We start from the raw sequence: 70,108 nt of genomic DNA, 5'->3' as shown, positions 1-70,108 counted from the left end.
TCACACCTGGACGAACCTTATCTGACACTTATCTTCTCCGTAAGGCACGTCACAGCCTTCCTGAGCTTAGGAACACTGGACAGCGCTTCAGCACTATGCTTGCGGGCCATTTTAAATAGCAAAATTACCCCCCCACACCAGCAAATGTGTGCCCTATGTTTTTAGCATTTTGCTAAAACATATGCTAAAAACATAGCTAAAAACATAGCTCTAAATAGACCACAAAAAGGACACTTGTTTATAATATAAGACAGGAACCAAGCTAAGTGAAGTGTGTGCATTTTTGATAACTGTGTACTCCTGGAAACTGTTCAGTTTAAAATACTATTTTTTAAAATCAATTTTATTTAAAAAAGAAAGAAGGAAGAAAAGAAATGAAACGAGAGGTTGCCTTGTTCCACTCAGCTGGGAACATGGGCATCAGGCAACTGAAATTTTTCACCACTCTGTGCATTCCACCCATGACTGTGAAGGAACTGGGTATTGATTTGGGGCTTATGAATAAATGTTAACAAGTAGATGATTCACAACTACAGAATCTGCAAACCATGAGGATCCACTGTGATGTTGTATCTTTCACTTTTCTCTGAGGGCTGCTGTCAGGATTTGGGGTTGTTGACACAACAAAGTGGATTTTCTGAGTGCGGAGATGTAATTTAGAGGGGCAGCTGGAACCGTTTGAGTTCCACTCTCAGTATTACCACCTACTTGCCACGTGCCCTCCTGCAAGTTCGCTGGTCTGTGGAGCCTGAGCTTCCTTGGTGGTAAAATGGAGGGCACACCCCCTAACGTGAGGGTGAATTGAGAGGATAAATGTGGAACACCCAGGACAGTGCCTGGCAAGAGGCTGATTAAATGACAGCTTTCAAACTGTGCTCTCATGCTTTCCCTTAAGATGCAGATTTTAAGAGTTTTGTACTCAAGACCCTGCTAGATACTAAGGATTTGGAGATGGATAAATCCCTGGCTTACAAATCTAGCAGGAGAGACCAGCCCACCTAAATAGGACGCCATGTGTGAGAAGGACTCTAATAATATAAACTAAGTACTGCAAAGCTTTTTTTGCCCCTGTTTTGACTTGGCACGAGTGATATCAACCCAAGTGAGTGCAGAACCACTTATTCATCCAGCAAATATTTGTTGAGGGCCTGTGGGGTGCCAGGCACTGGTCTAAGCGCTGGGAACTAAATTAAGAACTAAATGGGCAAATATTCTTACCTTCCTAGAGCTTATATTCTAGAGACAATAAACAAAGTACATAAATATATTAGCTGTTGCTAAGGACTGTGGAGAAAATAAAGCATGGGGAGAAACAAAGAGACCCCTGAAATACAAACTATTATAATATTTCAGATGAAGATTTTGGAGTGAAATAAAGCTGTAACATATATGAACAACATTAAGAACTAGACTATTTAGGTGAATAAATAAATACTGTTTATGGAGTGCTTTCCCTATGCCAGGTCCTTGCTAGGCATTTAGCATGTATAGCTGCTAATCGTGACTGTACTCGTGCACAATATCTGTAATTAGCTCCATTTTACAGATAAGAAGACTGAGGCTTAGAGAAGTAAAGTGGTATTCCCACTGTCATAAAGATAGTGGGTGGTGCAGTTTGGAATTCAAATCCTGGCATATTTGAGCCCAAAGCCATGGTTTCTTTCTGTTAAATTAGGCTCCCAGCAAAGGGGAAAAACTCATTCTGAGACAAAGGGATTTTAATATAGACATAGATTTTTACAGAGTCTCCCTTTGAAAACATTTTAAAATGCTCACTTTAGCTAAATTAAGGGGTGGAGCAGCTTCTCCAGAGTAGGAGGTCTTTTGGGGAGAGAGGTTTATAATTACCCACCCTCTTTCAGCAAGTGTGAGCCATGTTGGGTGCTGTCAAAGGCCCTGGATCTTAGTGAAGGCAAAAGAATTCAGCTTGATGGGGGAAGTGCCACTGGAAATCAGTTGGACAGGAATCAGCTGCTGAGGGTGGCAGGGAAGCTGGCAGCTGGAGAAAGAAAGGGGATCTGGGAGGAGAGGTGAAGGATGCTGATTTGGGATCAGCATGGCTCCTGGGCTAAACAGGAACAGTTGGGTGAGCTGGGCCTGTATCTCCACACAAAGCCCCCAGGAGCCTCAAGAAGATAGGTGAGACTTGGCTTCCAACAGGAGCAGCATGCCCACAGTGGCTGGTGGGATTGGAATCAGCTGGCCCACCTTCAGTCTCATGTCCCCTGTTCCTACAGCTCACATTGTGGCCTTTGGCAAGTCATCAGTTTCTGCTTAGAAAATGTGGCAGTTGGACTAGATTGTCATGAAATGCCCAGAGAGAGAGCGAGAATGAGAGAGAATGCAAGAGACAGCATGAGTTTATGTGGTTCCCTGCTTTGGATTCCCAGGAAGATAGAGCTCTCTGATCTCAGATTGGGTGGGGGCTATCTCCATGGAAAGGAGCTGTGGTCCCAGGCAGATCAGATGACATCTGAACATCCCTTTAGCCCTTTGGTCCTTGTGTTCCATGGGTCCTTCAATCTCATGTCAGCAGAGCACAGCACATACAGGGTAACTTGGCTGAGCTCTGAGCCCACCATCTTTCCTTTATCTTGGGATCCTCCTTGCAGATTCACAATAGGCAGTCCTCTATCCCTACAGCAAATCACATGCAATAATGTTTCTTTTAGCATTCATTTTAGGGAGAGCTTTATGTCTCCTGAAGAACTAGTCTGCTTCCCACTCTCCCCTAACTATAAGAACAAGAAGACTGGGCATAATTTCTCTTTTTGCTTTGATGGCCGGGAAGCTCAGAGTGGACTCTGAACCTCTTTATTGCTGCCACGTTTGCATGTGTGGTCAGGCTGTGGTATTCCCTTCTTCCCCAGGCCTCGGTTTCAATGTATGGTTTACTGTGTCATTTGTGAGCTGCCTTAAAATTGGTGAGACTTCTGTTTTACCCTTGGCTTTCCTTCCATGACTTCTTTACTCAAAAAGCCGCCTTTTGTTCTTATTTTATCAGACTTCTGCCTGGATTCAAAGAGGGGTGTGGGGTGGGGCTGCAGTGCAGAAGCTTTGTCACTAGAGTCAGGAGGTGAGCTCCCAGCCCAGGCTTTGTGCTCCACTTGCTGAGCAACTTTAGACATATGGCATGCTCCCTCTGGCTTTCAGTTTCTCTCTGTAGAACGATGGGCTGTGACAAAGTCTACCCAAGATTCTTTCCATTCTAGAATTCTGTGAGTGTGTTAGCTCCTGTAGGTACTTGGGGTAAATGCAGGGGAGGGGTGGACACTGACTCAAGGATCCTAAGAACCACAGCAGAGATCTGAAGAAAAGAGAGTCCATAGGGTCAGAGGCCCCATCCTATGATGCTTTAAAGCTGGAACCTCAGGAGGAGGCGGTGGCAGGAGAGGAGCCAGGCTGCGGCTTGACAGCTCTATCAGCCGGGAAGCCCAGGGAAGCATGTGCTGTGGCCAAGGTCGTTGAAGGACCTCCACCTGCCAGGAGCCACTTGCCAAGCAGCTGCCAAGCTGGGGCTAGCACCAGGGCCCCTCTGTCCCCCACACCTCCCCATGGCTGTCTGCAGAGGGGCAGCCTTGGCACAGCTGTGGAGGGATGGAAACCAGCGTCGCCCCTGCTGCCCCTCCCCATGTAGGAGGCTTGCCAGGCATTGGCCTGGAGAGCCACCCCAGGGCAGTCGGCCTGGCAGAGGGTGCCAGTAATTTCAGAGCCACCACCTGGGCTTGCTCGGACTTGCCCTAAAGCAAGGAATAATACCTCTGAAAAAGGAGAAAATACCCCCTCTAAGAGGTAGTGGTAGCAGTAGTAAAGGCAAGAAATGTTCTGTCCTCTATTTGTCTAGAATTCCCCCGTTGCTCCATTCATTGCCTTGGTTGGATAAGGCAGGGTCAGGAGGGTGGTTCCCACTGAATGCATGAGGCAGCTGAGACTCAGGTCAAGGTCACCGACAGGGACCATGTGATGTGGCCTGAGGAGCTGAGGGTCTCTCAGTGCTGGGCTCGCACAGCACCTGCGCTGGTGAGCAGGATGCAGCAGCTGTTGGAAGAGTTGAACACAGCAGTCCTCATGGTGAGGGCTCCTCCTTTGCCCGCATGGCTGATTCTTGGAGGGACATGGAAAGACTTACACTGTTTAGGGAGAAGACGCGTGAAGAATTTCTTTTTCAGCAATCTTCCTTGCTCTGCTAACCTCCTGTTTCTGTGATGTCCACTTTCTTTTTTTCAGGAATATATTATTTTATTTATTGTCTTTTTATTGAAGTATAGTTGATTTACAATATTGGGTTAGTTTCAGGTGTACAGCTTAGTGATTCAGTATTTTTTCAGATTATATTCCTTTAGGTTATTACAAGAGAATGGGTATAATTCCCTGTGCTTTATAGTATATCCTTGTTGCTTATCAATTTTATATATAGTAGTTCGTAGCTGTTAATCCCATACCTCTAATTTGTCCCTCCCCCTTCCCTCTCCCCTTTGGTAACCACATGTTTGTTTTCTATATCTGTGAGTCTATTTCTGTTTTCTATATAGATTCATTTATATTATTTTTTAGATTCCACATATCAGTGATATCATATATTTGTCCTTCTCTGACTTATTTCACTAAGCATAATATTCTCTAGGTCCATCCACATTGTTGCAAATGGCAATATTTCATTCTTTTTTATGGCTGAATAATAGTGTGTGTGTGTGTGTGTGTGTGTGTGTGTGTGTATACCATTCCTTCTTAATCCAATCATCTGTTTATGGGACTTGGGTTGTTTCCATGTCTCGGCTATTGTAAATAGTGCTGCTGTTGGGGTGCATGTACTTTTTCAAGTTAGTGTTTTTCTGGATATATACCTAGGAGTGAAATTGCTAGATCATATGGTAGTTCTATTTTCGGTATATTAAGGAACCTCCACACTGTTTTCCTCAGAGGCTGCACCATTTTACATTCCCATCAACAGTATACAGGGGTTCCCTTTTATCCACATGCGATGTTCTGCTTTTATGGAAGGATGAGGAGCCCAGGATGCGGGGATGTAACCCCCGCATCTCCACCCTGGTATTTTAGAATCTCCTGGGAAAGTAGATTTTTGCTTTTTCATGCAGCATAGCGGTATGTGTCCCAGTTCTCTTGTACTATGAGACAGTCATGATGCAGTAGAAATGCAGGCACTCATGACCTAGACGTCCAGGTGTGACCTTGAGTGATCTCGAAAGCTCCGCAGCTTCAGGTTTCCCACGTGGCCTATGGACCAGTCTCCACCTGACCTCCCTCCACAGGGAATTTGTGAGGATCAGATGAGGTTGGGGATATGCCAGACCTTCAAAGGGTCAGTCTTAGTCGCCTGTCTCCTCCAGGCTGACCCAGAGTCAGGAGGGCCAGGGCAGTGCCTGCCCTGGGCCCAGCTGCCTGAAGTCAGGTAGAGGCAGGAGGGCTGCTTCTAGTTCCTGTCCTGTCACTACTTGCTAAGCCATCCTGGGCCATTCCCTTCCCCTTCCTGGACCATGCCTGTCCTTTTACAATGGTTCATTTAAAATATATATTATATAGATTATTTTTGTTTTTTATTGATATATAGCCACATACTATAAAATCCACCCTTTTAAGATGTACAATACAAAGGGTTTTAGTATATTCACAAAGTTGTGTATCTGTCACCACTATCTAATTCTAAAACGTTTTCATCAATCCCATTAACAGTCATTCCCTCTTCCTCCTTCCCCCAGCCCTTGGCAACCGCTAATCTGCTTTCTGTCTCTACGGATTTGCCTGTTCTGGCCACTTCATATAAATGGAATCACAATATGTGGCCTTTTGTGTCTGGCTTCTTTCATTTAGCATAATATTGTCAAGGTTCATCCATGTTGTAGCGTGTATTGGTACTTTATTCCTTTTTATGTCTAAATGATATTCCATCGTATGTATAGGCCACATTTTGTTTGTCCATTCATCCGTTGATGGACATTTGGGTCATTTCCCCCTTTGGGCTGTTGTGAATAGCGCTGCTATGGACATTCCTGTACAAGTTTTTGTTTGAACACCTATTTTCTATTCTTTGGGGTGTATACCCACTAGTGGAATTGCTAGATCATTTGGTAATTCAATGTTTTACTTTTTGAGGAACTGCCAGACTGTTTCCCACAGTGGCTGTACCATTTTACATTCCCACCAGCAGTACACAAGGATTTCAATTTCTCTGCATTCTCGCCTATACTTGTTATTGTCTGTCTTTTTGATTATAGCCGTCCTAGTGGATGTGAAATAGTATCTCATTGTGGAAAATATATATTACATAGATTTTTAACCTGCAAAATCTTTTTTAAAATGTAGTCTTACTTCAGACCCTCCATATGTAGAACAGGTACAAGAGGATTCTCTCGAGGTGAAATGGGGAAGGAGGCCTAAGCCCACCCCCTCATAGTCCCAGAGGCAAGTTCTCTAGGTGGTTTGAAGACCACTGGCTCTTGGTGCCCTCCAGGCTCTGGAATCTGAGTCGAACCACCAGAGACTACCTGCATAGCAGACGCCTCAACCCTCACGCCCATCCTGGTTGCCTTGGGAGCCCTTGCAACATTTGGCCAAGCTGTGGGTTTGCCCTGCACTGTACTGGGGTTGCCACAGTGAGAAGGAGTCCAGTGGCTCCATCTATGGTTCCAGCTCTGAGGACAGCTTGTGTAGGAAACAGGAAGCAAACTGGAGAAATGCCACCACTGCCTCCCTTCCCAAGTCTAGGAAGAAAGGTCCTGGTTTTGCTGATAGTGCAGAGAAGCATAGTGGCTGATGAGGTCGTGAAGCCAATGGAAGGTTTACCAAACTCCTCAGCCATGAGTAGTCCTCATAGCACTAATCCTCTGAGGTCCAGAGAGGTTGGCTGGAGCACTCCCAGGCCCGTCTTCCGTCTCCCACTTCCCTCTGCATTAGCATTCTAGGAGCACCAGGCATTCTGCTGTTTGACGGGTGGAATGTTCTGCATTCTGGTGTTGCCTTGGCAGAGAGAAGATTCCTCCCAAGTTCTGTTCTATTGGTTGCATTGCTCTGCTTTCCACAATTGTGAGAGGCTTGAGTCATCAGACACAGATTGTTCTGTTCCTTTGGATTTTAGGATAGCTTTCTTCTCTTATTGATGGCTAATTCTTTGCCAAAAAAAAAAAAAGATAATTTATAGTGCATACAGGGACTTTCACTTAGCTAGAATATTAGATTAAACTAGTGCCTAGTTTCTCCCCCATGACTTGCTGATTGAGCAAAATGCCATAGCGTCTCTTTGAAGAATGCAGCTTCCTAGTTTTACAGATGTAGAAACTGAAATCCAGGAGTCCTAGTAATTGAAAGGGAAGAAAGCGTCAATTAGAACTCTATTGCATTTACAGCCCTAGAATCAGAGAATGTTGGATCCAGAGGTGTCTTTGAGACCATCTAATCCAACCCCTTGGTCTATCAAATGTGCCTGTTTAACTCATTGCGTTTCTAATGGTTGTGTGTTGATTGTGTTTATTTTTATGAAATTCCCCAGAGGGGGGTGTTCCCTGAGTTTCAGCCTAAGGCATGGTATGCTAAGTGGTCAAGAGAGAAAGTGACGAGTGAAGTCCCAAGAGGAAAGTCCTGTAGGGCGGAGCCTTACAGAAAGTGTGATGTGTTCATGAGGGCAGGGCAGGGCATGGCAGGGCAGGGCAGGGCAGGTGCTGTCGGCTGGGCAAACAGCCTTTGCAAAGATGTGGGAGCAACAAATGGGGCTTTCCCCTGGGGTCAGCAAGCAGCTGAGAGCAGGTTGGAAAGGGTATAGACAAGAGGGCCTTGAATGCCAGGATCAAGAGTTTTGCCCTAATTTTTACTTAATCGGGGGCCTCTGATGAATTTTGAGAAGGCTCCAGGCCCTTTTCTCCATTGCTCCTGCTGCTGCCCTGACCCAGGCCCTTCTAATTTCTTGATAACCCCCTAACTGGTCTCTCTGCCTCTATTCTTGTCCCTTTCCAGCTATAGTCCACAAAGGCCCCCTACACAGGGGCTTTCTAAAACGCAAGTCTGATTGTGTCCGTCCCCCTTTTAAGGCCCTTCCATGGCTCCCTGTTGCTCACAGGACAAGATCCTGGCTTTTGTGGCTCAGTGTGGCCTGGCCTCACCTTCCTTTACAGCCTCAGGCCCACTGTGCCTCTGCCTCCACTGGGCTCCCTAGTTTCCTGAGCAGCCATGCTATTGAATTACGGCTTTTGCCCACACCTCTCCATCCCTCCCATTCACTTTCTCTGCCTGGTGAGCTCTTATTCACCCTTTAAGACCCAGTGTAAATTTCCTTTTGGAGACGCTTTCCCTGACCCTCCTGAAGCCACTATTATGCCTTGAGTCTTTCTGTTTTGAAGCTCACATTGCAATGCAATTATCTAGTGCCAAAATCCTGGGAGTTCCCATCTTCGAGTGTTTATTGCGTGGTGGGCACTGGGCTAAGCCCTGTGCATGCATGATCCTGTGTTATTCTCACCGTAACCACATGAGGTGCATTCTGTTACAGCCCCACTTACAGATGAGGAAGCTAAGGCTCAGAGAAGTGGTGTGACTCGCCCACTGCATGCAGCTGGAGGGTGACAGAGCTGGGCTTTGAGCCCAGATATCTTTGACTATTTCTGACTCCTTCCATCTCCTGTTCCCTGGATCCTGCTCTATCTCCTGAACCCCCACTGTTCGGTGTGTGAGTCACTAATCAAAGGGGTAGAAGCGGCATGGTTGCCATGGTGCGGGCAGGATGGGGAAATGGGGCTGGGCTTACCCTGGGGTGGAGGTGATAAGCAACTGTCAGCCCAGCTCCCCACGGCTAGGGCTTTCCTTTCCACCTTCCATTCCAAGCGGCTACCTGGGGACAGGCCTGCGGGACTCCAGGCCGAGCAGGTGGCATGGAGACAAACGCCATGGCAATCTGCCTCCTCTCTGGGGCCCAGAGGGGAGGGAGGACCTGAGAGAGCCCAGGGTGCTCACTGACACTTCTGGGCTAGATCCTGGGGAGGCAACTCCCTTTGGGCCTGGGTGTCTTCTGCCCTCCCAGAGGGACCCCAGCCCGCAAGGTCCCGTCCCAGCAGGGGAAATGCCACTTCCACCTCTGTCCCAGATGAATGGCTGGCTTTGGCCTCCCAGGAGACTGTCGGCTCCATCCAGGTACAAATGCCATCCCCTTCCCACCCCCACCCCCCTGGCCAGAGAGGAAGGAAGAGGGAGCAAGAGAGGAGGGAGGCGTGGGGTTGCCAAGCAAGGTAGGAGCAGGGACAGCGACAACAAAGCCCTCATTGTACCAAGGCCACACGCAGTCCAAGGCAAAGCAGGCATCGTGCCCGCCTCCCAGGCCCTGGGCCTAGAGCTCCACCCGGACTTTCTGAGCTCCTTAGCAATACTCACCAGAGCTGGCTTGGAAGAGCGAGGCCCTGCCTCCGCTCTGAGTCCTGCCTCTGCTGAGAAGTCCTCCTGAAAGCACAGCATCCTCCCAAAAGCCAGAAGTGGTGATGGGAGGATGGCCAGTGAAGCTAGGCTGACTGGGGCTAGAAGCCAGGGTCTGTTGGACGTGCAGCTGTGTGACCTTGGACCCAAATGTGATTAAAAAATCCTGCCTTGAAGGATTTTTATTTGAAGTAATGGGCCAAGGCACATAAAAGCACTCAGCATGGTCATCTGGCCGCAGAAGTGTTCAATCAGTGACAGGTGATCCTTGAAGCCCTCGTCAACCCACGAGCGAGGACTATCAGCCCCTCCCAAGCTGCTCCTAGCTGAGGCCCTCCTGTGCCCAGGAGGTGGTGAGCCATTGGTGGCCTTCCTGGCAAGTGTGGAGTAGCACTGTTGTCCCCTCAGCCCCTGTCTCACTGTTCCTCCTCCGGAAGCCGACCCTGCAGTTCCAGGAGGCCTGGGTGGCTGGGGCATGATGGGTGGGATGCATCGCCAAGCTGGGGCGAGCAGCTCAGGTGACAGGTGGGGTGTCGGCGGCTCCTGTGCCTGGCACCTGACACCTCTGGGCAGACAATGCTGGCAATGTCCGAGCCCTCCAGGGAACACGCCACGTCTGTGTCACAGCCAGGAAACAGGCCACCTGAGTAGCGCCGTTGTCCACTCAGGACGCAGCCCCGCCGCTGGCCGGGATGACCGGGATCCCCAGAGGCCCTGACGTGGGAAGGGGTGGTGCCCGGCGCAGGGGCTCTGGGGTTTGAGACTCAGCCCCTCAGCATGTGGTGTTGGCCTGGTTCAGGTGTTGGCCCTGCCACACTGGGGCTGGGACTTGGGCAGTCCATTCCCTCTCGGGTTCCTCATCTGTAAAGGGACTAATCACAGCACTTCCTCATAGGGTTGTTGGGAGGAGTCGATGGCGTAATGTACGTAATGTGGTTGGCACGGGGTCTGGTGTGGAACAGGGCTTGGTCACTGCTTCTCTGCCAGCATGGGGGAAGGTCCAGCGCACTGTGTCCTTGGCTGAGTCTCCTGTAACCCAGGCTACTGTCCTTAGTTCTTGCTCTGACCGTGGAAGGAGGGGACTAGGGTCTCTGGAGCTGGCACAGCACTAGCATGTTGGCTGCAAAGAGCCCAGGCCTCTCCACCTCGGACTCCAGGAGCTCTGGGCTAATGCCCAGGGCAGGCCTCCCTTCCACAGCAGCCAACACCAGCCCAGGATGGGGCCTCTCCCCTCCTTAAACTTCTGAAGGGCTGGCTGCCCTTGGAGTCCAAACCTCTACCCGGGAAAGGGGCCTTGGGATTCCTGGGCAGGAGGCCAGGTCTGAGTCTCTCTACTGATTTGTCAAGAGGGCCAAGGATGGATCTCTGCAGGCATGGTCACTTCCTACTGGGTCCGGCCTACAGAGACACCCCCTGGGAGCAGGGAGGAGTCTTCATCTCCCATCTGTCTCCTTCCTCATTTGCTTTGAGCCTGTGCCCTGAGTTCCTGGTGCACCCCAAAATGAGCACGAGCATTTGCATGGATGGGTGCGGGCATGCCTGTGTGCAGCATGTGGGCAGTGGGGGGGCGGGGCAGGCGAGGGCTGCACGTCCTGCATTGTGGGCAGGCCCGCTGAGCATGAGCCATGTGCGGCATGCCTTGGAATGGAGGGGACGTGGTACCTTTTCATATTCGCGTGTATCCATATGTCTTTCTACACGTGTGTGGTGTGTTGGTCTGTCTTGTCTCCCCTGTAGACGGGAAGCCCCGAGCCACGCGCCAGCAGGCACTCTGGGAAGGTGACATCGAGACTAGCGCAACCTAATCTGGGGTTCCTGGTCCTGCTCCGGGAGTCCTCCAGTCTGCAGCCCCCGCCGAGGGAGGATTGACCAGCGTGGGGGTGGGGGTCCGAGAGTCAGGGGTCTGGGGGCCTGGCTTATAGCATAGAGGGCTCAGTGCTGGGCCGAGCCAATTAGGAGGCCCTGCCCCAGTGTCAGTGACCTTGGGCGAGGCCTTTGTTCTCTCTGGGGCACATTCACTCATGTGGAGGACACGGGGTTGGACTGATGATTTCTGCCCGCCCTGAGGCTCTGATGATCATGATTTTAAGTCGGGTGGTGGGGTGAGAGCCTGCTAAATTTGTCGGTGGAGGCAGCTGTGGCCAGAGCCTGGCCTGCCAGCCCCCCACTTGGTCCTGGGTGTCCTGCTGAAGGGTGAGAGGAGAAGCCATGCCGGGCAGCGACCCCAGCGAGAGGATGACGTGGCCGGGCCCGGCCACCCCCACGGCCCCCCCAACCCGCCCTCTCTCCTCAGCCCCGGGGACACCGCCCATCCCGCCCCTCACCCGGACCCACAGCCTCATGGCCATGTCCCTGCCAGGCAGTAGACGGGCCTCTGCTGGATCCCGCAGGTGAGTCTCCCCAATGCCCGGAGCCTTGGCCTCTGAAGGTGGGGGCAGGGAGGGTCTCTGTCTCCAGTCCACCACCGGCTTGTTTTTGAGCAAGTCATTGCCCCAGTTTTGCCATCTTTAAAATGGGCTTGCTGACACTGGCCTCAGGAACTGTTTATGGGCTCAAATGACACAGTGGGTATAAAAGTTCTCTGAAGACTTAAACCACTGGATCCCTACCGTCACCAGCACTGTTGTTCGATCTTCACAGTCACTGCGGGGACGGCATGCAGCCTTCCACCCAGGCTCCCCTGGCCCCCCCGTGGGCCCCTCCTCCTGTCCCTTCTCCTGCCTGTCCCATTCCTCTCCACCTCTGTTTCAGTCCGTGCAGGGACCTTTCCCTCTGGGGCTTGGGGGACCCTGGAAGTTGAGGACCCTTGGTAGGGGTAGATGGGACCCCACCCTTGGCCCGCAGCCCTGCTCAGCCTTCTGGGGAGTCCCGAGGTCCGGCCTCCTTCTGGTTTTCCACCTTGATTTGCACTGTCTGTTCTGTCACCCCTGTCTGTGCATCCCCCTGCCACGCTTCTCTCCCCGGCGGTGACCCTGAAGTGGGGGCCCTTTGGGCCGCAGCGGCCTGGCGGTGTTCGCCCAGTGTCCGCAGCTGCCCACCAGCCAGAACGAGCACCTGCCTCTTCTTCCTGCCTCCAGGCGCACCTCTCCCCCCGTGAGCGTGCGGGATGCCCACGGCACCTCTTCCCTCAGCAGCAGCAGTAACTCGGGCTCCTGCAAGGGAAGTGACAGCAGCCCCACGCCCAGGTAACCAGCCACTCCCTCCCACCCGGCCTGGCCAAGCTGGCTGGGACCCTGAGTGCCCTGGGGGTCGGGGGAGGTGGGCGTTCTAACCATCCCCAACTCTAGCACACTTCCCTGCTGTGTGACCGTGAGCAGGTCACTTCTCTCTGAGCCTCAGTTCCCATCTGTAAGATGGGTATGATCATACCCAGCTGCACGTAACCAAAGTCAGTAGTTGAGACAAACTGGGGATGATGCTTTCAGAACAAGGGGCCAGAGGCGGGCAGCTCCCCGAAGTGTCAGGGACCCCATCTCCACCATCCTTGGTGTACAGCTGGCTCCTACAGCTCCAGGCATCAGGTCAGCATCCAGGAAGGAAGAAGGTAGAAAGGCCAAAGCCCCTGAACCCCCAGAGACTCGTGTTTTTGAGACAGGACACATTGCCCAGGAAATTCTGTCTATACTGTGCTGGCTGGTGCCAGGTATGACTGGCTACAGGGAGAGTTAGTGGTTCCCAGTGTAGGGCCACCCAAGCAAACTGGGAGTTCTGTTGGAGAAAAGGCAAGAATGGATATTGGGAGGCAACTCATGGCGTCCGCCAGCCTGCTCTTCTAGGTGGTACACCGTGAGGGTGGCAGAGTGGAGTTGGTTTAGAATGTGAAGTGTGTCACAAGTGCAGCATGTGCTTTGGGCTCTCAGCAAAGAGGAAAGGCAGGATCAGGCTGGGGAGACGGGTAAGGAGAGCAGTGGGTCCTCAGAGACCAGGACGTGCAGGCTGTGATGGCGGCGCCCATCCTGCTTCCCTGCGTTGAAATACAAAGAGCGCAAGGGGGGAGCACAGGCTTAGGATGTGATTCAGTCTGAGTCTCCACTTCCTCATCTGTAAAGTGGAGCTTACAACCCGGAGGCTTCAGGGAGTTGATATCTGCACCCACCACACACTGCTGCTGGCCCGTAACGCGTAACCGCTCTCATTAGGACTTTGGTTCAACTTGAGAATCGTAGGCAAGAGAAGGCCAGGAGACTCTGGCCTGCAGCTCCCATGGCCAGAGCTCCTCCTGGGAAGGCTTGTCTTGAGTGAGTGTCATTTGTGTGACCAGATCACACTGAGGCAGCAGTTCTGAGTTTTCCACCATGACACGCATGATGGGTGACACACATGTGCTGGACCCATGCCCCAGCATCCTGTCTGTAACTGCCCCCAGAATGGGGGGTGGGGTGGTGTGTGAGTGAGATCGATGATGCATTAATTTACCTTTTGAAAAGTGTATAATTGGCAACTTTAATACTTTTTTATTGGTAGCAGATTTTTGCCACACATGTCATAACTGCAACCCATGGGGGCAGTCCCAACCCTGAGGCTGAGAGCTGCTTCCATGCAAGGGTCTCCTTGCCACCATCAGAGTTGCTGGTGAGCAGTGCCTCGGCTCTGGCCTCACTATAAGTAGCCACGTGTTCCAAGGTGTGAATAGCTGAGGGACATGAATTGTATTATACTTCTCTTCTCAGGTACGTATAGTATATATGTAAATATATACTATATTAAAAAATATTTTTTCCCACAAAGAGCTAGTGACTAAAAATATATGAGTGTTAAATGTTATATTGAGAAGGAAAACTCGTGAAAGCGTATGGAAAAAAGTTAAAATAGTTACTTCCTTTATAATCCTCAGCTCTTACTAGTTTAAGTAATCCTGGTTCCTGCATCCCAGCACAGGGAAAAGGCCTCTTTTTCTCACCACAGCTCTGGGTCCCTCTCGCCAAAGCCTTTGCAGGGCACCAGGATGTCTACTGGCCTAACACGTGGGGCTCAGGGCCCTTGCTGGCTTCCTCTCTTTTGGAAGGAGATTTCTTAGAGCCCATCAGAGGGGACCCCAAGGTCCCACCCGACACCGCACCTCTCTGCCCCTTGCCACACAGAAAACAAGCCAGTGTGTGACTTGACTTGAGTTAAACTTAGAGGCCAGGAGCTGACTGAGGAGAAGAGAATCGTTTCTCTTTCCCTCCACTTCTGTCCACACTTTCTCTTCAACAGTTTGCGATTTACAAATACTTTTTCCTCGGTAAATGTTAGACAGCTTCCCCAAAACTTTTAAAACTGCCTCCAACTTGGCTCCTTCAGCAAATGGGCCCCACCAGGGCCTGTCTTATCTACAACCATAAAATGTGATTGCCTCTTGCTAGACCTGGGACTCCCCGTCCCCTAAAGGAACAGAGTTGGATGGCAGCAAGGCCTCTGCCAAATTGTGTGAGAACATGCCCAGGTGTTTAAGCCAAAATCCAAGGAGGTTTCTTCCCAAACAGAACAGCCGGCAGGAAGCCGTGAGTTGAGGTGGCCTGGCCGTGGTCTGCTGGTGGCATTGGGGTGCTCCCCTTCCCTGGGTGAAAGCCTCGGCCCTCCCTCCTCCACCGGGTGGGAACTCCTCCTCCTCGGCCCTGGTGGGACCAGGGCGTGCTCACTACACACACACACACACACACACGCGCGTCTGTGCCACCCTGTGCTAGGGTGTTTGTGGGTGCAGGGTACAGCTGTGAACAGGGCGATGCCAGAGACAGCCAGTGTTCCCATGTGTGCTCACGTGTGCCCCCAGAGCGTGCACATGCAGATGGAAAGGGTCTGCCTGCGTTTGTGTGAGCGTGTTCATGGGCTGGTGACCTAGAGCAGTTGACCCTGAACCAACAAGGGGGTTGGGGTACTGATCCCTCGTGCAGTTGAAAATCCGCGTATAACTTTTTACTCCTGCAAAACGTAACTGCTAATATCCTACTGTTGGCCAGAAGCCTTCCTGATTACGTAATTAGTTGACTGACATGTATTTGGTGTGTTATATGTATTATAAACTATACAGTAAGCCCCCTACATACAAACGAGTTCTGTTCCAAGAGCGCATTCGTTAAGTCCAATTTGTTCATAAGTCCCACAGAGTTAGCCTAGGTACCCAACTAACACAATTGGCTATATAGTACTGTACTGTAATAGGTTTATAACACTTTTCACACAAATAATACATAAAAAACAAACACAAAAAAATAAAGAAAACATTTTTAATCTTACAGTATAGTACCTGGAAAAGTACACCAGCCATGTGAACTAACTTATGTGATTGGACATGGGAACACACGTTCATCTTTGAAAGTTTGCAACTTGAAGGTTCATATGTAGGGGACTTACTGTATTCTTACAATAAAGTAAACTAGAGAAAAGAAAATGTTAGGAAAATTATAAGGAAGAGAAAATACATTTATAGCAATATACTGTATTTATTGATACTGTAAGTTTACATTGTTTTTAAAATGAATCATCTGTCAGTACATCAATATTGTCTTACAAGATACAAAACACTGTAGCTGTTACATGTATTACTAAGACTAGACATCAAAAAATGAAAAGATCATGTGAAAAAGGAATTCGTATTTATTTACAGGTATAGTGTGCATGCATTGATAACAGAGAAGCTAGCAATGGTTGCCTAGCTTATCTAATGAATGAATCATTATAAAATTTTTATGGCATACAGTATTACAGTCATATTCAAAATATGGTATTAGAAACATTGTTACATTTTTCTAAAAACCTCTTACCTGTGATGATAGGCTGATAGGCATTTTCTCCAATTGGGAGAGAAAGGCATACTATAGGGTAATGTGATTCTTTGAAAGCAAAGTTGTAGAACACTAAGAAAACGAACGCATTATTAATTTTATATCAACTATCACCCACCTTATGCCAGTGTAAGGACAGGCTACCACTTTAGGACCAGTCTTGCACACAGTGTTCTACATGATGAATGCTGAGGTGGTGGTGATGATGACAACACAGAAAAGGCTCAAACGGTTGCTGCCATACAGTTACTAGATTTTCACACACAATCACTCATACACATACACAGCAGATAAATCCTGGCCCACCATGCAGCCCCCAGGATAATTACACGGAGTGGGAGACCTCTCCCACCCTCAGCCTTGGTCTCTGGGTTGGGGGAGTGGACACCTGAGCTCTGGGCTGCGGCGCCGGGACTGGGCTGGCGGAGGGGTTACCGCCCCGGATGGCGCCAGGCTGGTGCACGCGCTCTGTGACGTGTCTCCCCAGCCCAAGCTAGAGGAGCCCTGAGCTCCCCACCCTGACGCTGTGCTCGAAAGAGCCTTAATAAAACCCACCTCCCAAAGGGGCTGCGTGTTCTCGTGCCCACAGGGGCCCCGTGGGGGAGGCCTGGCCTGCAGCGCTCCAGTGGCCAGGGGACCAGGATGGGCAGGCGGGGCCCCTAGCTCCTGGAGGCACAGCGCCTCGCCAGGCCTCTTCCTCCCTCCCTGCTGACGAGCGTCCCCGGCAGGCGCGCCATGAAGTACACACTGTGCAGTGACAACCATGGCATCAAGCCCCCCACCCCGGAGCAGTACCTGACCCCCCTGCAGCAGAAGGAGGTGTGCATCCGGCATCTGAAGGCCCGGCTGAAGGACACGCAGGACCGGCTCCAGGACCGGTAAGCGGGTGGCCAGGGCCCTGCAGTATCTCTGGGAGGAAGGCGTGGCTGGGGGCTCCTCTGTCAGCAAAGCCTCACCTGCCCCTGCCCTCCCCTCAGCTGCTCCTCGAAGCATCAGGTAGCTGCTTGGGGCCAGGCTGGGAGCAGTTTCCCCTGTGAAGGCCTATCGGGCCTCCCACCCGCGGCAGTGCTCTCCCAGTTGTAGCCTGGCAGCCCCTTTTGGCCACTTCTCATGCCCTGGCTCCTTTCTACCTGGGGAAGAGCAGCACAGGGCATTCTTCCTGGCTGACCTGTCTCTGTGGGGGAGAAACAACCCCTTAGCCCTCCTTTGTTTCCTCCCAGGGGGTCACCAGGGGCTCATGACCCACCAGTTCAGGCCCCAGAAGCCTTCCTCCTCATCCACGTATAGATGATGTAAGATCGTGAGAAACCTTCCTCTGAGCTCCCACCCAGCCCAGGGGTCTCCCAGGAGCCCCCGTTGGCCCGTCTGAGCTCATTCTCCAGACCTGATCCTCCCGGCCTCCCCTTTTCCAGGCTGGTGGCTTCATCTTTATGGTCGAAGCTTCAGGGCTGCCCTCTGATCTCTTCATCACCTACCCGTCTTCTCCAGACTGTGTCAATTCGGATATGCAGCCGACTGTGAGCTGGACAGGGTGCCGTGCAGGGCGCTGGAGGGCAGGCGGGGAGCCCACCGCTACCACGCCTGCCTTCATCTTTTCTTTCTTTCTTTGTAATATAATTGCTTTATTGAGATATAATTCACATACCATACAATTCACCTATCTAAAGTAAACAATTCAGTGATTTTTAGTCTATTCACAGAACGGTACAACCATCAACAGTATCTAATTCTAGAACAGTTCCATCACTCCAGAAAGAAACCCTGTTCCCAGTAACAATCACGCTCCATCTCTCCCCAGCCACCCCGTCCCTGGCAACCACTAATCTTTCTGCCTCTGTGGATTTGTCTATTATATTCCATGTAAATTGGAGCACACAGTGAGCGTGACTGTGTCTTTCTTGACCAGAGCTCTGCCAGGTAGCTGGTCCAGTTTGTATCTGTTGTGCTTTTGAACTTGGGGAGGGTAGAGGTGGCATTCTGTGGACCTCCTTGTCTGTAGAGCTAGGATTTCTATTTATATTTCCCACTGTCTTCTCACTGATGCCCTGCGTCTGCTTGGCCATTTACACTGATGTCCTCAGGAAGCAGACAGCCCATCTCCCTGCTTCCTTTCTAGGGCCGCCCTGTGGCTCAGAGCAGACAGTCTGCCCTGTGTGGTTTAGGCAGGATGCCCTGTAGTGGACACGCCTGCACCTCAGCTCCCCGGCCTCTCTGCCTGATACTCTTGCAGTACCTGTGGCCGTTCTGTACTTGCTGTATTGTCAACCTCCTCACAGGTTCTGAACATTCAGTCTGATACCTCTCATTCCCGCAGTAGCCTACTTCCTCCTCAAAGAAGGAGCTCTGCTTTTACACTCTGTGCTTTCATATATTGTGTCCCCACTTCTAAGATACCCTTTCTCTCATCTTGCTTCCTTGGAAAACTCATCCTATAAGACCCAGTTCAAATGTAACATCCTGCAGCCCCCTGAGACCTAGGCAGGGCTGGGAAGCCATAGCTCTGGGGTCCTGCTGGCTCCCAGGAGGAGTGGGGCCCAGCTGAGCTGAGCATGCCCAGTCCCTCCTTTCAAACTCAGTCTTCCTGCCAGGGCTCAGAGTCAGTGAGGAGGGTTATCCTAGAGTGAGCCCCCCACCCTGAGGCAGGAGGAATGAACATTATCCCCACACCTGTGGGGATGTCTGTTATCGTGGCTCTTGAGCAGCTCCAGGTCCCTGCTGCCATCCCACGTCCATCACCAAGCTGTATCCTGTTGGGAAGCCCTTCCCCTCCTTCCTCTTCCAGTTGATGCCATTGCTGACCTTGTGGCCACTGCAGCCCCGCAGGCCCAGTCCCTTCAGTGTTTTGTGGAGTGAGATTCCTGGGCCCATTTCCTGAATTTCTAATTTGACTTTGAAAAGTGCATGGTGCTTGATCTGGGTCGGTTGCTCTGCTGGACTCATAAAATCCAAAGTGATGGTCGTGCCATTTTGGATTTTATTTACGTGAATGTAGGGTTTGGGCTGAGTGGCTGCGTGTGGGCCGGATCACTAAGACGTTTGCTGAAGGAGGAACACCCAGGGTGGGAGTTCAGTCCCATGAATGAGTCTCTTCCTTTCTCACTGCTTTTGGTCCATCCTCTTCAAGTCTCACCCTGGCTTTACCTCTGGACTCGATGGCATCATTTTCTACTTCACCTCCTTCCCCTGCACCCCCCGGGTTCATCTATGCCTCAGGGATTTTAAAAGCCTGAGAGTTTCTGGACAAGCGTCCTCTGACCGTCTAGTTTGCCTGCTCTTGCCTCTTCTTTCGGGAATAGCTCTGTGCCTTTTTCAGCAATCTTCTGGGTCTTCCCTCTCTACAGTAGATACAGAGAGGAAACATCTAGCATGGATAAAAGACAGCCACTCTGTTCTGATTCATCCACCACTTCTCATCCCTCCACTTGAGGGAAGATGTAAAATTATCAGCTACATTCAAGGCAGTAATTTCTCTCATAAAAACAAAGTGGCTCATCACCCTCTCCCCCTGGTCTCTGGCCAAATAGCCCTCCACTGAAAATTTCCACCACCTGCTTTTGTAGGAGGCCACATCCCTTTCTGCAGAGTAGAGATTTTAGGTTTAGTTTTTGTTGTTTTATGTTAAGATTTTTAAATGGATGTATTAAGTTTTTATAGCGGTAGCATCTTTAAACTGAGAATCTTTATCGTCTGCTGTCTTCTCTGGGTAGTGGATGTAAATGTGGACAGTCGTCTACATTTTGGCTCTAGGGGGTGGGAATGAGGTGGTGGCTCATTCTTGTCCCTGAAGAGGAGGCCTCTCGTGTCCTGAGCCCTGGCCCCTCTCCCGTCCCCACTGCTTCCCCGATGGAATAAGGAGGGTGAGGAAGGAGCTCTGAGTCTTTCCTTTGTTTTCAGCTCTGAGGGGCAGCAGCACAGGCCCTGTGTCCTTGGGCACAGCCCCCTCCTTGTCTGTCCTTGGTGGCAGTGACAGGCCAGGCAGTGAGCATGTGTGTCTCATCTGCTCACAGGGACACGGAGATCGATGACCTGAAGATGCAGCTGTCGCGCATGCAGGAGGACTGGATCGAGGAGGAGTGCCACCGCGTGGAGGCCCAGCTGGCCCTGAAGGAGGCCCGCAAGGAGATCAAGCAGCTCAAGCAGGTCATCGACACCGTCAAGAACAACCTGATTGACAAGGACAAGGGGCTGCAGAAGTACTTTGTGGACATCAACATCCAGAACAAGAAGCTGGAGACGCTGCTGCACAGCATGGAGGTGGCCCAGAACGGCTTCGCCAAGGAGGACGGCGCCGCCGAGTCGGCCGGCGGGTCCCCCGCCCGCTCCCTTACCCGTAGCTCCACCTACACAAAGCTGAGTGACCCCGCTGTCTGTGGCGACCGCCTGCCAGGTGACCACCCAGGCACCTCTGTGGAGGACGGGGCTGACAGTGGCTTCGTGGTGACCGATGACACTCTGAGCCGGACGGATGCACTGGAGGCCAGCAGCCTGCTGTCTTCGGGGGTGGACTGCGGCCCCGAGGAGGGCTCCTCGCTGCATGGCTCCTTCAGCCTGGGCCCCCGCTTCCCCGCCAGCAACACCTACGAGAAGCTGCTGTGCGGCACGGAGGCCGGCGTGCAGGCCAGCTGCATGCAGGAGCGCGCCATCCAGACGGACTTCGTGCAGTACCAGCCGGACCTGGACACCATCCTGGAGAAAGTGACCAAGGCCCAGGTCTACGGGACAGTCCCCAAGTCAGGGGACAGGTGCCCGGAGTCGGATCCCCACCCCCTGGGGCCCAGAGACCCCAACTCTGCAGTGGTGGTGATGGTGGGTGATGAGCTCGAGGCCCCAGAGCCCATCACGCGGGGGCCCACCCCACACCACCCTGGTGCCAACCCCAACCCCAGCCCGTCGGTGAGTGTGGCGTGCCCCGTGGAAGAGGAGGAGGAGGCGGCCGCAGCCGAGAAGGAGCCCAAGAGCTACTGGAGCCGCCACTACATCGTGGATCTGCTGGCGGTGGTGGTGCCGGCCGTGCCCACGGTGGCCTGGCTCTGCCGCTCCCAGCGGCGCCAGGGCCAGCCCATCTACAACATCAGCTCCCTGCTGCGGGGCTGCTGCACCGTGGCCTTGCACTCCATCCGCAGGATCAGCTGTCGCTCGCTGAGCCAGCAGGGCCCAAGCGCCAGCACTGCTGCAGGTGGCAGCTCCCAGCTCTGAGGAGGCCCCATCCCGGCCCGGGCTCCGGCGGCCTGACTACCGATTGTAGGGGTGCCGTCCTCCCTCTCGCACCTTCCCGTGGGGCATCATCTTATTTATTCAGTTTTGGGTTTGGAGGTGGTGGTTTCAGAATGGTAACAGTGTCAGGGGCTGGGAGTGGGGGTTGGGGGAAGGTGTCCCAAAACTTCAACAGGAGAGAAGGGAAGAGAGGCCCAGGGCAGGGAGGCACAGGCATGGGACACACTGCAGAGAAAGAAGGTGGTGAGGCCCCCAACCTGGCCCCCCCCACGCCGGCCCACCTGGCCTCTCACACAGGGCAGCCCCTGCTCAGGAAGTCTCTGGTGTGCTGATCTGGGGAGGCCGGGCTTGACTTGTCTGCCAAGCCTCCCCCGTCCCCCACCCCCATGTCCTGTCCAGTTCCCTGTTCACCCCAAGCCTTCTCTCCCAAGCCACCCCTTGCCCTCAGCCCAGGCTTCTGGGCCGGTATTACCTCCTCATGTGGAGGCAGCTGCGACCCAAAGTACAGGCAACTGACCGGGCCTCCGAGTGGGTCTGGAACCACTTGGCCTGGGCTGAGTTCCATCCCCTTCAGGCTGCTCCCCACTTTGGGATTTGGGAGCACAGTCAAGGCCATGGGCTGGAGGAAAGATGGTGATGGGCAGAGGGCAGTGTGGGTTCTGTGTCTGTCTGTCCATCTGAGCTTCCCCACATCTGTTTTCCTCCTGGCGCTTCTGAGTGTGTCAGATAATTTTGTGAGAGCCAGACAGGCGAGTGCCGGGGTGTGAACGCTAGCCTGAGCCCAGCTCCTGTCTGGAGACGCTGCCAGCAGGAAAGGAGGAGGCGGGGGCTGGCAGCTTAAGGGGGCACCTCCAGCCTTCTGAGACAGGGCCCTGCAGCCTGGGAGGCAGGGCTGGACTCGGCAACCGCCAGCTAACTGCTCCGGGTTTGACTGCCCTGGAGCTTGCCCTAGTTTTTCCGGGGACCTTAGGACCAACTTCTGCTTTGCACTATGTTCACTTTGGGGCTTGCTTCTCACGCATCCCAGGGTCTCCTGTGAGGTGGCTGCTTGCTTTCTAGGATGAGGATTCCTAGATCTTACACCTTTCTGCCTCTGAGGGGAATTCCAGCAGGATGAATGGCAAGATGAGGTTTTGAAGCCATGATGTCCGTCCAGGCCTAAGCATGTCCTGGGATGTTTCCCAGGTAGTGGGTGGAGTGGGGCTCCCAGCCCAAGCCCAGTCAGCCTGGGAAGATTCACTGGCCCCCCTCCTTCCCCGGGACCACATCTAGGTCCCCCTGCAAAGCTGCTGACATTTTATTTGCATTATTATTTTACAGAGTAAACCCATTCCTCTTCCTCTGCGGGGCTTGTACCTATCTCGTCATCCCACCCACTCTTCAGAGTTAGGCCCTACATTGCAGTGGGGGAGGGGGGTGTTGGTGGGACCCTGTGTCTCACTCACCCCTCGGGCCTAGGGGCCACTCTGGTTCTGGCAAGTTTGCTTGCCCACCCCCGCTGCTCCGACAGCTGTTGCCTGACGCAGGGGCTCTGCCCTTCCTCTCTGTGCCCCCTGCTGGAGGGGGGATGCCTGCATGCACTGGGGGTGGGCAGCCGGCCCAGCCGTCGTGGGGAGAGCCCCTCTGCCACGCGCTTTGTGCCTCCAAAGCTCCCCTTCCTCGCTCTGGGCCTCACACCTGCCATCCTTTGTGGAGCACCCCTCCACCCCAGTCGAACCAAACCCAAACTCTGGGGGCCGGGCTGGGCTGCCCCACAGGACCTGGGGGGTCGTGACGTGGAGGGGCAGTGGACAAACCCAATCCAAAGCCAAGCCAGGACTGGCTGCGGACCCCGCCTCCTGTGCCGCGTACTCACGGAGCTGTGTGGTGTCTCCTTAGAAATAGTCAAAAGCTTTGCCGAGAAAATAAATGACTATTGTATTTGACAACATAAAATCTATATATTTTTCTCCACTGGAATCTAGTCGAGCTGCGTAGCCCCTCTGCTCTGGTCTGCGTCTTGCTGTCTGTGGCCTTCCTACTGTGTCTTGTGTTTTGATGGACGTGGTCAGGGCCGGGGCTGTGGTCCGTTCTGTCCCTGATGCTGCAGGAGCCACTCGTGAAGAGCGTGGACCGAGGACTGTGGACAAGCTGAGCGGAGCTGGCGCCGCCCTCTGCTCCTGCTGTGGCTCAAGACCTGCCTGTCTGGTCAGAGGGGCTCCAGCCCACAGTGTTGGGGGTGCCTCTCTTTTGGGGGGTCTTGTGGGACCTCGACGGGCTTTGCCTCTTGTCGGTGGAGGAGGCAGCTCTCTGGCCCAGGCCTGGGACAGACGCTGGGACCGTGTCGGCCAGGCCCCGGCTTGTGTGTGTGTGTGCGTGTGTGTGCTCGGTATCCTGCATCTATGCAAAAGGGGCAGCTCCCAGGGCGGAGGCGGAAGGCGCAGCGGCCCACGGGCTCAGGCTCCAAGCCCTGACTGCAGGACACAGGATGTGGGACCATGAAGCAAGGCCAGGGCCCGGGGGCCTCCCGCTGAGTGCTCATCCTCCAAGGCTCCCCTTTTCCTTCCTGCTTAATACCACCTCCTGCCGGGCTGTGACCTTTCCCTCCCGCCCTCTGCTTCTGCAGCAGAAATCTTTGGGGTCTCCCCTCTCCCCAGCCTCTGGCCAGAGCTGATTAGATCCTAAGGGACCATGTTCTCAGGAACCACCTTCTGGAACTGCTGGTCCCTTGGGGTCCCACCTCCAGAAGTGGCTTCTCCTAAGTTACAGCGTCCAGGCCAGAGCTGCTTTGCTGCTCCTCTTGTCCAGGCTCAAAGCAGCAATCAGTCTGGGGCCGGGACTCTGCTCAGAGAGCCGGCCTCAAATGGAGTTTCTCCCAGATATCTCCCAAGGGGATAACTTAGCTTTTCCCTGAATACCCTTCCCAGTCGCCACTAGCACAGGGGTATCTGGCAGCACCTTGGGGGGTGGGGTGGGGGCAGATGACAAGGTTCTGGGGTAAAGGCCTTCAGAGGGGCCTCTGCCCAGGGAAATCATGACCCCCTCTGACCTAGGAATGAGTGCACGCAAGTCACGGTGCACTGCCACATTCAGCCATGCCCTTGACAGAGAATTCAGGGGATACAGGAAGGGGGGAGGTGGGGAGGGGTCTTCACTTTTGTCTTCTTTGTCCTTTTGATCAGACAGAGTTGTACCTACAGCAGACAGCTCTGAATTAAAGCATGAAAACACAACAAGACCCTTGGCCTGTTTTCTTCATACTGTGTCTTTTGGGGGTGGGGGTGAGGGGGATAAAGGGGGCTCACACCTGTCCCCACCTGCACGGGCATCGTAACACACATCCTGGGAAAAGCTGAGCAGACAGAGAGCTTCCCTGAGGTTGAGGGAACCAGAGAGCTGCATGCTGGCTCAGCTCTGCCGTGCTTCCGACTCCCCTCCAGGGGGTCACTTGGCGCACCCCACGCCCCCCGTCAGACCCGCGGGGCCCTGTAAGTGCACGTGTTCCATCCTCTCCAGCACCCTTGAAGTGGTCCTCACGCCCGTTCTGCACACGCGGAAGCCAGCTGCAGTCACTGAGCAGGGGGTGCGTGAAAGCGAGGGCCCCCTTCCAGGGCCCCACACCGTCCCCCTCTAGTCATCCATGTCCCAGACCGGCGGCATGTGACGGTGGCAAAGCCCAGTCATTGCTCTCAGAGGCAATACATAGCAAAGGCCTTGGTCTCACCACTGCTTAAAAGGAAACCAGCTCTGGCATGTCAGGAGACAGAAGATTCTGGAATTTCAGTTACTTTCGAGGAAGGGATTTTATGTAAAATCAAATCTTTATTCAAAAGACAGTGACGGGTTATAACTAAATACAGTTTCTGACAAAGAACAAGTAAAGGAAAAAGAAACAGTTCTCCCCCAAAAATGTATTTGTTCTCTCAAACCATGGAAATGTTTCACTGGTAGAGGCAAAAGTTTGAAAGGGACCCAGCTGCAACTTTAGGAAGTGTTTAGTCGGCCTGCCTACGTGCCCAGCATTTAAATCGGCTCAGAGAATCACTGCCTGTGGGCCCTGCCCCTGCCTTAGCCCAGTTAAGAGGCTGAGGCTCCAAGGAGGCCAGTGTGTATAAATGACAGGCCCATGTGATCCAATGTTGCCCCACCCAGAACACGCCCGCCTCAAGAGACAGCCCTGCCCCCAGGCAGAGGCCTCCACAGCCTGTCCCCTGAGGACTCTCCCTTTCCTGCTGGAGGATGAGAGGGCTGAGCTGCTCTCCCGTGGCTTCAGGCGTCAGGGATGGAGTGGTCCATGGTGTGGTGGAGCAGGGCTGGGGACAACCTAGATGCAGCAACAAGGACAGTCGCCAACACCGGCAGCACATTCTCCCCCTCCCCGCAAAGGCTGTGCATGCCTTGTGGGCCCTCACTTCCGAGTCTAAGACTTTCAAATCACCAGAAGCCACTGGCTAGCGTGAAGGGAGGCAAGGGCAGGAGAGCAGAGGGCAGGCTGGTCTGGGCTCTGCAGGAGGCTTGAGGAAGCCGGGGTGGTCGGGAGGTGGGGAGGTGAAGGGGGAGGCAGGAGGGGACCAGCCTTACTTTCTGACCATGTGCTCATAGATCACAGTGGGGATGATGGCCAGGTTGATGACGTTCCCGGCTGTGGCCAGAATCTCCGTGACTTCTTTGTCCTGGAGAAGGGGTGAGTGAGCGGTCAACCCGGGGGCCAGGGGAAACTCTGAAGGCACCTCTGTGGAGAGGTCAGCACGGCCCCTGCTGAAGGATGCCACTGACACTCTGACGTCAGGGACAGGGCTGCCCCTCAGGTGAGCAAGAACGTGGGCCTCCCACCTGAGGCCCTGTCAGTAAAATGAGCGTGCCCCTCCCACCCTCAGCTCGAGGGCCTGTGTGGGCCTGACACCTAACAGGGCCTCACAAACGTGACTTCCCCCAAAGAGCCCTGGGAATCTCACCAAGCACACATGTATGCCGTTTCCCAGGACCCCGTCACACTCGGGTTCTGGACCCAAAGCACAAAGAGAATAACCGTGCGGTGGGGGGACAGCAGGGGCTCCCCCCCACCCCCTTCACTGGGCGCCTGTCAGCCTGAGCCGAGCCCGTGTGGTACTTCTTCCTCTTACATCTTGTCGACTAGTGAAAAGAGAGGCAAGCAGAAGCCATTCAGATCATGGGGAGAACAAGAAACAAAAGGCATCCACACAAAGTGCGCCAAACAGTCCAAAGACAAACGCTATGGCCATTAGAAGAGCCTCTGGCCCTTACTCAGACACCATGACCCTTACTTTACACAGATGTCTAACCCAGGTATGTGTTTTCTTAGCTGTTCCAGGATACATGGGAGAAGATGTGCGAGGTGGGAGTAGTGATGGCCACGGAGTAGAAATAGACAGACCTTTGAGAAGATAAATGAGCTCAAGAAGCATAGCTATCTGGGGCCATTCAGCAAAGGGACAGGCCCAGTCCTTAGAGCCTTACGCCATTGCTGGGTAGGATAACTGATAGGTTCATAGTGAAGCCTTGAGCCATCAGTGAGGACGAGAGAATCTGCAGCACAGTTTAGAATGACTGCTCTCCAGAACAGTTAAGATCAAGGAACGGTCATGCTTTGGAAGGAGTGAGTTCCCTGACACCCAGTAGAGCCAGCCACTCAGAACTGGTATTACCGTACTCAGCTTTTTAGCTACAATGGATTCCCTTTGGATTGTCATGCCTGATCCCCAAGGAAGGGGAGAGATGCAGCAGGAGGGACGTCAGACAGACATTAGGAAGAACTTGCTGATCACAGTGCTCATGAGGCAGCAGGACAAGCCTCCAGGGAAGGTGGGGAGACTGTCAAGCACAGAGAGGAAGATGTGCGACAGGGATGGTGACGGTGATGGCCCTTGTGAAGGGGAGGAGAACTGGCTTAAAAGACTGTGCCACCTGTGGAGTGAGATGCCACCGCCCAAGCCACCTCTACCCGGGGAGCCCTACCTGTGAACCCCGAAGCCCTGGCTGCAGGAGGGCAGGGACTCTCACTCTAGATCACAGCTGGGATTAAGAAGCAAAGAAGCACTCTCGGTCCTGGTGGCATCAAGTCGGGATAAACCACTCTCGCTTATCCAGGGACCAGAAGCGGCGTGACTCATCCTCCTCCGGGGTCCATTCCCCAAAAGCACCCACCCCCGAGTCCAGGTCACAGTACTGGGCCTAGACCACTTGCTCCTTCTTGTATTTAAAGATAAAACTCGCCACGCAGACCCCCTTGGGAGGGCAAAAAAAAAGAGGTAAAAAATGGACTTCTGAAGAGCAACTTTCTAAAATATTCCTATTACTGAACAAGATCCAGGATACAAACAGAAGTGCCACACAGAGTAAGGAGGTGTCCATGCAGCCAGGAGCCACCTGGGCACTTATGGCCTTACACAGGTCATCAACCCCTGCCCCCACACACCCCCCAGCTCCCAGTCACACCTCTGGCCTCCATGTGTAAGTAACAATAGCGTATATTTACTGAGCACTTACTTTGTGCCTGCGCTGCGCTCGAAGCTCTGGGTACCTTGTCACATTGAATCCCTGTAGCAGCCTTAGGATGAGGAACTGAGGCTGGGGTGGGGGCAGCAGCCCACCCGCAGACACGAAGCTGCCCACCACCTGGCGTGTCCCAGCCCCTGATGTCCCGGGACAGAGCCGCTGCTTACCTTCAACCCAACGACGTTCTGCCCGTTCACCTCGCACACGTAGTGGTTGATGAGGAGGCCGTTGCGGGCCGCAGAACTCCCTTTGACCAAAGAGATGATCTTCCCCTTCCTGATGACGAAGCCGACGTGGCCTGTGCTGTCCTTGTGCATGGTGACAGTCCGCTGGAACGGCCTGGCAGGGAGGGACAGTGAGCTGGGCCTGGGGCGTGGCTGGGGGTGGACAGAGAGGCTCCTGGGACCCAGCTACTCACCTGTCCCGAATAACCATGACAATCTTCTCAGCTGACGCCTTCTTCACCACCCGGTGGGCTTTGTCTGTGCTCCACCCGACACAGTTGCGCCTGTCAATCTGCAGGATCTGGTCCCCAAAGCGCAGCCCCACCAGGGACGCGGGGGTGTTCGCCTGGACCAGCTGCACAAAGAGCCCCTGGGGGAGGCAGTCCCCACAGTCAGCTCTCCCCTCCCACCATGAGCCCAGGTCCCTCCTCCAAGCTGCTGTTTGCCTCCGGATCCTCCCGGAGCCTGCAGGGCACTGGGACTGCAGCTCTGTGCAGCATACACAGGCAATCCCATTTTCCTGGAGAGAAAACACCCCAGGCCACACAGCTAGGAAGCAACGGAGTCAGGAATTCAACCCCAGCTGGAGGCTGCACCCCCAACCACTGGACTACAAGGCCTCTCACACTGGCATCCAGGGCCCCCGGCTTCCACAGTCTGCAGACAGCTGCCCAGAAGCCAGATCCCTTTGACTGGGGGGCAAGGAGGCAAGGAGCCCACGGAGGGGCAGGTAGAGGATCCCTGGCGCAACCCAGAGCCAGCCCTAGGGCCTTGTAGGAGGGGATTGAGAAGAAGAGCCTGGCCTAGGGGTCAGGTGGGCCTCGGCTCCCAGCCCGCGCAGCCCCTTCCTTATTGTGGATGGGGCTCCCCGCGCTGCCTCCTCTCCCGCTGGTGGACGAGGCGGCCAGAACCCCAGAGGCGCGCGGAGGAGGGCGGACAGCTCGGGCTGCGGGCGGGCGCTGTCCAGCACGCGGGCTCGCCCTCCTCCGCGGGGCCCCTCCTCTCCCCCCCGACCCCCAGCCCCACCTTGTCGATGGCCCGCAGCCGCAGCCCCGTCTGGCCGCGCTCGTCCTTGCACAGGTGGATCTCGCGCACCCCGGGCTTCACCTCCCCAGGCAGCACGCCCAAGCTGTTCCCGGACACCAGCGCCACCACCTGGTCCGGTGAGGGGCCCGAGACCGCTGCCTGCGGACATCAGGAGAGCAGGCGGTCAGCCAGCGCCTGGGGCCTCGTGCCACAAGAGTCCCCGGGGTGGGAGCAGGGAGGGGGTAAGGAGAATGGAGTGGACCCCGGGCCGCAGTCCACCCCAGCCCACACACTTTTCCGCATGCGGACGAGAGGGAACATGGCTCAATGATGCCACTAGGGGGCGTCAAAGTCCACACCCCTGAAAAACAGCCAGGAAAGTAGGGCGAGAAGAGAGGACAGGTAAATAGGAAAGGGGTGCTCGTTTCCCAAGGCAAACTGGTGTCAGGAGAAGAGCCCTTTCAAATCCACTTAAAAATAAAAGTACCACAGAAAATAGTGAACGATGGGGGGAAATGGGCTCAATTTGATCTCTGCCTTGAAAAAAAATAAGGTAAAAGTACCAAAATGAGTGAGTGCTTTCCCCCCTAAGATCTGGAACAAGGACAGGATGTCCACTCGTACCACTACTATTAAATATAGTAATGGAAGAACTAGCCAGAGCAATAAGGCAAGAAAAGGAAATAAAAGGCATATAGATTGGAAAAGAAGACATAAAATGGTCTCTATTTGCAGATGAGATGATACTTCACTAGAAAATTCCAAGGAATCTACAAGTAAACTCCTAGAACTCATAAGTGAGTTCAACAAGGTCACAGGATACAAGACCAACATATACAAAAAAATCATTTGTACTTTTTTTTTTTTTTTTTTTTTTTTGCAGTACGCGGGCCTCTCACTGTTGTGGAGCACAGGCTCCGGACGTGCAGGCTCAGCAGCCATGGCTCACGGGCCTAGCCGCTCCGCGGCATGTGGGATCTTCCCGGACCGGCGTACGAACCCATGTCCCCTGCATTGGCAGGCAGACTCTCAACCACTGCGCCACCAGGGAAGCCCCAATTGTACTTCTAAGTACTAACAATGAACATGTGGAAGCTAAAATTAAAAATACAATACCACTTACAATCACTCAAAAAAAAAAAGAAATACTTAGGTGTAAATCTAATCAAACATATTCAGGAATTGTATGCTGGAAATGAAAAACCACTGATAAAAGATATCAAAGAAGATCTAAATAAATAGAGAGATATTCTGTATTCATGGATTGGGAAAACATAGTAAAGCTGTCAACTGTCCCCAGATTGATATACAGATTTAATGCAATTCCTTTCACAATCTCTACAAGATGTTTTGTAGATACATGCAAGGTTAATCTAAACTTTATATGAAAAGACAAAGGAACTAGAATAGCTAAAACTATTCTGATAAAAAGAATAAAACAGGAGAAATAACTCTACCAAATTTCCAGATTTATTATATAGCTACAGTAATTAAGACAGTGTGATATTGGGGAGCGACAGACACATGGATCATGGAGCAGAAGAGAGAATCCAGAAATAGCCTCACACAAGGAGGGGCAACTGCTTCTTAACAGAGGTGCAAGAGCAATTCATTGGAGAAAGAAGAGTTTTTTCAACAAATGGTGTGGGAGCAATTGAACATCCGTGGGCAAAGTATGAGCACTGACTTCACACTTTATACAAAAAATTAACTCAAATTCAATCATAAATTTAAACATAAAACTATAGCAGTTTTAGAAGAAAGTAAAAGGGAAAATCTTTAGGGACCAGGGCTCAGTGAAATTTCTTAGGACACCAAAGCATAATCTACAAAAGAAAAAAAATCAATAAATTGGACCTCATCAAAATTAAAAACTTTTTGCTCTGCAAGAAACCCTTTTAATATGATGAGAGGAGAAGCTACACAGTGGGAGAAAATATTTACAAACCAAATACCTGACAAAGGACTCTAGAATAAAGTCTCAAAAGTTGACTTAAAAAAACAATCCATTTAGAAAATGAGCAAAAGATATGAAGGAACATTTTACTGAAAAGAATATACAGCTGGTAAATGAGCACATGAAAAGATGTTCAGCATCACTAGCATTAGGGAAATGCAAATTAAGACAATGATAAAGCATGGCTACACACCTACCATAATGATTAAAATTTAAAATAGTGATAATACCAAATGCTGGCAAGGATGTGAAGAAACTGAAAACACTCATGCATTGCTGGCAGGAAAATAAAATAGTACAGCCATTCTGGAAATAGTTTGGCAGTTTCTTTTTTAAAAAATTAACCATACATGCGGCTTCCCTGGTGGGGCAGTGGTTGAGAGTCCGCCTGCCGATGCAGGGGACACGGGTTTGTGCCCCGGTCCGGGAAGATCCCACATGCTGCGGAGCGGCTGGGCCCGTGAGCCATGGCCGCTGAGCCTGCGCGTCCAGAGCCCGTGCTCCGCAACGGGAGAGGCCACAACAGTGAGAGGCCCGCGTACCGCCCAAAAAAAAAAAAAATTAACCATACGTTTATAACACTACCTAGGAATTGCACTCCTGGGCGTTTATCCCAGAGAAACAAAAACTTATATCCATACAAAAATCTGTACACAAACATCCATAATAGCTTAGTTTATAATAGACAAAAACTGGAAACAACTAAAATGTCCTTCAAGAGGTTAAACAAACTGGGGGTACAGACACACCATGGAACACAACCCAGCGATAAAAAGGAATGAACTGTTGATACAGGCAACAGCCTCGAAGGATCTCCAGGGCATGATGCTGAGTGTAAAGAGTCCACCTGAAAAAGTCACACACCGTGTGATTCCACTTACATAACCTTCTGAAATGGCAAAATTATAGGGACAAAAACACGCTAGTGGTTGCCAAGGGGCTGCGGATGGTGAGGGGGAGGCTGGGAACGATTATGAAGGGGCAACACTAGAGATACCTTTGTGGTGATGACATAGTTCTCTATCTTGATTGCGCTGGTGGTTGCAGGTGATAAAATGACATTGAACCACAGACACACATTGTACCAATGTAAAATGCCTGGTTTTGACGTTATAGTGTAGTTACATAAAATGGAACCACTGGGAAAACGGAGTGAAGAGTACAAAGGACTTCTCTATCTTCACAACTTCCTATGAATTTATGATTACTTAAAAATAAAAAGTTTAAATGGAAGAAAAATAATTTAAAACTTTTAATTATAAAAATGCATTATCTGTCATTTTTTTATCAAAATTTAGGTTGTCCTAATTATTGGACCAAAGAGGGATTAAGTCGATAGATTAAAATTGGACTATCTACAACATGATCTACTTTGCTTCATGTGTGTACTTCCCTACATGACTGTCAAGAGGGTCATTTTGGAGAAACGCCCCAGGGTATCCCCAGTTTTTCTCAGGGTCCCACATGTCCTCATCCTTTCTGATTTTTCCTATGAAATCCTCATTTGTCAGTGTGGCAGTTCTCACCCTCATTTCCATCAATTTCATGAAATCCTGCAGCCTTAGTAAGATTTGCATTTGCACTCTGCAATCGATTTGCACTGGACCAGGGAGGGGCTGGCAGACAAGGACAACCGACAGATGGCCCGCGGGGAGGCTGGAGCTGATTGGGAGAGGGTTTGGGACTGATTCTATAGGTGAATACATTTTCAGGAGTGAATATTTCTCTGTTATGATTTCCTTTGCTCTCTGAAGCCATGGGGAGCAGGAATCAAGCATTACTGTTTAATTTGGGGAGTGGGGCTGGATGACAAGCTCCTCCCCACTGAACTCTGCCTAACCATGCAGCTGCTGTCAAGTCACAGGCAGCCCTTCATTAGAAGCGCCCAGGCTCAGGCCGGGTTTAATGTCCTCCCTTCTCATCCAGCAGGCTCAGGCCAGCAGGTCAGAGGTCAAAGGGCAGGCAGTGGCCCTTCAGCCCCAAGGCCCGCGGGAAACCACGAAACCCCACAGCACTTTTTTTTTTTTTTTGCGATACGCGGGCCTCTCACTGCTGTGGCCTCTCCCGTTGCGGAGCACAGGCTCCGGACGCGCAGGCTCAGCAGCCATGGCTCACGGGCCTAGCCGCTCCGCGGCATGTGGGATCTTCCCAGACCGGGGCATGAACCCGAGTCCCCTGCATCGGCAGGCGGACTCTCAACCACTGCGCCACCAGGGAAGCCCCTCACAGCACTTTTAATGAAGGCTGAAAATACAAAGTGCCATCAAAAAACAGAGGCGCAGCAACGCTGGGGAAAGAGGAGATTCAAGTCTGTTTAAATGGTAAGACCAAGAAGGAGGGCCCACATCAGGCAAGAGACAAATACCTACACTGGCACCTTCTGGAATCTGAGGCAGGTTCTGCTGGACTTCGTGGCTGGAGAACGAAAGACCCATATAACCTTCCAATTCCGCCAGGTTTGGGTACAAAACTGATGGGAAGGGAAGGAAGGAAGAAGAAAGGTGTTACTCCAGGCCTGAGATTAGCCACACCTGCCTGGCTCCCAGGTGGTCACTCATTTTTATTAAGAAACAGGGCCTGGGGATGCTGTTTACTCCCAAGAATGTAGTATACCCCTGAGATGGCTCTGCACTCCCAGGAACGCTCGCTGGCACTGTGGGTCCTCCCCTCAGACGGTCTGCTTTCTCCAGGAGCAGCCTGGGACACTGAGTACCTCGTGTATCACTTTGGTGTTCAATTTAACTGACTTTATTTGGCATCGGCCAGACCCGAGGGCAGCTCTGGGGAACTGCACGGTGAGGAGAAGAGCTGGGCCTGAGTTCAAGTTTGCTACCACAGGGCCTGAATCAAGAGGGCCACGAGCAGCTCCAGGGCCACCACACACATCCTGGTCTCCAGCCTTCCTTGGTGGCCCCAAGTCAGGGCAGTCAGTGCCCTCACAAAGCTGCAGCTTTCTCAGTGTCCCCCTCAAAGGGTTCTAGGGAGGGTCAGCCTGCATAGTGCCCACAGCTCAGAGGCAGGAAGGAGGCAGGCTCTTGGAAATGTCCAGCAGAGGTCACTCTTAGCCAGGAGAACCGCAGTCCATTCACTCACCTGAAGGCTGGGAGTCTGTTCCCTGTCCCGGCAGGGCGGGCTTCCTGGGTACGGCTCTGGCCTCGGCCTGGGGATGGATGGGGAGTGCCGGTCAGCTGTGGCCATGAGCCCCAGAGCCCTTGAGGCCTGGGGCTCCCTGAGGCTGGGGCTCAGGGCATTAGGTATGCTGGCGGCCTGAGGGGGGGTGTCCATGACCCTTGGAGTAAATGTGGCCTCTGCAGATGTCCACGCTTCTGGAGGCAGGTTCTCCCAGGGGCCCGCGACCCACCAAATGTCACAACTCGTTTACTACCTGAGGCAGCTAAGGCAAATTTTCAGTCAAAAAGCCCCCAATTCTCAAAACCCACTAGGACCTCATGCGGGATGGAAGGAGAAAAGGGCTTCTGGGGGCTGAGTAGGCCAAACGCCACGGCCACGGGGTTTACTCTGGAAGCTTGTCCTAGAGCATGGGTTCTACACGAACCCGGATGGAGAAAGCACTGGGATAGAGCAGGCACCAGACGGGCCGGTCTGCAGCTGCTTGGTCTTCTCCACCTGCTGTAATTCCATTGCCTTGGCCTCTGGACACCTGCTCTGCCCAGCAGGCCCTGCAGTGGGGACCTGCATGCCCTAGGGCCAGTCAGGAACTCCCAGGGGTCCCCAACACTTGACCCAAGACTAGCCTCCCTTAGCTACCGTGACGTAATCCAGAAGACCCCGTCAGGGGACCCCAGGCTGATAGCCCGGCAGTTTACCTGCATGGCTTGGTCCACCTTCAGGTCCTCCAGAGATGGGTACAGGGTGGACATGGCTGCTCTTTGGAACACCCTGCAGGGCACAGAGGGTGAGGAGGGCTGAGGGCTGAGGGCTGGGAGGAGGCACGGATGTGTGCCGCTCAGCACTCTCGGGACGAGAAAGACGTCACAAAGGTATTATTATCCCCATTTTAGAGATGGGGGAGCTGGGATTTGACCCAAAGTCTGTTTGGTTCCCCAGCCCGTGCTCTCAACCCCGCAAAAATCCCATCCCACCGTGTTCAGCTGACTCTAGGCTTTAGAACCTGAGACCCGGGGTCGCCTAGCACATGCTGACCAGGCAAAGCAGGACTGGGGGCCACGTCCTTCCCTGTCCTGTTTCAAAGGTCAGACAGGCTTATGAGGTCTGATCACACAAGACCTAAATCCAGTCCAGCTGGTGGGTAGTGAGCACCTGCTGTATACCCGGCCACCGTTAAGGGTTTGCACAGCATCATCCCACAACTACGCAGGATTCGGCCCACTGTCAAGTGAGCGGGGACTTAATATTACAACAGAAAGGCAGCAGGCACTTTAGAAGTCCTCTCCAGCCCCCCACACACCTCTCCATCTCTGGGCATTTGAGCTCCTACTGCATACCAGCCATTTCCAGTCTTGCTGGTGACTCTTGATCTTGACCACAGTGAGGTAAGACCAAAGGAAACTCTTAAAAACATGCACACAAACTAGCAGAATTTATACACTCAGCAGAGTATTGCTGCAGAGGGAGAAGGAAATGGGGGGAAGCACGATAAACACTAACTGAACGCCTTCTACCTGCCCAGAGGAGAACCAGTAGGACCTCGGAGCAAGGTACCAAAAGAAATCCAAAGAAATTACCTCACAGAAATGCTTTATTTCCTTCCTAGTTGAAATGTGAGGAAGGAACAGTTTGTCTTTCTGGAATCTTTTCCGTTTACACACTAACACATTGTCTCTGTCACACCTCCGGGCCTTTGTTGGGCCAGTCGTCACTAGCTGGTGTCTCTGCCCCGCCCTCCCACCCTGGCTCCTCAGACAATGAGGTCACTGCTGCTCCCAAGGGCCCTGCCCTCAGAAGAGACTCTGGGCCGGCCTCCGGCCCTGGACTCTTCAATCATCCTCAGTCTCTCTTCCCACCTGAACTGCAGTTCCTTGGGGTCAAGGGGTGTCCTATTCACCCCACTGGGCCCACATTCTCTGCACCAGGTCCAGATCCTCTGGGCATCTCCCCTGAGTGACCCACAGGGGCTGAGGTCATCTTCATCCATCACTGTTTCTCGTCCTTCCTCTGTACCTGCTGCCTTGACCCTTGTATCAACCTTAACACTCCCCAACGACCTCCCCCATCCCTCCTAATCTGCCGTCAAATCCCATCTCTCCCACAACCCATCCCTAATCCCCATGCTGTCTGCAGACCTCCACCATCTCCCCGCCCTTCTGCAGGTACCACAACATCTCCAGTGAGTCCTAGCTTCTCTATTGTTGTTCTCCAGCCAAGAGGCCCTTTCTGCATCAGCCTGGAATGTCACGCCCTGCTGAAAGCCCCCAGTGGCTCCACGCTCTCAGAATCCAGCCCACATTCCCTTTATGTTTCCTCCAAAGATTGGAACTGGTGGCTCAAAGGCCAGATGCAAACATTGTAAAGCAATTATACTCCAATAAAGATGTTTTAAAAAAAAATCTGTTGCCAAGTGCTTTATACATTCAAAGTAGCCCCCAAATGCAGAACTCAAGACGCTTTTTTTCTAAAATTAATTAATTAATTAATTTTATTTTTGGCTGTGTTGGGTCTTCATTGCTGCACGCAGGCTTTCTCTAGTTGCGGCGAGTAGGGTCTACTTTTCATTGTGGTGCGCAGGCTTCTCATTGCGGTGGCTTCTCTTGTTGCGGAGCACGGGCTCTAGGCACGCGGGCACCGTAGTTGTGGCTCAGGGGCTCTAGAGCGCAGGCTCAGTAGTTGTGGTGCACGGGCTTAGTTGCTCCGAGGCCTGTGGGATCTTCCTGGACCAGGGCTCGAACCCATGTCCCCTGCATTGGCAGGCAGATTCCCAACCACTGCTCCAACAGGGAAGTCCAAGACGCTGTTTTTAATAATCTAACTTCACATTGCTCCTGAAAAACAGGACACTCTGGCAACCCTGGACCGCTGCTGAGTGGCTACAGCTGAGTCGCAGCTAACTCCCGGGCACCCCAGGCCCCACCAGCCTCTGCTGTCTCTTACATCAAGACCGCTTTACTCACTGGCACTGAGACCATATAGACATTTGCTTGCAGCCCCCTGCCTAATTCTCCTGCTTTCTTTCTTTCCACACGTCCTTTTCCCAACCCCCACCCTCAGCTTCAGCCATAATGAGCTGCTTTCAGATCCTTGAATTAATCGAATTTTCTCATGTCCCCAGGCCTTTGCACGTATTATTATTCCCTCTATTTGGAATACCTTTCTACCCCCTCCACTCCCTACCTAGCTAACTCCCATTTATTTTCAAGTCCCAGACCAGAGGGCTCTTCTTTTAGGAAGCTTGCCTTGATTTGTGCTCCCCCCGCCCCCAAACCCCCCTCCTCACCCAACTCATGTTCTTACTCTGTTGATCATTCACTACTCCTGTAGTTGCCTCTTTGTCTACCTATTGGGAGTTCCAGAAGGGCAGGAACTGGACCTTCTAATTTGCTATGGAACTCCTAGCCCCTAGCATGGATACCAACGCAATAATATTTCCAGAAGCAATGCATTCTGCCCGGGCTCCCACTTTTCTCCTTGTAAAGTAAAGCTCTGACGTCCTATGGACATGCACCTTCCTGGGATGGAAACAGGGATGAGAGGTCCCAAACAGGTTTTGTTCGCCTCTCACAGGCTTGTTTTTTGTTTTCATTTGAATTAGTGCCAACATTTTAAAATCTGGAAATATAAAATTCTTCACTTCTAACTTGTACAGAAAAGAAAAATCACACTATTTGGCAATGCAAGAGCAGGAATCATACACGGCAACAGTCAGCCAGGCCCAAGTCGCAGCCTGCCATAACATGGGGCTGCACGCACCTCCTTGTTTCCCGAAGTGCCCATCCAGCTGACTTACACTGCCTGCTTGGCTCCTGCAGGCAGGCAGCTGCAGATCTTTGCCTTAGCCTTTGGGGCAGGAATGATCATCTCAAGAGGACAGGGACTGTCCTAGGGGGAGAGAGAGACTGGCCCTGACCTCCTTTAAATCAGCTGGGGGAAGAGACCACTTTGTCTGTGGTCTTCCCCACTGTGCACACACTCTGGGAGACTTTTATCTCAGGACAGTCCTCAGGAGGTACCATGTGCCAAAAACGTGCCCTGCTACCAGGATCACACATGAACGACAGGTGTGAAAATAAGAGGCACCCCTGCCCTGCTTTTTCAAACACTGAAGCAGCAGAGCCGGTTATAGCTTTAGCAGCTGCCCTCTGGGAGAGCAGAATCAGAGATCTACTTCCTGGAAATCGCTCCCAGGCTAAGACCACACAACCCTTCCTCTGTGTCTGGGACCCTTTCACCATTGCCACCTACTCTGGGTCTCAACTAAGGTTTGGGCTCTGGGTGGAATCAAGAGGCAGGTATTCCCCTGCCATTTAGCGGTTCATGATATAGTGGGGAATGGCTCCCTGCCAGCAAGTATGCGTGTCTCATTCAGTCATGCATCTACTCATTGACAACATTTAGGTGTCCACTGCGTGCTAGCAACACTGGATCTGTTTCAGTCATGCTAATCCCTCTGCTTGGCACACCACCCTTCTCTGCGTGGTGCTCTTTCAAGGCTCAGCTCAAAAGTTTCTTCTCTGGTTGGCTTTTTCAGACCATGGGACCTCCTGCTTGTTGGCCGGGTCTTCATGTGTTCCCAAACTGACTTGTACTGCCCCTATTGTCAAGTTATTTATCATATTGTATGATTATTATCTGGGTATTTCCTCATACTGGGCCCCAACTCAGAAGGGTGGGGACTGTGTCCTGTTCACCACCCTGTGCCTCCCCACCAAAACAGCACCCAGCACATGGATGCCGGCAAAAATTGGGATTCGACTGAATAAATCAGTGGTTTTCCAAGGAACAGATTGGAAATATATGGGGGCATTTTTGGGTGTCACACGACAAAGCTGTCCTGCACAACTTTCCAATACCCTGCCAACCTTCATGGAGGCAAAAAAACTGTTTATAACCTGTTTTATATACAAATACAATGAAACTTTCCCTGGTTTTAATATACAATATATTATCCAGAAATGTATACACCAGCTTAACCGAGGAAGTTATTGTTTTGTTCACCATTGTGGAAAACCACTGTCAATCCTTCTGAGAACAGGTGAGTCACCAGAACGCACCCATGTGTGTCTGCGTTTGTAGCTGTCACAGTGACGGCACGCCTGTATACAAATACATTTAACCTTTGACTCAAGATGCCACATATAGGGACTTCCCTGGTGGTCCAGTGGTAAAGAATCCGCCTTCTAACGCAGGGGAGGAAAGTTCCATCCCTGGTCGGGGAACTAATACCCCACGCAGCCAAACAAACAAACAAACAAACAAAAAAGATGCCGAATGTAAACTTTGGCAAAATTTAGTTGAATACTATCTATTAAATCCAAACTTTCTCATTTTAAGTTAGGTACAGACGTGACCGGGTGTCATCCAGTCTGAGCTTTTACATAGTGTAGGGCATATTCATTTATTATAAATTACTTTCATTGCTCTCATTTCTCCTTTATAGTACAGAGAGGGCATCACGTTGATTTTTTTTTAACCCGGGGTGGGGGGCACACTGAACCACCACTCAAGATGCACCCGCCCCCTCCCTCAGCCTCAATTTCCCGCTTTTTGATGCAGCCAGGCACAAAACTCCGAGCACTCGGGCACCGGAGAAAGCCCCAACGGTTCCTAGGGCCTGTTCTTCACCCCAGGCCTCAGTTTCCTAATCTGTCCAACGATCTTGGATCAAAGCTCTCCAAACGACTCCCCACCCTGACGCTCCGGTAGCTCCACAGTCCGCTTGAGGCGACGTCCCCTGGTTGCTATGGGTTACGGCGCCTGCGCAGAAACCCCGCCAAGCCGCTAGAACGCGCTGCGGCCGCTAGGGCCGCATGCGTGTCACCCACACAGGGCTGCGCGTGGCTACCGGCGTTTCACAGAGTATCCCGCGATTGCGGGATGGCAAATGGCGGTCTCCGTGCCCCGCGGGTTGCTGGCCGGCTAAACTCACCCGGCCTCTTGGGAAGTCTCGGTCAGGGTCCGCGTCCGCTCTTTACGCGCCTGGAGTCTACGCGGATCAAGTCGCGCTTTAAAGGGGCGAGTGTCCCTTCGCCTCCCCACGCCCCCGACCCCTGGTGCATTAACGGCTTCCCGAAGGGGCGAGGGTGCGGTTGAGCCGCCCCCTGCTGGCTGATAAGATTCCATTCTAAGGCAGCTGTGGGAGGGAGGAGGGCAAAGTTGACACGCCTGCGCTGCGGGCTGCCTGTTGCTCATAATGAAGAGGCAGCTCCTTGGATCCCGAGTACGCCCTACCGTTGTGACGTCACCGTCCTTCCCACCATCCCAGGTTTCTTGCCCGGTCCTGACTTCCAGTCCTAGTGCTGAGCTGCACGTGCCCCGCCCCACTCCACGAAGATTTACTCTGGGATCCCACCCAGGAATGACTGCCTGACCCCCAGGGTAGAGGTCCTGGGCTCGGCCAGGCAGATCACTTTCCACAGCAACAATGGACCCACTGCACATTTTTAGAGATTCAGGCAGTTGGGTTTGCGGGGTGCAGGATAAAAGTCTAGGGCAACGGGGAAGGCCTGGAGGAAGGTAGGAGACGCCGAGTGGACCGTGAAGGATGGAGGTTCAGCAGGGTGAGAGTGGAGTATGTTACTCCAGGGATAGGGAGGCCCAGGCCCAAGAGTCCAGCTGCCTTCCAGATCTTTACTACCTCCTGCAGTTTATTCAAACTGCACTCATTTTTCCCCAGCTTTGCTGCCCCTCTACAGTGACACCACCAAATGCACCTCATGGTCTGAGCCAGAAATCTGGGAGTTGTCCTTAGCTCCTGCTCTCCAGCCATACCCAGCTCTTGCCCTCAGGAGAAAATATGATGGGACTTCAACTTGACATTCCAATCTCTATGACGTGACTCCTGGGACCTTCTCCACTGACTCCTGGTGACCTCCTCACTCTTGCACACTCACCCTGCATTTCATTAATTCCAGACTGCTTGCTGATCCTAAAACTCACCCTGCTAGTTCATGCCTCTGTGCTTTTACAGGTGCTGTTCCCTCTGTCTTGAATGCCATTCACACCTCCCCCCAGCCACCACCACCTTGTTCATCTGGTGAACTCCTCTTCTTTTCCCTCCAAATCCCCAAAACCAAACACAGAGTTAGGCAAGCCTCCCTTCTGTAGACCACAGAATCTCATATTCACGTATTCATCATTCATCCCACTACTGTTTATTAAGCACCCACTGTGAGCAAGGTCTTCTGCATTTCCTGGGTTGGATTTCCACTGAGCTGTATTTGTTTGCCTGTCTCCCTCTTTGGTCAGGAATGTCACTCATTTCTGAAGCCCCAGTGCTGTGCCCACTGCCTGCTACACAGCAGGCATCCAGTTATTGTTCCTTAAAGAAGTAGAAAAGCAGACCCAAGGGGAAGAGAAAGCCCCAAAAAGTCCTTTGAAGAAAAACCCTGGCCTAGAAGGGGAGTAAAAACAGTGCCCTGATGAGGCAGATTGAAAGGCTGGCTCCTGCAGTCTGACAATGGAAGAGTTTGCTCAGTTCGGTGTTGATGACTTCCCGAAATTAACTGGCTCCTCTGAAAAGAAAGGAACCCATCTAACCTATCTCACCCAGAGAAATTTTCCTCTCCCACTGCATTTTCCAGGATTTCCATCCCTGAGCTGATGTACTTTGTAATGTTCTGAGCAATAACAACTCCCACAACAAAGCAGCAATCAGGTCCAGCAGGGCTGGACCAGCAGGATTGAAAAGGGGTCGCCAGCCCCCATCTTTGGACTTCGGAATGAGAACACTCCTTTGGAACACTTTGTTCCAAAGAGCTGAAACTACGGGACGCCCACTTGTTCCTGTGGACAGCTCATCCATCCTTCAGAAGACAGTGTGAGGGAGGGAAGCGTGGGTTAGAGTGTCAGAGGAATAGCTCCTGGAAGGCCAAATTAGCCCAGGGATGTGGTGAGTAGGAAAGGAAGAGGCTGTTGCTAAGCCACCAGCATATATTCCCCTCCTTCTCTCAGGCTGTACTACCTGCTGGAGAAAAGCTGTGGACTTCTTCAAGGAGTGCGGACACTCCTGAACCCAGGCCCAGGACAGGCAGAGCAGGAGCCGAGGACCTTGGAGGCAGGCAGGATGGGTTCAGACTGCTGCCTCTGACTCAGGAGACCAAGCATGGACAAGTCCCTTTGGCATGTCATTTATTCCTTTGTAATATGAGTAACAATACTTGCATCACAGAGTTATTGTGGAGATTAATTAAAAGATTCTTAAATAAAAGAGATATGTACAGAAAGCACTAGTACATAAGGGGCATGCAATAATTGTTAGCTATTGTTCATTCAGTACATTTACTGGGCACCTAAGTCCCAGTACTGTTCTAAGTACCAGTAATAAGGCAGGGAACAAAAGAAAAATCTGTCCTTGAGTGTCACTTTCTAGCTGGATTAAATAAGTGCTTATGCCATGTTAGGTGGTGGGAAGTGATGGGGAGAAAGATAAAGCAGAGTGGAGGGTAGAGCCTGGAGGTCTGGAAGAGCCTCACTGCCAGGGGGTGGGTGGGTGGGGGTGACAGGTGGCTTTTGAGTAAAAGCCTAAGTGGGGAGGGAGAAGCATTGAGGCTGAGGACAAGCCACTGCCCTCTGTTTAGGGAACATCTGACCAGTGAGACTGAAGCCAGTTGCTCATAGGGGAAGTAGCAGGAGAGGAGACTGGAGAGGTAGCGAGAGGGACCAGATCCTGTAGGGCCTGTGGGTCCTGCTGAGGGCTTGGCATTTACTCTGATGAGATGGGAGCCCCTGGAGAATTCTGAGCAGCAGAGTGACATGGTCTGACTTTCATTTGGAGGATAGATTAGGGGGCACGGGTGGACAGGGAGCCCAGGCGAGAACTGATGGTGGTGCAGTTGTTAGTAGCTGGGGCCACCGTATGTACAGCAGCCAGTGCAGTGCTGGCCCAGCACACAGCAGCCCCATCTTAAGCACCCTTTTCTGAGGCTTGTTGTGTGGAGGGCATGTTCCAGCCCCTTATATCCATTACCTCATTCAGTTCCCCTGACTGCATGGGAGTCCCCACAGGAGGAAACCAGTGTTCAGATCAGGCCACTGGCTGAGTTCCCCCAGCAGGTTCTCCTTGCCCGTGGGAGGGAGCTTGTTAATGGAAACAGCTTCAGGCAGAGAAGTAAGTGACAGAAACTGAGGCCCGCACTCAGTTCCTTGTAGGAGTTGCTCTTTGGCTTTCCAGGGGCCCATTTCAAGGAGCAAAGTGTGGGTCCCATCTCCATGAGAACTGACCCAGGCAGTGAGGAGGAGCCTGGAGCCCTAGTGATGTCTGGATAAATATCACCCAGCCCTCGAACCTGGCCCAGGGCTGGGCTCGGAAGAGGAAACCCCAGTTCACATTTCACTGCCAGAGAAAAGCACCTTGAGAGAAAAAGGCCTGGAAGTCCCAGAAGGGTCAGGACAGGGCGGGAAGAAGACAGGTGAGAGCAGGTCTCCCTTATCCCTGTCCCCACCTCTAGGGGCCCCTTGCCTCGCTCTTACCTGCAGGCCAGGTGCTGCTGCCCGTCCTCTAGCCACTGCTGACGGAGTCTGGTCCCCTCCCTGGAAGGTGGTGGCCCTTGTCCCAGCTGGGTTCCTGCTCCCTGGTCAGCTGACTCACCCAGGACTGGGATGGGCCCAGGTAAGGACCTGCGGCTGAGTCAGCCTGCCCCTAGGTCACTGGGCTCAGAGGAGGGCTTTGGCCTTAGTCTGGATGTGGAGGTGGGGTTAGGGGCTCACAGCTCCTGTTGAGAGGGCTATGAACCAAGACTTCTTGGCCTTGAGGAAATCAGATTTGGATTGGACAACCAGTCCTGCTGAACTCATTGAGGGCAGTTTGATGGGTCTTAAAAAATGGCCGTACCTGGGCTTCCCTGGTGGCGCAGTGGTTGAGAGTCCGCCTGCCGATGCAGGGGACACGGGCTCGTGCCCCTGTCGGGGAAGATTCCACATGCCGCGGAGCGGCTGGGCCCATGAGCCATGGCCGCTGAGCCTGCGCGTCCGGAGCCTGTGCTCCGCGGTGGGAGGGGCCACAACAGTGAGAGGCCCGCGTACCGCAACAACAACAACAACAAAAATGGCCGTACCTTGTGACCCAGCGTTTCCTCTTCTAGGAATTTGTTACAAGAAAATAAACAAGTAGGCAGTGAGGTCTCAGGGCCCATCACCGTGTTTCTTATAATAGAGAAATCTAGAAATCCCCAAATGCCCATCGCTAGGGTCAGTTAAATAAGGCAGCATCTGTGGAAGATCACAAAGCTATCAACGTCATTTAAGGAAGAAGCCATGAGGAAATGTTCCAGCAAGATATTGAAAAATCAATATTGTGATAACCATCTTGTGTTTTGTCTTCATTTTTTGAAAAGTGAATATGCACTGAAAACAGTCTGGGAGGGCATATCCTAAAACTCTGGAAATCCGGATGGTGGGATTGTGGGTGGGGTTTTGGTTTGTACTTTTGTGTCTCTTTCAAGGTGGTGGGGGTTTGTTTTGTTTTCTTTTGAAGTTAGTTTTTGCTTTGAATGTTTATGATTTTTGTAATCGGGGGGATCAAATTAAGGTTAATTGTTTTGGTTTTTTTGGGTTTTTTTTTTTTTTTGCCGTACGCGGGCCTCTCCCTGTTGTGGCCTCTCCCGTTGCGGAGCACAGGCTCCGGACGCGCAGGCTCAGCCGCCATGGCTCACGGGCCCAGCCGCTCCGCGGCACGTGGGATTTTCCAGGACCGGGGCACGAACCCGTGTCCCCTGCATCGGCAGGCGGACTCTCAACCACTGTGCCACCAGGGAAGCCCAGGGTAATTGTTTTAAAAAGGAATTTAGATGCATTGTCTCCAGGAAGGAGAACTAGGGGGCTGTGTGCTGAGGTGGGAGGGGATTTTTGAATAGCGCACTTTTTGGTGCCTTTTAATTTTTGAAAAAATTTACTTTTGACTATCCCCCCAAATAATCATATAAAATTAAACAGAAAAGGGGGAGGAATTTAGTTGAGGTCCTGGTGGGTCTGGTGGTATAGAGATGCCTGTCACACCTGGTGCCTGGGGAGGGCCGCATCCCCTGTGCTGGGTGGTCCCGGGAGGAATGACGCAGGGCAGCCGCCCAGGGTGGGGTGAGCATCGGGGCTGCTCGGCAGGCCAGGCGGGCCCACGTCACAGTCCCCGGGACGATCCTGGGCAGAGGGGCACTAGCCTTGGGCGTCAGATCCCGACCGGGGCCCAGCTGGTGTTCAGCCCATGCAGGAGACACTGCCAGCCTCAGGGGCTTACAGCCAAGAGGCCCACGCTGGAGACAACAGCAAGAAACAGGAACAATAGCAAGAAAGGCAGTGGCCAATGATGGAGCCCTCATGGCCTGCTGAGTACGAGAGCCTGCCCCAGGTGCTTCACAGTCATTATGTCAGCGGCTCCTGCCATCCCTGTGAAGCAGGTGAGAGGCAAAGTTCCTCTCTCAAGTAACACCGCTGCAGAGTGCCTCCAAGGTTCTGTTTTCTCTTCTGTGAGACAAATGCACTTGAAGCTGAGGTGTGGACACACCCAAGGGCTGAGCCATATGGTCCTGAAGCATGTAGTAAACCATGAGTGATGGACCCACCTTAGGTCAGGTCTCCAAGACCAAAGAAAAGTAGAAAATAGAGACCCTAACTGAACCAAGTGGCACCCCCTTCCCCCATACATACCTCAGTTCACTCAGCCAAGGTCTAAAAGGGGCCTTTTCCAGAAGGGTATGGAACTTGCCCGCGGTCACACAGCACATTGGCACAGATCTGGGACTAGAACCCACATCCCCTCACCTCCACCTACGTGCAGGGGCACTCACTCCATGCCCTGGTGTTACAGCCACCTCCACCTCTGACTTCTCCCCTGTTCCAGCCAACAAGAAGTACTTTTTTTTTTTTTTTTGCGGTACACGGGCCTCTCATTCTTGTGGCCTCTCCCGTTGTGGAGCACAGCCTCCGGATGCGCAGGCTCAGCGGCCATGGCTCACGGGCCCAGCCGCTCCGCGGCATGTGGGATCCTCCCGGACCGGGGCACGAACCCGTGTCCCCTGCTTCGGCAGGCGGACCCTCAACCACTGCGCCACCAGGGAAGCCCCAAGAAGTACTTTTTGTCGGCATGCCCTTGCTCAAAGTCTTCAGTGGCTTCCTACTAAAGGGGGAAGGAGGGAGGGTGAGGATCAGGACTAAATTCCCGGGCCTGACATTGACACTCACGGTCCAGCCTCAACATTACTGTTTCAGCCTTGTTCCCAGAGTGCTTCTACCCCAGCCAAGCCACAATCCTCTCCACTCCCACCTCACACTTCCATACCTTTGCCTGTGCTGCTGCTTCTCGCGGAATGCCTTCCCCCGCCCCCATTCCACCTAGCCAAATCCACTGAGCTCGTCTCCCGGGAAGTCTCCCTGTCACCCCCATCCACGTGGGCTGTCCCGCCTCTGAGCGCTGGATCAGACTGTGCTGTTCCGTTCTGTTCTTTCATAGTAATCATCTTGTATTGTTCATCTATCTTAGGCTACAAATTAGACCCTAAGTTCCTTGAGGGTATGGCCTAGTTATTAGATCTACAGTGGCTATTTTCAAAATGAAAACTGGAACCTGTGCTCTGACCAGGATATGTTTCTGCTTTGTTATACATTTGTATGAACAGTCTTCAAAAGTCTAAACCATGGGTATCCAATATGGACCATATACTTGGAAACTCTCCAACAGCACCCTTCACAGATCTGAGTAATCAGCCACTTCACCCCTTCCTGCTGAGCTCAGAGGCGGCTCAGAATTCTCTCACAGTAATGTTGCAGGTAGCTAGTGCCACCTGGATTTGGCCTGTGAGATGAAACCTCTGTGCCATCTGGAATGGGCACTCCCTGAGGGCAGGGGCTTGTCTGTGGGGTTCTTAACCATAGGGCCTAGCATCATGCCTGGCACATAGCAGGCTCTCAGTAAGTATCTACTGAGTGAATGAATGCCCCTCCTAGAAAAGTCAATCACAGTTATAAATGTAATGGCTAACATTTAAAATATGGGTTGGGCTGGGGCATCAGATCTGTGTCCCAGATCTGTGACATTGCACAAGTTATTAAACCTCTCTGAGCTTCGGTTTCCACATGTACAAATGGAGTATTGGTACCTGCTTTACAGGCTTGTCCTGAGGATTAAATGAATCATGCGCAGTGCCTAGGACATAGCTGGCACTCAATAAATGTAAGTTTCCAACTTCCTCTTGGAGTGAGTCCAGCTACAAGTTATAGAAACAAAAGTCATCAGTTCAAGTGAAAATGGGGGTGCTTTTTGGGGAAGAAGGGGGAATGGCTGCTGGGCAGAGAGAAGCACCAGCTGTGCACTTCCACCCTCTGCATGGAATCGGCATGGTGTAGAAAACCCAAGTTACATGGTAACTGAATGATAACAGGAAGTGCTCTGTCTGCATGCTGGGCACTCTGCTGGGCATGGGGTAGAACCCGGTCTCACACTGTTCCCAGCAGCCCCCAGATTCAGAGAGTGGAGCACCTTGCCCAAGGTCACACAGCCTGAGTGTGTGAACAGGCCTTGGCTGTGAACTGAATGGAGCCACTGGGGCTCTGGGAGCCTTTCCCATCCCCACGCAGCTGAGTTATGGATTTCCCAGGTGGTGGCCAAGGGCCCTGGTGACTCAGAGGCCTGGCGGGGGGCAGACCCCCTCACACTTCACCCCACTTAGTCCTGCCCAGGACCCCAGCCCCTTGCTTGGAAGCACAGGCACCTGCCAGAGACCACAACCTATAATACCCTTACAGTACCCCAAAGTGATATCCTAAAGGGGCCACAGCATATTGTATGGCTGTGGAATCCCAGCCCGCCTGGGCTTAATTCCCTACACTTAGGCTATGTGACCTTGGGCAGGTCACTTTGCCTCTCTGGGCCTCAGTTTCCTCACCTGTGAGATGGGGAGAATGATTTCACTTTGTATGTATTAGCACAGACGAAGTACTGTGGGGCTCATGGGAAGAGCCAGCTAAATTTGAACTATTATAATATGCACATTATTGGATTTTTGCATTATCCAGGTGAGAAAAATGTATCCACTACTGTTCTAAATGTGATCAAAGATCAAACAAACAGAAATTACTTGCATCCTTTCTGGAACATAAATCCAGGTTGGATCCTCCCTGAGACGGTCACTGTAGAAGCTTCCAGCAAGAGGGAAGCTAAGGTCCTCAGAGGCCCCACTGCTGTGGTGGCCCAGCTGTCTGCGCCCTCCCCTCCTCTGTTCTTGCCCTTGGATCCTGTATTTCTCCAAGTGTACTGACCCCAGCCACCTGCAACAAACACCTCTGGGCAGGGAACACTTGCTAAAAATACAGATCCCAGGGGCACAGCCAGGCTTGCTGCATCCGGCTCTGCATTTGACTTACCTTTCCAGGTGATTGAGATGTGAACTATAACGTGAGAACGGATGTCTTGCTCCTTCCTGACCCAGTTTCTTCTCAGATCCAATGCCTACAGTGAGCTAAGCATGAGGCAAGGGGCTTTCCGTCCCTTACCTCCTTTAAACCCCTAAAACATACAAAAAATGACCACTGGGGTGTTGTGACAGATAAAGAAACTGAGGCTCAGAGAGGTATGCTGTGGGCGCATGATCACATGTGGTAAGCCGTGGAACTGGGATTTGAACCCAGAATCTGTCCGCTTTCCCCTTGCAAATGCTGCTCTCCCATAAATGTGGCTGTGACTGAGTACCCTCATTAGTCTGGGCCGGGGTCTAACTTTGTAATTTGCTGGTGAAAGCTGGTTGCTACAGCCAAGCTTCTTGGCCAGAGGCACAGGAGGAGCATCTAAATATACACGGGCAACTTGGGGTAGGGAAAGTGTCAGCATTTGGGCCTGAGGAGGGGAGTCAGCTGGGGTTTGTGATCACCCATCAACAGAAACCGGCTGTGGGTTACTTAAGCAGGAAGGGAACTTAAGGTTCCCTTAAAGGTTACTGGGGAGCCCATAACCTCTGAGAGACTCAGTGAGCCCAACCTGGGGGTCTCATGGCCAGATCACCCCTCAGCCCCCCACCATGAGGCACTGACATGGCAGCCTGTCCCGCTGACACCCAGACCTTGGCCAGTTCCTGCAGAACCTCTGTCCCTGGTGACTCCAGACACTGGATGTAGGCACTGCCAAAGTGGGTCTGTGTGCCCCTGCCTCTGTGGCCATGGATTCCCTCAAAGCTCTGTGCTGGGGGGTGTGACTGGGGGAGTCTAGGTCCTGTGCTCAGCCCTTATACAAAGCGTGCTGGTAAATTGAGGCTGCTCTGTCGGAAGTGTCATTAGGTGGGGCATTCACCAGACATGGGAAGGTGGCTTGCAAACAGGGCATCCAGTAAGAATGCAGATGTCCAACTGAGACCAGGAACGGGTGGTCAAAGACCCACCAGTTGCTGAGGGCTGCCATGCACCAGGCACTGTGCCAAGGGGTTCACATCTGTTAGCTTCAATCTTTAGCTACAGAAATAATGCCCAGTCTACAGATGAGAAAGCTCAGGTCCAGGATCATAAGATGCATGAGTGACAGGTCACACTATTGAGGCTGGGTCCATCAGACACCTGAGCCAGGCCTGGGGACCACCAGGACATACGTCATTGCTTTCTGCTTCCTGTGACTGGGACCAGCCCCCCACCCCTCCAGACTGCACACCTGCCTTTCACCTGCCTCCTGCGTGCCTCCTAGCTCAGCAGGCTGACCCCTCAGCATCCCTGGGAGGGAGGCAGGGTGAGTACTATTATCCCATTTTATAGATAGGGAACCTAAGTTGGGGGAAGGGATTTGTCTAGATCAGGAAGCAGTCATTGTAGGTCTGGGGTCTCCCCACACCGGCCTTCTCTCACTTACTCTCTGCCCCATTTCCTGGGGAGGCCCAGCTGCTCTTCTGAAGGCGGCTTGGAGAGCCAGCTGGGAACACCCCTCCCCGCTACCTTTGCCTGGCAGAGAGCCAGCTTCTGGGGGAGGCTGTGGGGTGGGAGTATGGGGGCCCTGGTGCAACTTGGGCCGGAGAAGGAAGGTGAAGAGAGCCCTAGAATGTACGTTCAAAGCCCTGCTTCTCCAGTTGTTTGAGTTGCTCTGCCAAAGAATTGCCCTCCTCCAGGGCTGGAGAAATGTCCCCAGTGCCTTCAGCCCACCCAGAGATATCTCTTCCAGCCCCTTCTGTGACTTACTTGATACAGTAGGGCTTTGCTAGCTGGGTACAAAGCCACATGGGAATTGTGGCCCATCTTCCGGGACAGTCAATTTTTATAGGAGATTTTATGACGCCTTCATTGGATATTGAAACATCTTCCCAGTCTTCACAATTTTCACACTCACCGTCTACCACCTACACCACCCAAGACAGCTGCTGGGGCTGCAGCCTCGACAGCTATGTTTCTAGTAGCAGGAAGGAGGAGGCAGAAGGACCTCCAGCTGAGTCAGCTCCCGTAGGAAGCCCACCAAGAAGTCCACGTGGACTTCAACTTACTTAGGCAGCAAGAAATCTAATCACGTGGCCACGCAGTGGCATGCGAGGCTGGGCATGTTACCAGATAATATTGGGGCTCTGTTACAAAGGACAACGGAAGCATGGGTACTGGGTAGGCAACAAGCAACCTCAATCACTCATGTCAAGATGTGCTAAGACCCAACAAAGGGCCAACTCAGCATCACCTGGTCCCTGCTGGGCCGAGACACCATAGGTATCCAGCCTTGGCTTTTGGCATCACACATGCTGAGCCAGACCTCTATCAGGCCGTGCACCCCAGGAGGCCATACTCCTCTGCCTTAAACACCCCAGGGCCAGGGGCCCAGCAGCTAAAGACCCCTACAGCCCAGAGCCCACTATAATTATTCAGACCAGTCTAGCCCAAACTGTTCACCCTGCCCTGTCTTGTCTTTCCCATGGAAACCCCAATAAAGGCTGTGGCCTAAGCATTCTCCCCTGCCCCTCCTGAGCACCCTGGGTTTTTCCACATGTGGCACGCGTGCCTCCTATCTCTAGGACCTGTGCGTAGAAGAACCTTTGTTTTCCTGAGCCTCTCCTCTGTCTCCTCTGTGGCCGCAGCTGATGGGCCATCTCATAAAAGAATACGTCTCCAGAGACAGAAGTCCTCCACGCCATTTCTCAGCTCCATCTTGGTTTTCCTTTCCAGAGATCTGTACTAGTCAAAGTAGGCGAGGTCGTACTGCAATAATAACAAATAACCCAAGTCTTAGGGGCTCCCAACATGAAGTTATTTCCCAGGCACCTGCACGTCGACGGAGGGCTGGCGGGGCTCCCCCCAGGGCCCAGGCGATGGAGCAGCCACCACATCAAAGGCTGTGCGAAGCCACAGCGGAGGAAGAGGGTCTCCACCTGGCAATTGAATGCTCCAGCCTGACGTGACACAAGTCACTTCTACTCACACCTCATCGGCCAGGACTGGACATGTGACCCCACTCGATCACAAGGGGACAGGAAGTGCCACCTACTCACATGCCTGGAGGGCAGAGCCTGGGAAATAATATGGAGAATGACAGTAAGGACCACCTCAGGCCTCTGTCTGGGGTGTGTGCCAGGCAGCTGTGGTCACCTGTGCAGGGGCGGAGGGAGCAGCTCTGTCTTGGGGGTGGGGCGGTGCTGCACTGAGCCCAGCGGGGACCCACCCAGCGTGAGGGGGCTGAAGAGAAGAAAGACATCTGACACCCCAGAGCCTGGGGTTGTCATGCCAGACAGGCCTTCCAATCCAGCCAGGAGGCAGGTTCCTCTTCTGCAAAATTGGAATAGTATTTCCCATCCGGCAGATTTTAGTGAAGATTAATTAAAATACATGAGTAACATGGGGAAATGTGCCTTTATACTCCCAGCAGCCTTCCACGGAAGGAAAGAACTTTTCAGTGGAAGACCCTCTGCCCTCTGAGCCCTTTGATGAACTCTTGTGGGGAAATCTGAGAGCAGGAGCTTGGCAAAATGGAGCTTGGGGGAGGCAGGTTGGAAGGGGCTTATTTTAAAAACTGTGCTTAAAAAGCACAAAATATTCCTAAGATTTCTTTGGGGGTGACCTTGTTTATATGGGATGGTTTGGGGGGAGTTGATGGAGATTATGGGGGCATCCAAGCTCCCACAACTGCCCCTATCGAAATTGGGAACAGATCAATTGTTCTGTATAACAGGAAGAGAAGATTTGGGGGTTCCTGCGGCAGTCCACAAGATGGGGGAGCAAAAAGAGGGGAGCAGGAGAGGGAAGGCAGCGTGATGACAGAGGGTGGCGTGTACATAACCTCCAGGGAAGTCCTCTGGGTGCATGAAGGCAGCAGGAGGCTACTCTCAGAATAGGGTGAGGCTTTGAAGGTGAGATGTGATGTAAGCCCCAGTTCCTTCCCACTCCTCAGGCTTTGAGCAAACTCCTTCTGATGACAGGAGGCTCACTCCTGCACAGTGGTCACTCAACATGCTGCTTTGTGTTGTCCATGTCACATCAAAGCCAACCGCTGGACATGGAGGCCTGCTCTGCTTCCTGGGCAGAGGATGGTGAGAAAGCATATCAAAAATGGGATCCTGGTCCTGCCCAGCACAGAGAGACACGTCGATAAGGCTTGTATGTACACTTCCAGAAGCCTCAAATGGCCAGCCCCAGTGTGGTGGCACAGCTCCTCCTCTGAGCGGAGAAATGGGGGACAGGGTGGCAGAAAGACAAGAAAGAAACTTCCCGAGATCTGGAGTTATCCCGTTAATCTAGGTGTGCAGGCCATGTGGCAGATAGGACAAACGGAGTCCTGGAGGGCCCAGCTTTCCCACAGTAACCCAGCCAGCCAGTGGTACAGCCAGGGGTCTACAGCCATTGGAGGACAGAAACTGGAGCACAGAGAGGGGAAGGCCTTGCCCAAGGTCACACAGCAATTCCATAGCAGAGACAGGATGCAAGGACTCCAGGTCCTATCTGTTCTGGCTGCCAGCCTGGGAAAGCTGCCCAGCCCTTTCACCCACTTTTGGCCTGTGCTGGGGGAGAGGTGGAGCGGGTGGGATGAGGAGAGGCAGCGTGATCTAAGAACTCCACTCAGGTCCAGACACTAGGACTGAACCGGTCCCCCTTGCATCCTGGCGAGCCGACCCCAGAGAGACAGTACCTGCGAGGACAGCTGTGCTCAGGGTGGGAAGCCAGGCGTGGGGCTCGGTCTTCTGCACGTGTGATCTCATTGAACCCTCAGGCGACCCTGTGAGTTGAGCACCTCCGCTGTTTTCGATTTTTCCAGAGAGGAAACTAGGGTGAGTATGACCAAGGCCTCGGGACTCGCAGTCCAGTGCTCCAACCCACGGCGCTCAACGCGGGAGGGGCCTGGCGGAGCGCCACACGGGGCGGGGCGCGGGGCCGGGCCCCTCATCCCGGATGCGCCCTCAGCCGGCTGGAGCTGCTCCGCCGGGTTCCCAGAGCAGGGCTGAGCAGGAAGGTGGGAACAATGGGCCGCGGCTGCAGCGGGGCTGCTGGTTTCCGGAGCAGGGGTGGGGCGGGCTGGGGCCTGGCGGCCACAAAGACTGTGGGAACGAGATCCCTGAGCAGGAGGCTAATGAGATTAACGACTAACATCTTTTGAGCACTCACTGTATGCCAGGACCTGCCTTCAACCCTTTAGAGGAATCCACACCTTATCCCTATTTAGCCCCATTTTACAGATGAAGAAATTGAGGCACAGAGAGTTTAAATAAAATGCCCAAGGTAAGTAAGAGGTGAAAGCGAGATTTGAACCTAGTCAGTGTGGCTCCAAATCCTATGCTTTTAACCACCATAAACTATACACCCTACCCCACCCGACCCCCACATTTTCTCGTAAACTTCCTTTTTTCACTTAAAGCATTAACAGCTTTCTATGTCATAAATATAGTCCTCAGTTAGCCTTGTTTAAAGTCCTAACATTCTGGGGAGATGTTGTCCATGCACCCTGCCCCCACCCCCTACGTCTTTCCCACCATTTGAGGCGCCTGGATTTCCACCACTGGTGCCCTATCATTGAGTTAGGTTTGGTTCCTCTAACTTAAATTGGTGGCACCCAGGGGTGGGCTCGTGGGTGCTTAAGAACCTCCTAATCTCCATCAGAAGCACCTTCACCACCTAAAAAGACGCACCATCTAGATAAAATGACGTGTTTATTACGCAAATGAAACTTTAAGACCCGCCTCCTTCCCACTCCAATTAGTCTGGTGCACCCAAGCTCCTCCCACAGAGACTTTCTGGAGACAGCAGGCTGGTGGGTTCGTGCTTGCCCGGTTCCCAGCTTTGAACACAAGGTGAGGAAACACTGCAGGTTTCTTAGCATCCGGTTGGGTGAAGACCGGCCCTTCCCAGAGCCATGGGAGACACAGGAAGACCCAGCCTGGCCAGCGGTGGTGGCTCCAGAATCTCCAGAAGGCCTGGGTAGCTGGAGCAGGTAGAGGCGCTGGGCTGGGGCTTGCATTTTATACAAGATTAAGGTGTCAAATTGGCACCGCCAACGACTGGGAGGGCACGTGAGAATCTAGGGCACCTCTTACTCCCAACTGAGACAGACTGGGATCCCCACGTGCAGCAGGGATGAGGCGGGGGATTGTTAAAGCCACTCCACTACATCTGCTGGGAGAAAGCCCTTTTCCCAAAGAGGCTGATGGGGCTTCTCCTCCAAAAATGATGAACCAGCTGGAGGCCCCCCTCCCGAAGCCTTCTTGCCCTCACAAGGTCAGCTGGGAGCACTGGATGGGGAACCAGGATACCTGAGATCTGTGTTCTGGTTTTATCCCCTCTGGGGGCTGCTGTATGGCCTTGGACCAGTCATCCTCCCTCTCTGGGCCTCTAGCTTCCCATCCCTACCACACCAGGAACCTCCAAGGACTCTTCCCACTCTGACAGGTGGTCTGACAACAGCACTTTCCCTTTCTGGGGCCACCTGAGCTGCCCAGGTGTATGATCTGGTACAAGTCACCTCTCTGAATCTTCCTTTCATCACCAATTATTATCTTCCAAAGATGGCTGTAATTTGGGGGTCACCCAGCATCCACTTTCCCTTCTTATGGTATCAACCCCCAATTTTCTTCAGGGGAAGCCTTCCTCCTCCCACCTCAGCCTCATGCAGTGGGTGGAGTTGAGTCTATCCCTGACTACAAGGGGACAAGAGTGACCAGGCCAGGCCAACACCCGAGTCCCCTTCCCCGAGGCTCTGGTGAACTGTCCAGGAGGTAGTCATGCAGCCCTGTTCCAGTCACCAGCAGTCGGGCTTAGGACTTGTCCCAAATGTTGAGAAGAATGGAAGCATCAAACCTGGGAGGGCTGGCGGCTGGAGTTGCCTCTGCTGGGAATGGAGCCTTTGCAGAGCAGGCAGAGCTGGGGACTGGGGCGTCAGGGCTTGGCGCTGTAGCCTCATTCCTCCAGTCCAGCTGTGCCGGAAGCCTACTGCCTACCCTTAGGTTTTCCTTGTCCAAGAGCCAATAAAATACCTTTTTCACTTAAGCCCGTTTGAAGTGGGTTTTCTGGTGCTCACAACCTAAAGAATCATGACCATTTTGGGGTTTACTTGATTCTATGACACCATCAATTGTAAGATTTTTTTTTAAGAAAAATATATCTACAGTATTTAATAACTTCTTGGTAAAAAAAAAGAAGCATATTAGGTGTGCCCTTTAAAAATGGACAGTAGTATGTTTTTATTTCTAAAATTGCACATCAAGTCTCTTTGGTGACTTGATCAAAGTTCTTCACATTCTTTGGATGAATTCCGCAATTTTTATTTTTCCTGGCTGATGATAGCCTTTTGAACACTCAGTAACCTTTTATTTCCATGTGGCATCACTTCAGAAGTCACTTTAAGTGATAATTAAGGATCCAATCTGGTAAAATTCCATCAGGCTTGGATCTCAGCCACCCGAGCAACTGGAAGCAGACAGTGAGGACACCAAACTCCCTCTCTGCCTGCTGGCTGGCATGTTCCTTGGACATCAGTTGTGGGACACCTCCTCATTCCAGAACCGGTGAAATGTGTGTGTGGGACCCATGTGTCAGAACTACTGTAGTTACGATCATAACTATGAGACATTTGCTGTGGGACAGGCACTGAGCTAAGCAGAACGAGGTGGGACCTTGGACAAGTAACATCACTCTCTTCCACAACTGCCACATCTGTAAATGAGAATAATAGTTTCACAGGGTCGTTGGGAAGATTTAATGAGAAAAATCAATGTAAAACTCTTAGAGCAGTTTTGGCATATCAGAATTGCCCAATAAATATCAGGTCTTATTATTTTGTTTCATTCTCACAACTGCTCTTTGAGATCAATATGATCTACTTTAAGGTTTAGGACACTAAGAACAGGGACAAGAAGTGTCAAGTCCAGGGTCACTCATCTGAGAAGGAGGTGGTGGATCTGGGACTCAAAGCCAGGCCTGTCCAGTCCCCAGCCTTATGTTTGTAACTAATGCCACCTGGACTTCTAGCCAGGAGCGGGGCTCCTAACCCCAGAGGTTTGGGGTGGGGTGGGCCAGGGAGGGCTTGTGGGTCCAGTTCTTAGCCGGGGCAGGGAAAGATCATACTCGCTCACCAGCCAAGCTCACTGCCCAGACCACTGTCTCAGCCTGATTCATGAATCCTGGTCCTTTGTAAACTCCAGAGAGGAAACACCAAGGTCCAGGGACTTGTCCAAGGCCATATGGCCAGGGAGTGACCTGGGTTCAGGCTGGAACCCCTGTTCTCTGACTCCTCACATGGTCCTCATGCTTCACTGCTCCCCATAGACCCTCCTGGCACTACGTCCTCCAAGAAGCCCTCCCTGACCACCCTAGTCCATGTCCCTGTTCATTTCTCTGGCAGGGTCTCAATACTTGCTGGCATTTCAGACATGGCCTCTGGAGTCAGGCCAAGCTTGGATTTGAATCCTCTTCTTGCCACTTATTACCTGTGTAATCCTGGGTTCTTTCCCCCGCTCTCTGAACCTCAGTTTCCTCACCTGTAAAATGGGCTACAAAAGCCCATCTCATAGGGTCGATGTAAAATTTCGGCTGAGGTCAGGGCTGAGCACAGCCTGACTAGTAATTAGCCTTCATGATCAGCTGTTTTCTCACTACCCCCTCCTGTATGCAACATAGTTATTGTCATTAATGATCACAAAATAAAATAAATAATAAGAATAATGTACAGAAAAGAAAGTCAGTGTGAAAATGTTCTTTTATAGACTTCACATTTATATAATTGTGGCAGTGAAAAATAATGAACTAAATCAACAAATACAGTATTATAGTACAGAAAAAGGAAAACAGTAATGAATTAATACTTTTAAGTCATATTAATGTTTTTTTTTGTTGTTGTTGTTGTTTTTACAAAAAACAACACATTAAGAAATGCTTCCGGCACTCGCGTAGATACGCTCCGGCTATGGTGGTGGTGGCAGCCGCGCAGAGCCCGGCCGCCGGGGCACCCAAAGTTCTGCTTCTGTCCGGCCAGCCCGGCACCGCCGCCGCCGCCGCCGCCGGAGCCCCGGTCGGCCGGGCTCTGCCGATCATGGTGCCGGGCCAGCGAGGGGCCAGCTCGGAGGCGGCGAGCGGGGGCCGCCCCAGGCACGCAAACGACAGCGCCTCACGCACCTGAGCCCCGAGGAGAAGGCGCTGCGGAGGAAACTGAAAAACAGAGTAGCAGCTCAGACTGCCAGAGACCGAAAGAAAGCTCGAATGAGTGAGCTGGAGCAACAAGTGGTAGATTTGGAAGAAGAGAACCAAAAACTTTTGCTAGAAAATCAGCTTTTACGAGAGAAAACTCATGGCCTTGTAGTTGAGAACCAGGAATTGAGACAGCGCTTGGGGATGGATGCCCTAGTGACTGAAGAGGAGGCAGAGACCAAAGGGAATGGAGCGAGGCCGGTGGCCGGGTCTGCTGAGTCCGCAGCAGGTGCAGGCCCAGTTGTCATCCCTCCAGAACATCTCCCCATGGATTCTGACGGTGTTGACTCTTCAGACTCTGAGTCTGATATCCTGTTGGGCATTTTGTTCAACTTGGACCCAGTTATGTTCTTCAGATGTCCTTCTCCAGAGTCTACCAGCCTGGAGCAGCTCCCAGAAGTCGACCCAGAAGGACCCAATTCCTTACCCGCAACCCCTCTCCATCCCTGGGGACGTCATCAGCGAAGCTGGAAGCCATTAATGAACTGATTCGTTTTGACCACGTATATACAAAGCCCCTAGTCTTAGAGATACCCTCTGAGACAGAGAGCCAAGCTAATGTGGTAGTGAAAATTGAGGAAGCACCTTCCAGTCCCTCAGAGAAAGATCACCCTGAATTCACTGTCTCAGTGAAGGAAGAACTTGTAGATGATGACTTCATTCCAGAGCTGGGTATCTCAGATCTGCTTTCAACCAGCCACTGCCTGAAGCCATCTTCCTGCCTACTGGATGCTTATGGTGACTGTAGCTATGAAGGTTCCCCTTCTCCCTTGAGTGACATGTCCTCTCTGCTTGGTGTAGACCATTCTTGGGAGGACACTTTTGCCAGTGAACTCTTTCCCCAGCTGATTAGTGTCTAAGGAGTGATCCAATACTGATGCCCTTTTCTAGACTATTACACTGCTGGAGGATATAGCACAGAAGCCTGTGCTTCATTCAAAAAGCCAAAGTAGAGGGTGTATGGTCCTAGAGAATTCCTCTAAAGTATTTGTTCAAACCTCATAGGTCACCCCAAGTATTGTCTTTTGACATTCAGCAGTCCAGGGTACACAGATATATTACTATAATCCAGAATTAGAGATTCTGAGGTTGTACCTTTACCTAAGGGCAGTGGTTTGCCCTAAAGTATTTACGTAAGCATCACTAGAAAAGTGTCTTAGACATGGAATTAACGAATGGCCCTTTATCATTTCTCTTTACCCATCTTGGCATCCCAGGCTTGCCTCTGATCTTAGGTCCTTTAGTTTGCTTCTGCAAGCAGAGAGAACACCTACCTGAGGGGGCTCCTTTTCCCTCATCATGTACAGTTCAAGTAAAGATCAAGAATCTTTTGTAAAATAGAAATTTACTATGTAAATGCTTGATGGAATCTTTCCCTGCTAGTGTAACTTTTGGAAGGTGCTTTCTCCATTTATTTAAAACTACCTGTGCAGTTAAAAAGTAAAAAAAAAAAAAAAAAGAAATGCTTCCAAAAAAGTGAATCCGAGAAGTTTGGAGTGTGATCTGCACATGGAGTGATGGTGTGAGGTCATTCAGGCTCTGTTTCTGCCCCTCACAGTCACAGTGCTGTCACTGCTTATTCACTTGCTGTTCAGGTGCAGGGGTGTGCAGAACGCCGGAGGGTGCACCAGCTGTGTCTGGAGTTGAGTTTAACCGTTACAAAATGTTACCAAACTTGAAACGGATGCCTGTAGTTGAATCTGGGTGTGTTGGGAGCCAAGTGCATGATGAAGTTCTCTGCATTAGCTTCCATGCAGAACACAGTGTTTATTACAGGAAAAGTAGTTTTAAAATGTGCTAATAGCCTATTATTAAAACTTAACAGTAACTACAGTGACTATTTAGAACCTAGACTAACAAAAAATTTTTACCAGGAGGAGAAATTTAATCACTGACTTCGGTTAGAATTGCCAGTGCATGGTGATAACAAAAAGCAGGCAACTTTCAGTGCTTTCATTATTGCTTCTGAACTCTCTACAGATAACACCCCGCTCATTGCCTGCACTGCGCAGCCTGCCTTTGCCCACCCTTGGCCCTCCACTGTGCTCATTCCCTGGTAAGTGTCATTTTGATGATCAACACAAGCTTTAACCATTGGGCATCCCCAGAGAGGGGTGAATGAGGGAAGGAGGGAGGGAGCCCAGAACAGGGAGCCATCGCCTCTTGAGTCCCAGGCCTGACTCGTTATAACAAGCTGTGTGTCTTTAAGAAGTCACACCCTCTCTGTGCTTCCAACGGGATGGGTTATCCCTCCCCTGCTTTACTCAGCCTGGGTGATGGAGAGGTCGGGCCTAGGGGCAGAAGCAAGTGACAAATGCATGCCTGCTCCAACCCTGGACACCTCTCTAGGAGTCGAACCCACGCTGGCACAGCCTCGCTTGCTGTTACCCGTCCTGCTTCAGCTGCCTAGCTATCCGTAGGCCTTTAATGCCCCCCCCCCCGACGTGAAAGGGCTGATCTCCAGTGCCCTGGATGCCCCCAACTGCCAGTGACCCCTGCCACTGGAGTTGCCACATGGTTGCCACTGTGGCCACCTCTTTCCCAGCCTGTACAGTAATGTCCTCCCAGTGTCCAGCTGTTGCAGAGGCCCCACAGCCCCGGACTGGGGCCCCAAAAGACCTCCTCTTTCAATCCTGTCACTCGGCCATCTGCTTTCTTGTAGGCTGTGCTGCAGGGGAGGTTGGTTAAGAGGCAGCCTCATTCCCTGCTCCGAACATCTGCTCCCTTTCCACTTTTAATCTGATGGCCGTGGGGACACCAGGCTGCCTGGAAGAGAATACACACTCAAATGCACACCGTAATATCAAAAGGATTTAGCCAAGGGTACAGATCTCATGGAAGCAAGGTGGCCACAGGGGCAAGAGCAGATGCAGCAGGTGGTGGCTGGGCTTCTCCCTTTCCCTGTAGGACCTGGCAGTTGTTGCTACTTTCTCTGAGTGGGTAGGATCCTTCCAGAGCAGAGAAAAAGGCTGAGTGCTTGCTATGCCACAAGGTCTTTCACATTCCCATTCCCTCGAATTCCAGGAGAACCAATATAGTAATATAGGTAGTTCCCCAAAGGGAATGGTTACCAAGGTTTGTTACTAAAGTTTGTTTATCCTTTCACCAACGGAAGGACATTTTGGTTGCTTCCAGTTTTTGGAGATTATGAATAAAGCTGCTATAAACATGCATGTGCAGTTTTTTGTGTAGACATGTTTTCAATTCAGTTGGGTAATACCTAGGAGCACAATTGCTGGATTGTATGGTAAGAATATGTTAGTTCTGTAAGAAACTGCTAATCGTCTTCCAAAGTGGCTGTACTGTTTTGCAGTTGCATCAGCAGTGAATAAGTGTTCTTTTTGGTCTGTATCCTTGTCAGCATTTAGTATTGTCAGTTTGGTGGATTTTAGCCATTCCAAAAGGTATGGAGTGATATCTCATTTTAATTTGCAATCCCCTAATGACATATGATGTTGAGCATTTTTTCACATGCTTATTTTGCACCTGTACATTTTCTTTGGTGAGGTGTCTGTTCAGATCTTTTGCCCATTTTTGAATTGGGTTGTTTGTTTTCTTACTGTTGAGTTTAAAATGTTCTTTGTATATTTTGGATACCAGTCCTTTATCAGATATGTGTTTTGCAAATATCTTCTCCCAATCTGTGACTTACCTCTTCATTCTCTTAACATTCTAACACAGAGCAGAAGTTTTTACTTTTAATAAAGTCCAGTGTAATCAATTTTTCTTCTATGGATCGTGCTTTTGGTGCTGAATTTAAAATTCATCATCAAACCCAAGTTCACTTGGATTTGCTCAAATTTATCTTCTATAAGTTTTATAGTGTTGCATTTTACATTTAGGTCTAAGATCCATTTTTAATTTACTTCTGCAGTAAATTTTAAGGCTATGTCTAGCTTCACTTTTTTTGCCTATGGATGTCAAATTATTCTAGCACCATTTGTTAAAAAGACTATCCTTTCCCTTATTGAATTGCCTTTGCTCCTTTGTCAGCGATCAGTTGACTATATTTGTGTGGGTCTATTTCTGGGCTATTTATTTTGTTTCATTGATCAATCTGTCTATTCCTTCACCAATACCACACTGTCTTAATTACTGTGGCTTTATAATAAGGCTTCAAAGTCAGGTGGTGTCAATCCTCTGACTTTTCTTTAGTATTGTGCTGGCCGTTCTGGATCTTCTGCCTTTTCATATATACTTAGAATCAGTTTGTCAATGTCAACAAAAAAATTTACTGGGGTTTTTATTCAGATTGTGTTGAATCTATAGATTGAACTGGGGAGAACTTACACCTTAGAAATATTGAATCTTTTTATCCATGTACAGGGAATATCTCTCCATTTATTTATTTCTTTCATCAGAGTTTTATAACTTTCCTCATGTAGACCCTGTACATATTTTGTTAGATTTATGCCTAGGTATTTAATCACTTTTGGTGCTAATGTAAGTGGTATTGTGTTTCTAATTTCAAATTCCAACTGTTCATTGCTGGCGTATAGGAAAGCAATCAATTTTTACATATTAATTTTATATCCTGTGACCTTGCTATAATCATTTATTAGTTCTAGTTTTTTTTGGTTAAGTCTTTATGATTTTATAAATAGATAATCATGTCATCTGTCCACAGACAGTTTTATTTCTTTCTTGCCAATCTGTATACCTTTCTTTTACTTATTGCATTAGCTAGGATGTCCAGTATGATGCTGAATAGGAGTGGTGAGAGAGGACATCTTTGCATTTCCTAATCTTAGGAGGAAAGCATCCAATTTCTCACCACTAAGTATGATGCTAACTGTAGGATTATTGTAAATGCCCTTTATCAATGTTTGAGAACGTTCCCTATTATTCCTAGGTCGTTGAGTTTTTATCATTAATGGGTGTTAAATTTTGTCAAGTGTTTTTTCTGCATCTATTGATATGATCGTATGATTTTTCTCCTTCAGCCTATCGATGTGAGGGATTATAATAACTGATTTTTGAACGGTGAACCAGATTTCCATACCTAGAATAAATCTCACTTGGTCATGCTGTATAATTTCCTATACATTGTTGGATTCAATTTGCTGATTTTTTTGAGGATCTTTGCATCTGTGTTTATGAGAGATATGGGTCTGTAATATTCCTTTCTAATAAATGTCTTAATCTGCTTTTAGTATTGGGGTAACACTGGCCTCACAGAATGAGTTAGGAAGTATTACCTCTGCTTCTATAAGTATTTTCTGGAAGAGATTATAGAGAACTGATATCATTTATTCCTTAAATGTCTGGTAGAATTAGCCAGTGAAACCATCTGTGCCTTGTGCTTTTTGTTTTGCGAGGTTATTAATCATTGATTCAATTTCTTTAATAGATATATGTCTATTCAGATTATCTATTTCTCTTTTTATAAGTTTTGGTAGTTTTTGTTTTTTAAGGAATTGGTCCATTTCACCCATTATCAAATTTGTAGGCATAAAGCTATTCATAATATTCCTCTACTATCCTTTCAATGTCCACACGATCAATAAACGTGACCCCTCCTTCATTTCTGATATTTGTAATTTGTGTTTTCTTTCTTTTTTTCTTGATTTTTTTTCAAAGAACCAGTTTTGGTTTCATTGATCTCTGTTGATTTCCTGTTTTCAATTTCATTGATTTCTAGTCTAATTTTTTATTATCTCTTTTCTTCTGCCTATATTACTCTTCTTTCATTTATTGAGGTGGAAGCTCAGATAATTGCTTAATCAATAATTAAGCAAAAAGATTAATCAATAGTCTTTTCTAAAGTATGTATTTAATGTTATAAATTTCCCCCTAAGCACTGCTTTTACTGCATCCCCCAAATTTGATAAGTTGTATTTTCACTTTCGTTTAGCTCAAAATATTTTAAAATTTCTCAAGGCTTCTTTGAGCCATGTGCGATTTAGAAGTGTGTTGTTTAGTCTCTAAATAGTTTGAGATTTTCTAGTTGTCTTTCTGTTATTGATTTCTAACTAATTCCATTGTGGTCTATAAGCAACCTTTGTATGATTTCTATTCTTTCAAAATTTTAAGGTGTGTTTATGGCCCAGAATGTAGTCTGTCTTGGTGAATGTTCCATGTGAACTTCAAAAGAATGTGAGTTTAGCTGCTGTTAAGTATTTTGTAAACATCAGTAAGATCTAGTTGATCATTGGTGCTATTCAGTTCAATTATATCCTTACTGATTTTTTGCCCGCTGGATCTGTCAATTACTGATTGAGAGGTGTTGATATCTCCAACTCTAACAGTGGACTCATTTGTTTCTCTTTACAGTCCTATCAGTTTTTGCCTTGCATATTCTTTTTTGCTCTGTTGTTAAGTGCATACAAATTAAGGATTTTTATTGCTTCTTATAGAATGACTCCATCATTATGTAATGCCCCTCTCTATCCCTGATAATTTTTCTTGCTCTGGTCTGCTTTGTCTGAAATTAATATAGCTACTCCAGATTTCCTTCGATTGATGTTGGCATGGTATATCCTTCTCCATCCCTTTACTTTTTAATCCATGTGTGTCTTTATAAAGTGGGTTTCCTGTAGAAAACATATAGCTGAGTCTTGTTTTTTCATCCACGCTGACAATGGATTTGAATTGATCTTTTAGTTAGTGTATTTAAACCATTCACATTTAAAGTAATTATTGCTATTACTGTTTTGTAACTGTTTTGTATTCATTCTGCTTTTTCTTTTAAAATTTTCCCCTCTTTTCCTGACTTTCTCTGGGTTTTAATTTTATGATTCCATTTTCTCTCTTCTCTCAATTACTTCTTTAAAAAAGTTGTTAACGGTTTCCATAGAGTGTGCAATATATGTTTGCAACTAATCTAAGTCCACTTTCTTTTATGTTTTTAATTATTGAGATACAACTGACATATAACATTATATTACCTGAAAGGTGTATAACATAATGATTTGGTATTTGTTTATAAGTCCACTTTCAAATAACACTATACCACTTCATGGGTATACAGTACAGGTGCCTTATAACAGTGTATTCCCAATTCCTCCCTCTCATCCCTTGTAACATTGCTGCCATTCATTTCACTTTCCATATGCTATAATCACCCAGTTCATTCTTGCTATTATTACTTTGGACAAATAATTATCTCTAAGACTAGGAGCAAAGATTAGGAGCAAAGATTTTATTTTACCTTCATTTCTTCCTTCTCTGATACTCTTCCTTCCTTATGTAGATCTGAGTTTCCAACCTGTATCATTTTCCTTCTCTCTGAAGAACTTCTTTTAACATTTCTTGCAGGGCAGGTCTACTTGGCACAAATTCCTTCACTTTTTTGTTTGTCTGAGAAAGAGTTTGCTTTTCCATTTTTGAATGATAATTTTGCTGGATACAACATTCTAGGTTGGTGGTTATTTTCTTTCAGCACTTGGATATCTCACTCCACTCTCTTCTTGCTTGCATGGTTTCTGATGAGAAAGTCCAGTGTAATTTTCATCCTTGTTCCTCTGCTAGTAAGATGTCCCCCCGACCCTATGGTTTCTTTCAAGATTTTCTCTTGTCTTTGGTTTCCTGTAGTTTGAATATGATATGCTTAATTGTATATTTTTTGGTATTTATCCTGCTTGGTATTTTTTGAGCTTCCTGGATTTGTAGTCTGGTGTCTATCATTAATTTTGGAAAATTGTAAGTCATTACTACTTCAGATATGTCTTCTGCTTCTTTCTCTCTTCTCCTTCTCATTTTCTCATTATCTGTATGTTATATCTTTTGTAAATGTCCCACAATTCATAGATATTCTGTTCTAGATTTTTTTTCCACTTTGCATTTTTTCCAGCTTTATTGAGATATAGTTGATGTATAACATTGTGTAAGTTTAAGGTATACAATGTGACGATTTGATACACTTATGTATTGCAAAATGATTACCACAGTAGCATTAGATAATACCTCCATCACTTCACATAACTACCATTTCTTTTTTTGTGGTGAAAACATTCTTAGTAACTTTCAAGTACATAATACAGTATTGTTAACTAGAGTCACCATGCAGCACTTTAGATCTCAAAATTTATTCATCTTACAACTGGAAGTTTGTACCCTTTGACCAATACCTCCCAGTTTCTTCCATCTCCAGCCCCTGGAATCCACCATTCTACTGTCTGTCTCTATGAATTTGGCTTTTAGTGCATACTATTTTAGGACTGTTATGTCTTCTCAGTTTGGGGTTCACTCAGCTTCTTAAATCTGAAGGTTTATTATGTTCTTTTGCCAAATTTGGGGATTTTCCTGTGATTATTTGTTTGTATATTTTCTGCACTGCACTCTTTCTCCTCTCCTCTGGGACTCCAATGACATAAGTATTGGCGGATTGGGTATTGTCCCACAGGCTCCTAAAGTTCTGTTTGTTTTTCTCATCTACTGTTTCTTTGTTCAGGTTATATAATTTGTATTGGTACATCTTCAGGTTCACTGCTTCTTTCCGCTGTTATCTCCATTCTGCCACTGTGTCCATCCAACGAGTTTTTTATTTTTGTATTTTTTAGTTCTAAAATTTCCATTTGGTTTTCCTTTATATCTTGTATTTCTGTGTTTCAAGGGTGTTAATAGTTGCTTGTTGATCCTTTTCCTTTCTCCCTCTCCCCTCTTCCTTTTTTCTTATGATGGCTGCTTTAAAATCCTTGTCAGATGATCCCAACATCTGTGTCATCTTGATATTGGCATCTGTTGATTGCCTTTTCTCATTTCAGTTCAGACTGGTAATATTTGATTTTATCCTGGACTTCTTTGGGTATTATGTTACAAGACTCTGTTCCCTTTTAAAACCTTCCGTTTTAGCATGCATTCAACCTGTTTCAGTTCAGAATGCACATCATGGCTCACTTTTGTGGTCTTTGTGTTTGAATGTCAATTTAGTTCCAAATTCAGGGCTATTTTGGTCTGCCTCGCTTGTGCGCTACCCAGAGGCCAATCTGAAACCATGCAGTATTCCACTTCACAGTTCAGTTCTCAACGATTTTTGTATGTTAATTCTGGTGGGTTTCACGCATAGGACACTTGAGTGTGTGCCCAGGACTTCATACACAAACTGAAAGAATCTTTCTGCAGCTCCCCCTTCTCTGTAACCCTCCCCACACACTCTGGCTGTGAGGGGGTGGGTGCTGCCCCTTTGTCACCTTTGCTTAGTGCAGAGCAAGGAGAATGACAGGGCTCCACCCTGCGCTGTCCATAGCACGCTGTGGAGTGTGTGTGGGGGGGCAGGGGTGTCCCCCTGCCCCCCCCCACCCTGATCACATTAGTGCAGGGTGAAGTTGAGACCACCATGCTGTGAAGAGGCCTGGGCATGTCTACTGGAGGACAAGAGGCCACATGAGAAGATATCTAAAAGTGATAGGTCGAGACACAGAAATGTAATGTAAAATTCTTAGAGTAGCTTAATGTTATTTTCTACTAAATTGCCTTTTTCTTTAGAATTATTTATATATTTAGGGTATGAGATTTTTGTTGTATTTTGCAAAAATTTTCTCTCCATTATGGCTCTCTTGCTTATGGTATTTATGATACAGAACTTTTGTTCTTTATTTCATTTTTAGGTGGTCACATCTATCAATAATTTCCCTTATGTCTCTTGAGATTCTGTTTCTTGATTAAGCAGGCTCTTTCCAAAGATTTAATCTTATATTCTTCAACAACAACAACAGTATAAGCAATTGGTGCAACATGGCGGTAACTGTAGAAGAGACAGTGAGGAGTTTGAACTAGTTGTCTCTACGGATTGGCTGGAGTAAGGGCCAGGCAGGAAAGGAGAACTCCTTCCCTCACAGTCCAGCCTGAAAGTCACACTGATAAAGCGTGTCCTGAACCTGACCGCTTCCTTACTACCCTCGCTCCTACCAGTCGGGTCAAGGCCTCCTTCATCTCCGGCCAAAGCAACCCCAACAGCCAGCTCCTTGGTGTGTGCTTCCCTCCTTAACCCCGTTTCAATTATCCATGGCTGTGAAATAAACCACTTTGAAACCCGGGTCTTAAGTCTCACGGTTCTGTGGTTTCCCTGAGCTGAGGTGCTTGATCGTTTACGTGCTGTTGCTGGGGCCTTGGCTGGGTGGAATGTCTAGGTGTGGCTCACTCAACCTGGCTGGCAGTTGGTGCTGGAAGTTGGCTGAGTCACCAGCTGGGACTGTGGGCTGCAGGCCTCAATTCTCCTCCATTTGGCCTTTCCGTGTAGCTGCCAGGAGGAAGGAAGTGGAAGCTGGCAGTCCTATTAAGGTCTGGGGTTGGAAGTCCCAGAACATCCCTTCCACTGCCTGCTAATGGTGAAAGCAGTCATGAGGCCAGCCCAGAATCAAGGGGAGTATAGGAATCACTGGGGGCCGTCTGTGGAGACCAGCTACCATGACCTCCTTCAATTTTCCGGTTTCCAGAGACATCTTCCAAAAACAAAGACATCACTCCCCGGCTGAAATCCACCGGTGCCACCACCATGCTCACTATATAAACCTGTAACGTAACGCCCTGCCTTGCCTGGCCCTTGCCCAACTCCTCCCCTCACACCTCTGCTCTCCTCAAAAGGTCTTACTGTTTTCCTGGCACCCCTAATTCACCACCTCTCGGAGCCTCTGTACTTGCTGTTCCATTATCCTGGAAGTTTTCCTCCCAGCCTTCAGCTGGCTACTTCACCGCTCTCCTCACTGCTGTCACACTCTGGACACCTGACATTATTTATTTGTTCATGTTCTGGAACTCCACTAGAATGGAAGGTCCTTGCAGGTGGCACCTTTCTCTTTCCTATCCTGTACTCACTTCTAACACCTAGAACAGCACTGATCACAGGGATGGCATACCATAAATATACTCTGTGATTAACTGAATTTATTTCCCTAAATCTTGGGCATCTATTGCTTTGAGAAATATACAAATTAATTCTCAACTAGGAAAAACTACAGTGGCATTTGGCAGACAGATCCAACAATATATCAGACCTACATACTGACTAGCAAATATTTCCACCTTCCTAATAAAAGCTGACAGCTGTTTTCCCGTGTACTCTATAGGGCAGCTGCTGCAAAGCCTGGCTTCTGATGGTCTGTAATCAATCTGCCCGATGCACGTAGGGAACTCGGGGAACTCAGAAGACCCACTCTGGGCAGAAGCCAGGGGAGTGCTGCCCTTGGCATTTTAATTTTAATGCATTTTTGGTGTCAGCTGTCTCTTATTAATTCACTGAATTTAATTAGAGAGCTGAACAAGAATCCCTAAACTCTGCTTTCTCGGTGGTTCCTAAGAACACGGTTCAGTCCAAGGCTGTCAACCAAAGTGAACCCACATTTATCCAGGAAGCAGGTGCATGCTGAGGGCAGAATTCTTACAGACACACATCCCACATGTGTCAAAGACAAATCTAAGTCCAAGATAAAGTTAATATAGCCTGTTTATTCAGAAACTTGCAGCATGGGAACTCTTTTGCTGTCACCTTTGCTTCAGCAGCGGTTCAAAGGTGTCAGGGAGTATATTTTATTGAATAAAAAGGAAATACTGACGCAGTATCTCATTGGAAAACGTTCCCGTAAGGCAGGATTTGTGGAACGAGGGACAGACTAACCAGTCAAGTACATTTGGCCATCCTCGGTTAGCTGCAAGGGGCCAGGCAGTTTGGGGACATTTCAAATAAGGGGCAGAGGGTGTGTGGCCAGCCCTTTCCTGGAACAAATAGGGGTCAGTAGAATGCTTTTTTATATTCAGAACTGTCATCCTGGTTATTGGGGGGCGGGGGAGTGTGTGGCCAAATGATAATTACAGTTTTAGAGTTGGAAGTTATCTTAAAGTTCACCTGGTCACTCTGACCTACCATGCATGCCCCAGCCCCCACCCTGAATCCATTCAACAAATGGAAACACTCAGACACAGGGTAGTTCAGTGTCTAAGCTGTAGCAAAGGTCAGAAGCAGAATTAGAGTCCTCCTGAATCTTAGAACTGTGAATATAACCGTCATGCTTCTCAAAAATAAAACAAAAATGAAGAAAAGGAAAATAAAGTCAGAAGATCCTGGATACTGTTCTGGGTGGGGCTCAGAGGCTCTGGGCTTCAGGGGAGCCAGCACTGGGGAAGGGGTGATGTGTCTCTGGTCCAGATCAGTCAATTCTCCACAGATTTAATTCTGACCAAGGAACATGAGGGAAAAGTGGGTGGGTGGGTGGGTGGGTGTCTCGAAAAAGAAAGTGCTTGTTTTTTAAGGAGACCATGGAAGGGACAACCCATTTTCTGCCATGCAACGTAGGTGGGGTTTGTTTTCGGTGTGTGGGAAAAGGCTTATACAACTTGGCAAC

General features: G+C 50.4%; 2 protein-coding genes and 1 pseudogene across 7 annotated transcripts; 2 read left to right on the top strand and 1 right to left on the bottom strand.

Moving 5' to 3' along the window:
- Positions 1–11,619: 11,619 nt before the first annotated feature.
- SNPH (syntaphilin) lies at positions 11,620–21,374 on the top strand (the record flags this gene model as incomplete). Of its 3 annotated transcripts, none has more annotated exons than XM_079718400.1 (4): positions 11,620–11,801; positions 12,489–12,596; positions 16,907–17,056; positions 20,186–21,374. In XM_079718400.1, 4 exons carry the CDS (start codon positions 11,620–11,622, stop codon positions 21,372–21,374), a joined length of 1,629 nt encoding a protein of 542 aa, XP_079574526.1. The 3 variants fall into 3 exon arrangements, with proteins under 3 accessions (XP_079574526.1, XP_079574525.1, XP_079574527.1); XM_079718399.1 differs by having other exon boundaries at positions 12,390–12,596; XM_079718401.1 differs by lacking the exon at positions 12,489–12,596 and having other exon boundaries at positions 11,752–11,801.
- A 3,799-nt stretch (positions 21,375–25,173) lies between these two features.
- On the bottom strand, positions 25,174–43,745 carry SDCBP2 (syndecan binding protein 2). Of its 3 annotated transcripts, XM_079720280.1 has the most exons (9): positions 43,698–43,745; positions 34,922–34,994; positions 34,188–34,254; positions 33,464–33,564; positions 29,138–29,296; positions 28,306–28,481; positions 28,055–28,226; positions 25,953–26,044; positions 25,174–25,695 (listed from the first exon to the last, which is right to left on the bottom strand). In XM_079720280.1, the coding sequence occupies exons 2-9, from the start codon at positions 34,973–34,975 to the stop codon at positions 25,641–25,643; spliced, it is 876 nt and encodes a 291-aa protein (XP_079576406.1). In that variant the 5' UTR covers positions 34,976–34,994; positions 43,698–43,745; the 3' UTR covers positions 25,174–25,640. The 3 variants fall into 3 exon arrangements, with proteins under 3 accessions (XP_079576406.1, XP_079576408.1, XP_079576407.1); XM_079720282.1 differs by lacking the exon at positions 29,138–29,296; XM_079720281.1 differs by lacking the exon at positions 34,922–34,994 and having other exon boundaries at positions 43,698–43,720.
- Positions 43,746–57,549: 13,804 nt separating this feature from the next.
- Positions 57,550–58,690, top strand: LOC307063778 (annotated as a pseudogene). Its single transcript has one exon. The product of its transcript is annotated as an uncharacterized misc_RNA (transcript).
- The last annotated feature ends 11,418 nt before the right edge of the window (positions 58,691–70,108 follow it).

The sequence above is a fragment of the Hyperoodon ampullatus genome (genome assembly GCF_949752795.1).
Source record: "Hyperoodon ampullatus genome assembly, chromosome: 14".
NCBI classification, from domain to species: Eukaryota; Metazoa; Chordata; class Mammalia; order Artiodactyla; family Ziphiidae; genus Hyperoodon; species Hyperoodon ampullatus.
The sequence above is the reverse complement of the archived record's forward strand: the minus strand, read 5'-3'. Positions and strand labels throughout refer to the sequence as shown.

Bases quoted from the DNA above. Each gene is read 5' to 3' on its own strand.
- SDCBP2 (XM_079720280.1), bottom strand. From the start codon at position 34,975: ATGTCCACCCTGTACCCATCTCTGGAGGACCTGAAGGTGGACCAAGCC. The intron at 28,227-28,305 runs GTGAGTAGCTGG...CCTCCCTGCCAG, and splicing joins GTCATGGTTATTCGGGACAG to GCCGTTCCAGCGGACTGTCA. The intron at 25,696-25,952 runs GTAAGGCTGGTC...TGCTGCATCTAG, and splicing joins TATGAGCACATGGTCAGAAA to GTTGTCCCCAGCCCTGCTCC.